At 37.2% G+C, this 72,089-nt stretch overlaps 1 protein-coding gene across 1 annotated transcript; it reads right to left on the bottom strand.

Annotated features, from left to right (window-relative positions):
• Window positions 1-23,495: 23,495 nt before the first annotated feature.
• Window positions 23,496-25,468, bottom strand: LOC149677251 (uncharacterized). The gene is made up of 2 exons (XM_089837433.1): window positions 25,427-25,468; window positions 23,496-24,618 (listed from the first exon to the last, which is right to left on the bottom strand). The coding sequence occupies exon 2, from the start codon at window positions 24,591-24,593 to the stop codon at window positions 23,496-23,498; it is 1,098 nt and encodes a 365-aa protein (XP_089693559.1). The 5' UTR covers window positions 24,594-24,618; window positions 25,427-25,468.
• Window positions 25,469-72,089: the final 46,621 nt, after the last annotated feature.

Below are 72,089 nucleotides of genomic sequence, written 5' to 3'. Positions count from 1 at the left end.
TCAAAGACGAAGAGGGTGTAGAACTGGATATCACTAAAGTAGAGAAAAATGAAGGTCCCAGATGCCTTAGCAAACTTATGCTTAATCCTTTTTGGGGTAAATTTGGCCAAAAACAAGACACACCTCTACCGAAATAATCAAAGGTGCTTGCGAATTATATGCATTAATACTAAATCCTGACTTGGAGGTTAAAAGTTTACTAACAATCAACGAAAACACCGTACTAGTAAAATACGAACACATTCTAGAAAACGAGATTGTGCACAAACACACAAATGTAGTTATCGCTTGTTACACAACAGCTATGGCCCGTCTACATTTACTAAAACATCTTGAAAAGGTCGGTGACCTTTGTTTTTATTATGACACGGATAGTTTAGTATACCTCTCGCCAGACGGCGCTCATTTGCTACCCACTGGCGATTATTTAGGGCAACTAAAAATGAATTAGAACCTTATGGGCAAGACGCTTATATTGGTGAATGGGGGAGTGCTGGACCCAAGAACTATTCTATAGATATTCTCGACCCTAAAACGGGCCAAAAAACTAACATTATCAAAGTTAAAGGATTTTATTTAAACGCCTCTACTGAAAATTATATAAATTTCGAAACAATGAAGAAACTACTGGGAGTAAACAATGAAGGTGAACCTCTAATGAACTCGGTTCAAGTCCCTATTGGCCCTCAAATCAGACGTCTACAAGATCATACTCTGATCACGATCAACCAGGCCAAAACATATCAGGTCGTAGTGGATAAAGTTAGAATAATATCTGACTATAAAACTACCCCATACGGTTATATTAATTAGAATCTTTGACATTTTCCACATAATTTACTTGAATATATTTTAGATACCCCGTATCAGTATTTTAATTAGTATCTCAAGCATTATTTATAGTAATATTAACGTATTTTAACTATTAACATGTAACAATATTTTAACGAATACGCAGCATTTTTTGGTAATATTTTTGCATTTAGTAAGCTTTTTTTAATTAGTATATATTAGCACTTTAGTCAATAAGTATTGAATTGTTTTGTATAAGTGTAATTTTTATTTTTTGATGATAATTATAGTAATATGTTTTAGTAATATTTCCATATTTTTATCAGTAATCGTTTATTAGTATTTTAGCGTGTATAGCGCGTCAGAAAAAATATATTTTTTCGTCAATCCTGTGAGCATTTTAGTTTAATAACTAACCTAATATTGTACTAAAATCTTATAATAACCATTATAGCTTTTAAATCCTATAAAAGTAGTATTGCTTTATTTTCTATGAAGGTACATGGGTATATATGTACTTTATAATCTCGCATGCAGTAATATTGTTCTATTTTCTATGATGGTAAATGTTTATGAGCTTAATCATCTTTTACTACGATTTTTTGAAGTAGTATTAATTTTGCCTCTTAGTGGATTTGTTTGTTATTAAAAACATTGTAATTCGTATTTTCTAATGATTGCGCATTTTAACTGTATATAAATATTTTAGCGCGTAGGAAAATATATATTTTTCAGTATATGAAGATTTTTAATTTAATAACTAGTATTGTGCTTATTTACCATGTATTCTATGTAACCCGTATTTTCTGATGTTTTTCTTAGTAATATTTCGCATTTTAACTCAAGTAATTGTACTTATTCTCCAAATTCGTATTAAAACTAATGTGAATCAAATTTTATTTATGATGTTTTAGCAGCTCTGCTTCATTTTAACTTCTAATCAACTACCAAACTGTGCAAAAACTGCCGTAATACCACGTTTATGGTATTAAAATGTAATATTGTTCTAACCATGTATTTCGATTACTAACTAATACACAAAACAGGAGATCACCTAAAACATCATCGTAGCTTAATTTGTACCCTTTTCAATAAACTACGTGGACCTTATATCACTTAAATCTAGTTCTTGTAATATAACATAAGCATACATGGCGAGACCTTAAAATCGTTCAACATTACGGGAAGGTTGGGTGTAGAAAAGACCTACAGAACCTATAGAATTACCCGTAAATTATATCTTAAATGTATACAATATCCTAAAGACACACCAAAATAATACCACTATGGACACTGAATGCCTTCAATACCAATAAACCACGTGACGTGATACCAATACACTAATAATAAATTCAAAATGCCCGCCAACAATATCACGTGATACGTGACGTCATCAATTCCCCCCCCCCATCATATTTTCCCCTCGGGCGCTGTACCATCTAGAGAGAAGAACGAAAAGGGGGAAGAAATGACCCCCCTCCTCACAGTACCACCGTATAGCGACAATCTTGTCGCTATACGGTGGTCTATACTCTCTAAGTATCTTAATTTTAAGATGGTAGCGGAAGATTTACCGATTTCGGATGCGTTCCCGGTTCAAATATATAACCAGGGAGAAGACGTGGAAGATATTAGTGACGATGAAAGTGTAATAATTTTTTGGGAGGAAATTAGTGGTGATGAACTCGATTATAATGTTGAAGATAACGAAGAAGTTAATGTGGTGGTGGAGGAGGCTGGAGATAGTGACACACTTCCAATTTTGAGCGTGGAGGATTTGTAAGTAATTTTCAATAATAGTATCATCATACGCGTTATTTGGGTCTGATTTTATTTTGAACTTAATAGAGATGCTTTAGACGATTACGAGGGTAATCCCACACCGCAATTCATCGCTGAAGTAATGAATTGCGATGGATTTAAGTAAATAAACAGGGTGTTATAATTAGTTTGTTAAATAGTACTAATAAAATTACAATATTAGAATTATCGCTAACATCCGGGGTTTGATGATGCCCGGCATTATAATTGCGGGAGTTGAGGATCTCATGTTAAAGTTGGAAGACATCACCGCCGAGCAGATGCACCCCATGTACAGTCCCTGTCAAAAGTTTCTGGACATTTTCATTTGGCTGCCATTTTGTTCCTATTTGAGCTAGAATAACAAAATAGGACTTTCTAAATAGGTTTACTTCTCAAAATTATTTTAAAATTACAAATGACACTGTGGCGCTAATAGGGCGTTAGCCATAGCGGAAATAGTAAAGCCCCCCGATAATGACGTTACGAAATAATGCTTCAAATGGATCAATAATTCTATCGTTGCACGCGTCTTGTCACGTAGAATCCGAAACTGTTTTCAAATTGTAAATCGGTTCAGAAAATCAAAAGTTATGACAAGAAACGTGACGTTCAAAACAATAGCAAATAAGCCTAACGATTATTTATTTGTTCTATATCAACTTAGCTCAGTAGTAAAACATTACGATTAGAAAAACAAGATGTTCCAACCCGAGAATTTTTAGTTCCACACTGACATATGAGAAATGGGAACTTATGAATTAGACTCAGTCTTCGGAAATGGAGGATTTTTGGTGGCGGTTTGTAAACGTCTAAATATTTAGAGATTTGGATATGTTTAATGAATTTTTATAATTTCCTAGTTGCTAATACAGTGGGTGGATAATTGGGGATAATTCCTTCGACGGATATTTTACGGCAGACGGCGTTATCTGTTGAATCGCTATTAAAAGTTGGACGAGCCGCGGTATTGAATGATGGACAGTGTTTCAAGAATATACTTTGAGAAAGTTTAAGGAGCAAAATAGGTAGCATGACTAAAATACAGTTGTAACAGAGATAGTTCATGGAGCAAAATAGGTGGCATGACTAAAATACAGGGGTAACAGAACTTATTTGACGTTCGGTAATTAATGTTTGGACGCTTGAGAATTGGATGTTGAGAAATGCTCTGAAAGTAATATTGTGGGAATAACATTTCATCGGCAAATTCATGAGGATGGTTGAGAAGACATTGTTCAATTCAAAGTGGATAAGAATGGTTTGAATTATAATAATATATGTATACAAGTTAAATTATTCGCAAGTTCTTATGACATGAAAATATTTTACGACGTGGATAATTTTAACGTAATTCCCGCTTTCTCGGCTTTACTCTGCAAGTTTTCTTATTCCCAGCACATTTTAAACGTGATAACTATCCCTTTAAACTTTACTTAAGAATTTGTTTTTTTGAAAATTATGGCTGTTTTTGGAACATAGAGCAAAAAAGAGAGAGAGGCCCTACAAACGATACAAAACACAGCGTTTGCAATTGTGTCGTGTTTCAGCGTATGAAGGTTGCTCTATATATTTTTTAGCTTAGAGTAGAGCAGTTTCAATGATCATCGGAAAACAATCAGACTCAATAGCCCATACTTTTCCTGCTATAATATAGTCGGTAAGCGCCTTGGTTTGTGACATTGAGAATTTAATATCTCAATTTTACTATCGTTAATTTGGCAAAAAACTAAATTGAGTCTGCTTCCACTATTAACCTTGACTATTTCCCCTAAAATAATTTGTTATTATTCTTTTGTAGTTTAAAGTTTACGTTTCATAATCTATATGGATAGAGGGACACTTAGATTTACACAATAATCTAAGACGCCATGATTTACACAATACTCTAAGACGCCATGGATTTTTTACTTGAAATGAGAAATTTAACGGGCGCCCATGTATAGAGTTAAATACCATTTTCTTGCCCTGTCAAAGGTTGAAGCTTCTCCAAGGTTGTTCGGTTAGAAATTTTATTTTATTTAAGTATTTTATTCGAAGATGATGTTTTACTGAAATTATATCATGAATATTTAGAAAAGAATTCATCTTGAATATTTAGAATAATAAAATCCATCTTCAATGTTTTCAAAACAATAACCTTTAGTATTTACAGAGTAGCAAAAAAAAACTACCGGTGTTGCCCATCGAGATATATTATTGCATTTCAGGCCGCCATTTTTAACGAAGGTGGAAAATTGAGCTTCAAAAGACATGAAGTCAGTCTTACGGATGTTGGGAACCAGTGTTTTAAATGTTATAGCTTTGGTTGAAACACGTAGACGCCGCCATTTTTCAAGATGATGAGGAATAGAAGAAACCTAAGAGCTCGCCTACTGCATTTGAGTACCGTCCCTGCAAAATTTCATACCTCTGATAAAGGAGTTTGGACTCGGAGTAGATTATCAGTCAAATTGTAACTATAGATGTTAAGCATACAAGCTACTGAGCTTTACGTAGGTGTCCTTGTGAATTAAATTAAAATTTCGAGTTTAAATTAAACTTTTTGTCTTAGATTAGTGGTGTCTTCGAAGTTTGAGTAATTAATGGTTTAGAGAACACTTAAGGACACGGGTTCGATTTGTTGGTTTATTTTTTATTGTTTCCGGTTGTAGTATACTTTTGATGGTTATTTACTTTTGCGAAAAACGCGATAGAGGTTTGCGTGTAGTTCAATGTCGACATTTCCGTTATTGGAAGTAATTAGGTTTTAAATAAGATCACAGGACAACTTGTGCAATGAACTTTAAAAGAACTATACGATCATATTTAATTCTTTCTTTATTAAAACTTGAGCAATGAAAAACCAGTTGACTTCGCCAGTTATTATTTCAGTATTTACATGTGTGGACACCATTACACTAAAACCAATAAATACCAGTTAGAAGTAATTCTTACGATATTTATAATACAAGATTTTAAGAAAATTTTAATGAAATCTAATAATAGATCTAAACATACTCTAACAAATTACACAAAACAAATTAAAGTTTTTACATGACGTAAATGCGAAGTTTACGGTGTCATAATGTGACCAATATCCCTGGTTTTCGTAAACCTCCCGAACTCTACTAGGCATTGAATGATGATACGCCTGGAATAGTTCCACGTTCAACTTGAGATCGCGCCAAGAATATTGTATTCAGTCCCCGACAAAAGTTTCTGGACATTTTCATTTGGCTGCCATTTAATTTCTATTTGCACTAGAGCAATAAAATAGGACTTTCTAGATAGATCTGCTTCACGAAATTATTTTGCGCAGAAATATTGCACAGTTGCATAATTTGGGTGATAGTAATACCGGAAATGGTAAAGACCCCCGATAATGACATGACGAAATAATGCACCAAATGGGTCGACAATGGGGTCATTGCACGCGTCTTGCCACACAGAATCCAAAACTATTTTCATATTGAAAATCGGTTTAGAAAGTCAAAAGTTATGACCCAAAACGCGACGTCCAAAATGATGAAAAATAAGCCTAACGATTATTTTGTTGTATCAGAATCAACTTAACTCTGTAGTAAAGGAAAAGCGGAGATAAACAAGATGGTCAAACCCTACTAAATGTAATTTCACCCTGAAATTCAGAAATATTAAAAGCGATGACTTAACCACGTGACCAGCAAACCCTCAATAATTGGTTCGTGCCAACGGAAAAGAAAAACGCGCCTCGGGAAAATTCGCAAAAATAGAAATAGCACCCACAACGCAAAATCGCGAAATTCGTCAAAAAAAGAGGAAAGGTTTTTCCTTTTCCGCAAAATAATGCGAAAAACGCATAAAATTCGCCCAGTGAAAACCGGGTGTTACGCAATAAGGGAAGAGACTAACATGGGAATGAATGTTCAGGGCGGTTTGGAAATTGAGAAATGTTTGAATTACAATTAGAGTTTGCATAAATGGTATTCAGTGAATTAAATATAATACACGAGTTTTGTGATAGGTTAAAAGTGAGAGGATTTTCGAGAAGAAAACGTTTCCAGAATTTTGCATGATGGTATTTGGCGCCTGGGAAAATAAATGTTTGATCGATACTATTTGGGTGGCTTTTCGTTTTATTATTAACACATTTAATTTTCTAAGAAGGAATGGAGAACAGGGTTATTTTGGCGCACGTCATTGTCCACGACCCCCCTTCCCCGCGACGGGGGGGATGAAAGAAGAGGCGAGTCTTATTTTCCTTATAGCGAGTTAGCAACTAAGGCCCATTGGTATTTTTTGCCGTCTCCGTCAGCAGCGTTGGCAAAACATAGTTTAAGTGAGCCATTAAGATAATTAAAACGTTTCATTATGTGTTGAAGGGAGGGGCTCTATACAGGACTTACGAGGTTACCTCCCCCTTTTCAGAGAATTCTTCAGTCAAGGCTACAGAGGCACGTTTACTCACTCTCCATGTCAGCCACTAACAAAGGCACGCCCGGCTGTCACTCGCTATGGCAGCGCCCTAGAGGAAGCTTCTCGTAAATCACGTATACTGGGCTAGGAGTTGGACTTAAGTTTAATTATACATTTGAAGCGTTTAGAGAATAAATGTTTCGAATGCGGAGCAACGTGTATTGAAGGTTGTGAAACTCTTAAGGAATAGATGTTAGAATGGACTTTAATAGACCAATTCGGAAATTACACACAGATAAAATAACACGCAGGGGCGAGGCTGCCATCGGGGTAAACTGCTTCACGCCAAGAAGCACGGCTATATTGGGTCCCGAGCTCACGCCATGCAGGAGGCTATTGCCAACTCGCACTGCCTCTAGCGGAGCTTCTTAGAATCACGAGTTTACCCCGATGGCGGGCTTACCCCTTGAGTGTTGGCTTATGCCAAGGAAATTTCAAATTGGTCTATAATAATGTTTGATCGAATTCCAGTGACATAATATCTGAAATAGATGAAAATCGAAAATGAAGAATATAGAAAAAGTGTTACAAATTATGGGGAATGGTTACAAGGGCCCTTCATTTAATACTACGCGTATGTTTATCAATCTCAGGGATTCTAGATGTAAGAGGGATCAGAAACGAGTGGCTCCGGCAGCGGTGTGCCATGCGCAGTTGAGCCGTGTTTCACCAGCTTTGGATTTGTTTTCAATTTGTCCTTGAAAGGGACCACTAGCCTTCGCCTCTACTAGTTAAAAGACCCCTCTGCCCGAGCCAGATGTTTAACTTTGGTTATATGTCCGCTTCCGATACCTCTTACATGTAGAATCCCTGATGTAATTCAAATTATTGAAGTATGTTTACGGTTATGACTACAATTATTCTTATGACAGAAATATATTTATGTGCTAAAGTTTTCTATACTTTCGAGCTTTATCGGTTTAGTGTTGAATTTGCTTAAATCCTGCACATTTGAAAATTAACAACTACCTCTTTAAACTTTCGTTGCCTTGTTTGCAATGATACCTAAGATTGAATTTTGGAACGTAATATTTGACAAAAATAAAAAGCCCTACGTAATAGTAGAACGGTTGGTATTCGTGAAATTTACAGAAAATGTCTCTTTCGTATTGTGTTTTCAAGAAGGTAGGTTATTATGTTTTTTAACATTGTAACCGTAGGGTATACCAAGAATCGGACCAAATAATCGTAGTACTACTTTACAACTGCAACCTTAATGGTTTGTTTCAAATAGTATTTGAATTTATATATGTGAATTTTAGGCAGATTGTGGCGCAGAAATGTGTAAAAACACACAGAAGTAAATCTAATGAAGTTAATATTTACGGTGAAACAATTCAAGATGAATTAAGCATTGTGTATAATCTCGCAAAGTATTTTCCTAAACGTTATCGGAGACCATATAAAGTTGTAACTTTATTATATGCCTACTTAGGACAATTGTTGTTTTCCCCCAAAGAAAGAAGTAAAGATCATGTGTCAACTCAAAGTTCATAATTTAAGGATCTAGTTTCATTTTATTGGAAATAGTTTTAACATAAATCGAAAATGTGTGGCCGCTGTATTTTCTAAGTATGATGACCGCATTCGAACCAAAAAAAATAATGTTACTTAGCATTGGACATTATAGAAACATAGCTGCATATATTTTATAAATCGGGGTTATTTAACTTGGCATACTTGGAATAAAGAAAAAACAAAAAAATAAATGGGCTTATTGCACAAAACGACGTTTCAATAACGCGACCAATATCCTTGGTTTTCGTAGACATCTCGAATCCTATTAGGCATCGAGTTGTGGTAGGACTGGAATAACTCCACGTTTAATTTTAGATCTCGCCAAGCATTTTGCACAGTTTCCAGTAATTGTTCTGCATTTCTAACGTTGACATGGTCAACGTTTCGGACCATTTCCGCCCAGAGATTTTCTATCGGGTTCATGTCGCACCCTTTTGAAGGCCAGTTCATAACCTTTACGATACATTAACAGAAATAATGTAATGCTATTGTTAATTAAGCTGTGATAGAACATTTAACATCGGTGATAAGACACTTACCCTAAAACCGTGAGTCGCACTAAGCCTCTCCAGCGCTTCTGTGGCCAATCTTGCCGTATGTATTGGAGCGCGGTCGTGCATGAAGGTAAAGTTTCCGTCGGGAAACCTTTCCAATATGCTGGGCAAAGCGTCGTTTTCCAAGAGTTGGACATATCGTTGGGCATTGTTTCGTCCTTCGATATGAACCAAACATCCGGAATTCACCGCCGATAGCCAACCCCAAACGTTTACGGAAAATCGACCACTGCGTTGAACCTCGATGATGTAGGGCTCTCTGTAGCGCATGCCAACAGGTCTTCTAACCCATATCTTTAAAACGTCAAAAATACTTGATTAATGGTGAGCGAGTGTAAAGTAATAAATACTCTAACGATAGGCTTTGTTACTCTATGTCTATCTCCTCATTCAACACACTTCCGAACTAATTAAAATTACCTGGCCATTATGTCCAACGACGAAACTCTTCTCATCCGTAAAGACCACGGTTTCCCACTGCTCCAGTGTCCAATTTAAATGCTCTTGAGCAAATTCGAACCTCGCTTGTCGGTTTGCCGCAGTCAACTTATCTTTTTGGCAAGCGACCCTTCCGTGCAGCCCTTGGCTTGCCAAGGCTCTTCCCACAGTTCTTACACTGGCTTGCAGCTCCAGTTCAGCTCTAACGAGCCTCGCGGTTAAAAAAGGTTGTGCCCTACTCGTCCGACCTATCAGACGGAGGTCTCTGTCCGTTAGGGCCCTTGGTCGTCCGGCTCTCTCCCTATCAGCTCCACCGTTAAATTCATTATTTCTTTGACGATCAATCCATGTAGCCACTGTGGTCGGTGAAACATTTAATTGCCGCGCTATTGCTCTATTGCAAAGACCTTGCTCATGAAGTTCAACAATTTGACGACGAATTAATACTCTATCAGCCATTTTAATTGTTCGGAGAATATGAAAATTAACTGATAAAAAGAGTGGTTTGCGGTCTCTTTTATATAGTAAACTTGGAATAGGTGAAAATATTTTTTCGTCGAGTGGAAGATAAAAATTAGTTTTTGGTTGAAAATAGACATTCTTAAAAACTTAATTTAACGATGGAGGTGATAGGCAAAGAATTGGACGACCAAAGATTTGACGTCCGAGAAGTTTTTTAAGCGTGATACTTGTGAGCAACTTCAAATAAGTTTAAAACCGTAAGATGAACTTTGGTGAGACAGGGTCTTCTTGAACGCTTCGCGTGGCACTTAAGAAACGTGAAGTTTATTTTCTCTAAAAGTCTAAAGAGGCTTCAATTTGGAACAGAGCAGGGTTGTTGATTTTTTTGATTTTTTCAAAAAAACCAAATAATTGATGTTTTTATTTAAATCGGATTTTTTTAATTTTAATTGATTTATTGTCTTTTTATTGAACTACTAGATAGTAAATTACCAACATGAAAAGTCTTGAGTCAAAACTAACCAAAAGGAAAATAATCATGACATTTAAGCAGCTATTGGATATTGTTACTATTCAAATGCTTGTATAAAAAAACTAGCTTGACCGCTATTTCATTTCTTAGCCTATCCAGCAAGACAAACTGAAGTTCTGGGAAAAACTTAAATTGAAATATAACAACACTATGATTGTTTTTAATTATAGGTCTTTTCTAGTTAAGTTTCTTCTCAAGTTTCTTAACCTACTTCTTGGAATCTTAGAAAACATTTTTTAAAAATAAAAATATATTCTTGATTTTAATCAAATGATTTTTTAAAAAAAAATCGCTTGATTTAAATCAAACAACCCTGGAACAGAGAACACAAATTAGACACTCGAGCAGTTAGTGTAGACTTTACGAATGATAAACGTTTCATCGTCGGACACGATGGCCAGATAATTTTTTAGAGGATGGATGTGCACCAATTTATGCCCATCCACTCGAAAGGCTTAATGTGGTTTAGTAGGGTAAAAGTCTTAAAACGGAAGTTAAAGAATGCCATTTTTTAACACTCAAATAATAGAATTTATATGTTGCCTTTCATAATTTCTCTATTAGGTGATGAAATGATCTTCAAAAAGCTGCGATATCAAATTATGAATGTTTTTAGCATTTTTCAAATATTATAATTTTTATTAAGCGCTATTATTGCTATTTTAGAGGAAACCTTTTCGTATGTAAATGTTGTAATAATATTGTAAAATATAATGTTTACCAAAAGTTCTACCGCTAAAAATGTTAAAAATCAATTTCTATTTATGTAAAAAGGCGGATCTCAGTCTCTTTTTCTTTCCAAGGGTTTTTATCCTACTTCCGGTGTCATAGGAGCATGGATAAAGAATTCGCGTGAGGAAATTTGTTTTCACGCTATAGGATAGGCAACTCCCCTATTTCTGACGACAGCTTATTCTGTATAATCTGATTCAGCTTGGGTTGTCAGCACGCGCAAAGCTGGGTCTCTATGTAACGTAGCTTTGTGCGTGATGACAAGAGACGAAGAAAATAATGTTTCTCTGGATTTAAAATATCCGCGAGTTTTAGGTCAAATGTATGGGCGGAAATTCTAGTAGGCTTCGAAAAAAGTTGAAGTGCCTCGACTGTCGAGTGTCGACTTCATAGTCGAGCCAGTGACTTTTAAAATTTCAAGTAATACTAATTTAGACTATTAAGAAGGATGTTAGAGTTAGTATTATAAATATTTATTACGTTTCTAAATCTTTTGGGAATCTCAAGAAATAATTTTCGCTATTTTTAATAGCGCAACGTTCCTTGATAATGTTTGAAGGACCCACCAATTGATTACATACGACTATGCATGTATTTGAAACTAAAGCCTACAGGTCCGTGCATTTGAGATAAAAGTCTCGCGGACATTTATAATCCTTTTTTTCTTCGTCTCTTGTCAGCACGCCGAAAGCTACATAACATAGAGACCTAGCTTTGCGCGTGCTAACAACCGAAGCTGAAAATAGAGTATATACAGAATAAGCTGCTGTCGGAGATAGGGGAGTTGCCTACCCTATAGCGTGAAAACAAATTTCCTCGCGCGCATTCGTTATCCAAAGCAGAAGGTTGAAATTTGGCAAAGAGTTTCCTGAGACCCCGTGAATGGTATGAGTAATTCTAAAACTCCCACAAGTGTTCTTTCAGTGGCTGAACTTATTTCTCCCTTGAAATGAATAAAAGTCAACGAATTAATTAGAAATTGTCCAACGCCTGATCTATTGCACTACCGGATTGCTGAAGTGTTTCGGATTATATTGATAATGTATTTTTTCTATGATGGGAATAATTATCGGGGGGTTTTTCACTTTTCTCGGATAGGGTTAACAACCGAGGATTTTGTCTGGGGATGGGGGATTTTTTACAATTTCAGTAATGGGAGATTATGCCTGGGGTTCTTTGTCTTGGAAGTGTTTAGTCCGTATACCCGTGTGAATCGATATAACCTAAAAGCAATTTTTCAGTTCTAATATGTAAATCGAGATATTGAACACACTACCAGCTGTTTATACGTCAATCAATCCTGTATCGCGTTTTTTGCATAAGTTAATAAACCGTCGTAAGTATACTAATACAGAAATTAGTACTGGAAGACCAGTAAATCAAACCCATGTTCTACAATGCCCTATTTGTTACTCAAATTTCTAAGACACCACTAATCTAAGACATCGAGTTTTTTTTACATTGGGACTTTCAATTTAAATCTTAAGGACGTCTAGTAAAAGTCAGACACTTTTAGGCTTAACATCTATAATACCATTCGTTATAATTTGAAAATATTCAAGATGTATTTTTTTCCAAGTATTCATGATGCATTTTTTCTCTATATATTCATGAAGAACTGTTTTTCAAATATTCAAGATGGATTTTTTCTTAGTTATCATGATTGATTTTTCTAAATTTTCATGATTAAATTCTTGAAAATATTCATGATTAAATTCTTGAAAATATTCATGATGAGATTCTTAACAATGTTCATGATCAAATTTTCAAAAATATTCATGATTAAATTTTTCCAAATATTCATGATAAAATTCCTGAATATTTTCATTAGTGAATAAACGTAAATCGTAACATCATATCCAACGTAGGCAGGCACTTGTTTACCGTGATTATACACTTTGGCGTGGTTGATGAATTAAGTGCTTGCCATGCTGCAAGCTTAAAAAACAAGGCTGCCTACCTACTCGGAAATAAAATACAAAAGGTATTTATTTCTCGTTTCATGGAGCCCAGCCTCTATTATTATTATTATTATAATGTTGATGACTATGTAAATTCCAGTGAACTACTTATATAGTTTTTATATACACATTAAAAATCCATTTCATTCATTTTTTGAAGACTACTTTTCTAAATACAACGTTCTATAATTAACCTTAGATTTAACAAAAAATATATGGCATTCTAAAAGTTAAAGAGATAGTTGTCTAATTTCAAAAGTGGTGGAAAAATTAAACTTCCAGACAAAAGGAGGAGTATTCGAATATCAATATTTGCATGCCATTAGGGCGAATGAGTCTTTTTAATTTATATAATATAATAATTCGAACCATTATCTTCGGAGATTACCATCCATTTCACAATAAAAATAATTATTCGTATCCTTCTTCAAGAATTTGTCGTTGTTAGATTCTTCTCTAATTCATGTCATCGTGAATCTTCATCCCCGATTCTTCGCTACATTTCCATGGTAGACACGTCACCTATTCTGCAAACAGGAGTTCTGCCACGATATTGATTCTCCAAGCACTCAAAACATTTCCTTACAAAATCCAACCAAACATTTTTATACCGAGAAGACACCCAAACATTATTTACCGAAAAGACACAAAAACATTAATCATCGAAAACCCACCCACCCAGAAGCTACACAAAATATTTTATTCTTTAAGAGCTTAAAACATTTACTACAGAAAAGCCACAGAAGAATTAAACCCAAAACGCAAACTTCGCACATGATAGAATATTTGCAATATTTTTAATGTCAAAAATCCTTCCACTTTAGCAATTACAACTTGCTTATTATTCCAAATTCACAGACTTAACACTACCCTGCACACAAATCCAAAATTTCTACTTTCCAAAGAGCCATCCAAAACCGTTATTTCTAAGTTGGAACCCTATTGTCCTTTTAAAATCAAGACCCTACTGGCAATTAACTAATAAATAAATAAATTACTGAACGTAATTCTTAAAACCTCATTTCTATAATTTCAGAGTAAAACCATGCTATGGCTTGAACATCCTGTTTTTCTGATCGTAATGTTTTACTACTGAGCTAAGGTGATATAGATAAAATATATAATCGTTAGGCTTATTTGCTATTGTTTGAACGTCACGTTTTTTGTCATAACTTTTGATTTTCAAAACCGATTTACAATTTGAAAACAGATTCGGATTCTACGTGACAAGACGTGTGCAACGATAGCATTGTTGATATATTTGAAGCATTATTTCGTAACGTCATTATCGGGGGGCTTTACTATTTCCCCTATGGCTAACGCCCTATTAGCGCCACAGTGTCATTTGTAATTTTAAAATAATTTTGAGAAGTAAACCTATTTAGAAAGTCCTATTTTGTTATTCTAGCTCAAATAGGAACAAAATGGCAGCCAAATGAAAATGTCCAGAAACTTTTGACAGGGACTGTACGTGTTGCTAATTATATAAATAGTATAGGCATAACTAAATAGGGTGAAGTACGTATCTCATAGTGTTTCGCAGGGAGCTAGAAAGCCGTGCTTCCCCCTATTATTTACTTCTGGTACAAGGAGATGTGTATTTATTTACATTTATATTTAGCCCGGAGAGAGATGCACATCATTTGAAGTACATCCCGAATGATGCGTATATAACCCCTAATTGTGACGGTTTCAGGTACTTAATTAGTTTTCAACATAATTATCAATTATATTTTCATAATTTGTTCGATTATTTTCATTTTTCTAAGTGTTGTGGCTGCTGTTTACGAGATATTTATTCGGAGGAGGGACGCCTGTACGGTGAACCCCGAAGTTGATTCTGAGGTGGAGGCGCAATTACTTGTGTTTGACCGGACGGTCTTAAACCATATAAATCGGTTTATCTTAACTGAATCATTAGGCTATTTGGAAGATGCCTACATTTACAATTAAAGACGTTTTATTGATGTTGTTTCATTCGATTTATTCATACCCTAAATGACTAATTACAATATCCTTGTGATTTTAAATCCACTCGGAAAATAATATACATTTAGATAGTGCACACAAATACCTCTTATTATTACGGACAGTTTTATGTCTAAGCATGCATGTAATCATGGGTCCATCATCCTCGATTTCGTTGGCTTTGGGACATCCCACTTCATTCAAGTCTATAACTTCCCGATTAATAATGTTCAACAAAAAGAAACACTTTTCCTCTCCCTTACAGAATACGCGATGGTCCTCTAACTCGGGGTCTCGCCTTTTTATACACTTTAGCAATACCATCATCTAATACGTCATTCTAGCTTTGACTGAACATTATTGGTAATAACGCCATGATATTAACCTGGGTTTTATTGGGTATTTTTAATTTTGTGGAATGATCTAGAATAATCGGTAGGGCTGGGTTTTTACAGGGATTCTTTATTTTCCCCCAACGTCATCTGGAGGTTCATACCCCCTTAACCATTTGATTAATACGGGAGAAATTAATGGTTCAAATTTTAATCTAGTTAACATATTAAAATACTGTTTATTTCTTAAATCATAATTCACCCTATCTTCATACTTCAAGGTATGTACTTCTACATCCGAGAATCGAACGCGCTTCATTGACCTGCCAATCAAAAACACCCCTTGCAGGTGCGAGAGAGGGGTGCGTCAATCAAAAAGACTTAACCGTCCACTTTAAAGTTTCTTATACGATTCTCTCCATCCTAACCATTTTCTCATCCACCATCTTGTCCTACCTTCCACTGTGCATCCTCCCCTTCCTTCCACTGCACATCCTCCATCCTCCAATCCTTCACTCCTCAATCCTCACTCCTCCCCTGCCTTCCACTGTACCTGCACTGGGAACGGCATATATGTACTACTGCCACCATATTTCAAAACAAATAACCAAAGATGTAAATGATAAAAAAATGAGAAAAATGAAATAAGTAACTACTTAAAATAAAATTTGTTACAAATTACTTAGCCTTTTCCTTTCAAATGTAGGTCTATTATGGGTACTTCATAATTATCCTACATAACGGTGAACATTATTAAATATAGCTATTTTGAATACAAAAAGACCTAGGTGTATTCTCTACATGTATACAGAGGCCTTTTACGTCGTTCTCGTTTTTATGGACATACAAACTTTATATCTCGCATAAGACAGCTTGCGTACTGCTTTGGCGCAGATAGGTTTGAGCATTCGGCTTTACAAAGAGAATAAAATGTACTAAAATAGTTGATAGCTGATAAAATAAATGTACTATTGAAACCTAACAAAACGTGTTCGTTAATTTTAAGTTGTGCTTCGGATGTATGGGGTGTGTTCAACTTCTGTTCCAACGTCCAAGACTTTAGTATAACGTGCTCGAAACAATATATTCCACTTTATCCCCTTTCTTTTAAACAATTGATGGCTCAAAAACTTAATTAAACTGAGTATTTGAGGGGTAATTAATAGTTCGAAGTATCTGGCGGGGTTTATCTAGCGCTATGAACGGCATCACCGAGAGCTAACATCTCCTCGTCATTGTTAAGCCTCGTTTTCAAAGCAGCGGGTTTCAGCCAAAAAAAAATACGCGCGAGCCATTTTATTGGTTTGTCGCTATCGCCTAAAATATCGCGCCTTGTTTCTCGCTGAAAGGTTTTCAAAGAAGCGATTGCTCTATAGGCCCAGTGCGGTTTGACCGATTTGTATCAAGATGGAAATGTTGCCACGAGGAATCGTCAAGTTGGGTAGAGACGGAAGACCTTTGAGGTGATGGTAACGGATTTCGACTGTGTATCTGGGAATGACGGTTAAGATGAGTTTCGCGCGCGAAACTTCTCCCGCACCTAACACACGAATATTTAGTATCGCCATGCTGTTTGTGGATGTGTCTTTCCAACGTATATTTTATCTCAAATTTCCGATCACAAATGCGGCATTGAAAATCGTCATGCTGCTTGCAAACGTGTTTTGACAGCTTGTTTTCACTCTTATATCGCTTACCACGAGTGTTACACAGAAACATTTCTACCAATTTTGTGAAATACTACTATTTTATGGAGGGTGTAACTCAGAGTAGAATAATGAGGAATATTTCGGTGGGTTTATATACCGTCTTCACTTCGTACCACTTTGAGACTATCGAAATCTCCCACTGGCTATCTGGGGAGTTAAAATGTATGCTTAATGAAAAAAATGGAATTGCCGGGTGAACTGACTCCTCGAACTGCTTTGAGACTTATGAGATTTCATTCTGTCTTATCTTTGAAGATAAAAGTGTGTTTAGTAGATAAATGAAAAGGGAGAATGAAGATATTTTCATTTTTTTATTGTTTAGTATATAAATGAAAAGAAAGAGTGAAAAAAATTAATCCTCTTCAGGATCGGCCAATATCAAGATTGATTTGTTTTTGTAACTTGTCTGTCTCGATGATGGGCTTCACCCTCCTTTTCTTTTTAGATATCTCTGAACCTGTAGACTGAGGTCTTTTCCTCTGGCTGGCGGAACCTAATTCAGGGACAAACGAAGGTTCGGTTATAGTCTCGACCCCCCCGGATTTCGTGTGAAGGGAGGACTATTTCCGTCTCGCCGTCCACCGGCAACGGCGATTTTCTCCACTGTACTGTCCTTGTCCACCTGTCATAACCTAGTTCTACTCAATGTATAATACTCCATGTTCCTATCTATCTTTAAAATGTTTATTACTCCATCTTATGTTCAAGCAGACGCGATCAATAGTTTTTGTCAGGATGACGACGTTGTACAAATCCATTGTTATTAAATTTAAGTGTTCATTACCGGAGTCTATTAATCCATAGAAATACAAGTACACCAAAATGGCGAAGGTGCTCTCGTTTCTTCGTGGGAATGTATCATCTAATCTCAAGTCTGAATAACTTTAATCTACCTCGCTCTATTGACTGTTGTTCACATCACCAAGGCTTAGCTGTCAGCTTTACCCACCGTTGCAACTAGAGATGGCCGATACCAGGCTTAACCCGATACCGATCGATACCGGTACAAACATGAACCGATACCGATCGATACCGATATTTACTCACTATGATTCAAAACCCGATACTTCAACCGATACCGATATGGTATCGGTTCATCCCTAGAAAAGTCGGCGCGTACTATGAACGATTTTCGCTTATTAGTTGTTAGATAAACTGAATTCAGGTACTTTTTATATAAATGAGAACTCGACACGATTGAAATTAATAGAAATGAGATATTATCACCATCATTACGTTACTAAAAGACCTAAAATGTCATGTAGCGCCATATAACGCATTTTAAACGAGTATCGGTTTAGTGTTGGTATCGAACCAACCGATCCGATACTATCGGGAAACCCCGAGTATCGGTGTCGGTACCGATAGGGTATCGGTATCGGTTCATCCCTAGTTGCAACTGTTTGTTTTTATCAACCTACCATGGCATTATCTTTACCGCCAATTCTACCGTTTGATCTTCACACCGATAATAACAACCTCAACGCCGCTTGGACCAAATGGTGTCTCCGATTTGAGAACTATCTTCTTGCTTCGGGAGTCAAGGATTCAGCTCGACAGAAAGCTCTTTTGCTAGACTGTGTGGGTGATCCTGTACAGGATATATTCTATGCGTTACCTGGCAGTGCTACAACAGTTGATTATCAAGATTCTAAAGATTTGTTAACCAGTCACTTTGCACCTAAACAAAACATCGACTACGAAATCTTCAAGTTTCGAGAAGCAAAGCAAGTAGCAACAGAGAATATAGATGCCTATCACGTTCGACTACGTACATTATCACAATTCTGCGCTTTTGATGATGTTGAATTGGAAATCAAACGCCATATCGTTCAAACCTGTCATTCAAAAAAGTTACGACGTGCCACATTACAGGATCCTTCCAGCCACCACCATAGAGAGCACCAATCATCTACCATCGGCACCAACCACCATTTCTTATCTTGAGAACTCGACCGCAAAACACGCCTCAATTAATCTTTTCACCAAACGTGACGTATCCAATTCTCAACAATCACAATGTGGCTTATGTGTGCTCTTTTCATTGTCTCTTTGGCGGAAGCATCATTGGCTGCGATGGAGGTAGACGCGGTCTTTACGGAAAGCGACACAGATGGTAGTTTGCTTTTGATACTTCGGCCAAACATTATGGTGGATGGAAGTAGTAGTAAGTTACCACACTTTTAGGCATGCAAATTAGCCAACAATGATCCAAATTTGCATAATTCAGAAATCCCACTTTTGACTATGCAAATTAGGATCTAAATTTGTATAATTCAGAGATCCGACCTTAAACATGTAAATGAACCGAAAATGATTATAATTTGCATAATTCAGAATCACACCTGTCAATCAAATGCGAGTCACGTGTGAGTCACGTGCAGTGTTGTGACGTAGGTAAAATTTGTAAGATATATCAGCAACAGGGTTTGAATGATATTAGTTCGGGACAAAACTTAAAGCTATAATGAACTGGGAAAAACTACGGCTCGAAACTTTTAAAGATTACCCCGTTAGTAATATAAATCCATCAGAGTTTGCGAAACATGGTTTTTATTATTTAAAGAAGGGCGACGCCGTTAAATGTTTTTTTTTGCGATATAACATTACATAGTTGGAAAGTTAATGATAAAGTAAATGAGGAGCATCTAAAATATTCCCCGGAATGCCCAATTGTTAAAGGGTTTTCAACATGCAACATACCCATACATTGTTCTAACGACGAGTCAGGGAGAGATGTACCACCAACGGAGAAATACGTTTCAACTACAAGCAAACCCAAGACTAAAGAATATTGTAATAATAGATGTTGTACGCAGCGTGTTTTTGAGGTTACAAAAGAATATGTCTGTTTAGGTGGGTTATTACTTATCCTTCCCATAACTGTACCTGTAGGAATTATTTGTGGAATGTTATCTATGAACCCAGCAGTAGCGCTTCTTGGTTTCTATCCTCTACTCTTACCGATTTTAGATCAGAATTTTTTTAAAAGAGGATTGTGTCAATGGTGTAAAAAACAAATCAAAGGATGAAATAAATTTTTTAAAAAACAATGTTTATTTGTATTGATTACATCACGATTAAATTCTGCGATAAATATTCCAAAAATTTGGAAATAAATTTAAAAAGTGTCTTTCCATCCGCTCCAAGTCTTGATGATAATAATAATTAATAGCGTCTTTTGAAAATACTTTAAAAGTGGGGTCATACGCTAATCTCAAGTTTCTATCTTCCAAAATACTTGGAAGATATGGAGATCTTGTAATGAGACTAAATTTATTTTTAAATTTTTCGAAAGTGAAAGTTAAATCCATTAAAGAATGATTATATTTATGCAATTCTTCAATAACTACGCTAATATATAATAACTTAAACAAATTAACAGTATAACTAACAGGTGTAATAATATATTTAATATGGGGGTTGTCATTGCATTGTCTGTTCTTTATAGTCAAACGAGTGTTGAATTCATACAAAAGTTTTATAATTGCAGTATTTAATACCGATTCAACACTCGCTTGATCGTGACACACATACCGTAAAACGTACGCTGCTCGATAACATTGATCAAGTTCATTAGGGTTGTATTTATGTAAACTTCCTAGTTTACATGCCGAACTACAAACGTAGCGTCCACAATCTCGGGTATTGATAGAGGTCCAATCTTTCCATCCATCATGTCGGTAGTAAGATATTTTAACGATGTTGTTAGCGCACAAGTTTTTAAACATTTCGCGACGTACAAGTTGATTAATGACACGCTTCGATATTAGATTGTTTCCTTCAAACTTTTTACGATTGTTCTCAATTTCGATCAAACATAATGTACCTAATCGAGGTATCGCGTTTGCACCTTCTGATTTAATACTAAAAGGTTTGCAACACACATAACTCGAAAACCGATGATTTATATTTTTACGCGATTCAATACCAAAAACGTTCTCCATTTTTGAGAATTTTTATTTCACCAAAAGGTGATGGTTCACTATCTCGTGAATTATAATTGACAGCGTTCTTTAAAAATAACTTCTTTCTGGGGTTAAATTCTGCGAAAATAATTCCAAAAACTTGGAAATGAATATAACATTTTTTGTTCTATTTTTTGCAACTCTAGGCGTGCATAATTAACAGCGTCTTTTGAAAATACTTTAAAAGTGGGGTCATATATTAAACCGATTTTATCTCTCAAAATTCTTGGAATATTTTTAGATTTTGTAAAGAGATTAAATTTTATTTTCATTTTTTCGAAAGTGAAAGTTAAATCCATTAACGAATGATTAAATTTATGCAATTCTTCAATAACTACGTTAATATATAATAACTTTATCACATTAACAGTATAACTAATACGGGGATCACCATTAATATAATAGTAGTAATCATCATTGTCATTTTTGTTCTTTTTGATCAAACGAGTGTTAAATTCATACAAAAGTTTTATAATTGCTGTATTTAATACCGATTCAACACTCGCTTGATCGTGACACATATACCCTAAAACGTACGCTGCTTGACTCGAATGTTGACATTGATCAAGTTCATGAGGGTAGTATTTATGTAAACGTCCTAGTTTACACTCCGTAGTCAAGATGTAACGTCCGCAATCCCTGGTATCGATCGAGACTACATCTCTCCAATAATCATATCGGTTACGAGATACTTTAACAATGTTGTTGGTGCACAAGTTTTTTAACATTTCACTGTGTACAAGTTGAGCAATAGCATACTTCGATATTAGATTGTTTCCTTGTCCTCAATTTCGATCAGGCATAACGTACCTAACCGAGGTATCGCGTTCGCAGCTTGTGATTTAATACAAAAAGCTTCGCCACACGCGTAACTCGAAAATCGATAATTTATATTGTTACTTGAACCAAAAACCATGTGATGCATGCATTCTCCAAACCCGGAATCCATTTTTTGAATTTTTATTTCACTAAAAGGTAAATGATGGTTCACTATAGTGCAAATCCTTACCAATCCCAATCTTCACCTTCAAGTTCTACGAAAGATGGATTGGCATTTTGAAAATTTTCGTAAGATTTGTTAGTGGCATTCTTTGAAAAAATCACTTCATACACGTTATCAATGGATACATTGTCACGAAAGTGACCGGTTTTACAAAAAGAGTATCGAACCTTAAAAAATGTATCCCTAAATCTAGACAGTGTATTTGATAAGGATGATTTAGAGTAATTGCCGAACCGTAAAGAATCGATTACAACACTAATATATAACAGCTTCAAGAAATTTGAGCTGAAGCTGTTAGATGTTGCGTAATTCTTGCGAAATGGGTTTTTATACGTCAGCGTAGAGTTGCATTCGTAAATGATTTTAACAATCACCGTGTTAATTACTGCTTGAACAGCTTCACTGTCGTGACAAACGTATCCCAGAACGTAGGCCGCCTCTTTTCGATGTTGACAACGCCAGTTTTGTTTGTTATAGTACTTATGAATCCGACCTAGTTTACACTCCGTTGTAGGGATGTAAATACCACAATCAACCGTATCGATTTGACATAATGAGTCAACTGTACAGAAAGTGACCCAAGATAGTTCTACAACATAACTCTCCCGCTTGTTTTTCAAAATTTCTTCGCAAACGAGTTTTCTAATCACTGTGTGAGTTATTTTATACTTTCGCGCAAATTTCTGACGATTGTCTTCAATTTCGATTAGACATAACGTCCCTAACCGAGGTACGTTATTTTTACAATCATGTTCAATAATATTTTTTTCATTAAAATTGTACGAATAAATTTCTCTCATTTTTTGGGGAAGCTACACAAATAATAGTTTGGTTCCTCTTCACTGTCCCAGTATGAACACTCTTTTTCTTGGCGTTGAGCTTTGTAACAAAACTGGTTACAATTGATACAAAAAAAACTATTGTCCAGAATCGCGTAAGCGTTTTCAATATTGGTGATTAAAACTTTACCGTATTGTTTATAAATGGCTTTTTTAAATTTTTCACAATTATTGTTAACGCAGTAATGAATTTCACCACCAATAGATGAGAAACTAGCAATATCGTCTTTTTCACAAAAAAGACAGTTTAGATCCTGACCACTCTGTAACTCAGTTTGGCATGTGGTATTTAATTCCGAAAATTGTTTTTCATTCAAGTCTGTGAAAAGTAATAATATCTTATAAGAAACACGCACGTTGTGAGGGCCTCTTTTAAAATCATACATTTATAATATAATAATAATAATAATAATTAATAATTTTTATTTTTCAGTAAAAAAAAAATACATTTTACTGATGGCAATAACTTCCAATTTGATCACTTATTATTGACTCCATTACCTTACAAAATACCGATGAGAGAGAGATTGGCCTATAAGAGGCCAGCTCGGACCTACTGAGGGAGCTACCTTTAAAAAGGGGAACCACATTAACTCTTTTCCAGGCTAAAGGGAGTTTACCCAATCTATAAGAGTAGTTGAAAAAATCTGACAAAGGTTCTGCAATACTCGTAGCACACAACTTAATTAATTTAGAGGACACGCCATCAGGACCAGCTGAAGAGCTAGACTTAAGGCGCGCAATAGCCGCAGCCACCAAACTGGGAGTAAAGATAAAGTCAGCACCAGCAGTGTTGTTAAACTCATTGTCCGTTAAAAAAGAACTGGACTTAGTAAAACAAGACTGAAAAAAAGAATTGAACATTGACGCAATCGTTTGCGCGTCAGTGATAGGCGTACTATCAATATTCATAAAGTTAGGAATTGGGATTTTAGTTTTTTGTGCAACGAATTTCCAAAATGTTTTAGGTTCCGTTTTGAGCTGAGAGGACAAGCCATTAACATAATCTTTGTAATTCGAACGAGTTTTAGCTTTAATCCTGTTACAAACTCTTCTATATTTGTATCTATTGACACTAGTTGGTTTTGATCTGTATATTTTGAACAAAGTTCGCTTGAGATTGGCGAGGTGAACAATGTCTCCAGAAATCCAAGGCTGCCTAGACCTTCTTGAATAAACCATCTTTGAGGGAATAGCGTCTTCCACACAAGACCAAAATAAATCCGACCAAAAATCCCAACTTTCATTAATATTTCCACCAAAGGCAAGATGCCAAGGTGCATGGTTAATTAGCCCATTTAAAGAAGTTGCATCCGCTTGCTTCCACTGCAAAACACGCATAGGAGCACGCATAGCCCTTACGTACTCACAGGAAATTCTACCGCTAATCGCATGGTGATCACAACCGGGAAGATTATCAACTACCTGAATATCATTGATAAATCGGCGCTCATTAATGTAAACCAAGTCGAGGATTTTGCCGTTTCGAGTTACATCGGATACAATTTGAGTAAGTCCAAGATTAGAAATACATTCGAAAAAATCCATAGCAGGAAGACTGTCCGGGACAGGTCTAGTTAAACCCAAACATGCCATGTTAAAATCACCAAACAAAATAAAAATATCATGACCGTTGATAATATCAGTTATAGCGTTAAGTAGAGAGCATAAGCTCATTATATAGTCTTGAGTGACCGGTGGCGGAACATAAACGCACCCAAAAAGAATTGTTCGAGATTCACATTTAGCAGAAGAAAAGACAATCTCAAGACTTTTCCCTAAGGCAGTTTTAAAAAGTTCAGTATTGATTACGGTTTCTACAGGCGAGAGATTTTGATTAATTGCCAAAAGAACACCACCACCCCTTATAGATTCTCTGTCATTTCTAAAAACGACATAATCGTCATTAAAAAACTCTGTACTAGACACGTCACGATTAAGCCAGGTCTCCGTAAGACCGATAACGTCCGGTAAATTCTGCTCCACAAAAACCGAAAAGTCGAGAGATTTATTTTTTAAACTACGCACGTTCGCCACATGAAACGAAACTAGTGACCGGGATAACTTTTTTCCCACTGTGTGGTCCGCAACCTTTCTTGGCTTACAAGAAACACTATTTTCCGTAAAGAATGAGTCGCTAAAAGGTGGTAGTCCGCAACTAAGACACACGAAAGATGAGTCTTGTAGATGAAAAGATTTCTTTAAGACATTAGGGTATACACACTTCGCGTGATATTCAAACACACAGACACAGCAGCGAAAACGTTTTTGATTCTTACGAATCAGTTTTTTGCAAGCTTTGCATTGTCTTTTAGGCAAAGGCCCTGGATTCAACTCAACATCACCAGAGAGTAACAGCACGGAGACGGAAAAAAGCTTACCGCAAAAGTCATAACCCTGCTTAACCGCCGGAGACTTTCTTTTGATAAAATACACCCTTCTTAAAACGACTGATAAATATTTTTCGATAGGGACGCTCATTAATATGGACCCTTCTTTAAAATCGTTAATACATAAAAAACCAACAGTTAAATATTTTTTCAAAGAAAACTAGGGATGACCTCGACGCTCATTACAAATTCTTAACTAGACTTCTTAAGCTAACAACCTTGAAAATTTCTTATATAAACTGAACGGATTTCAAAGTTTCACATCATAACGCAAAAAACTTTAAGTTTGAAAATATCTTCATAGATAAAGTCTAGATTACTACTAGAAAAATGTGTCCAGCAAAATCTTTTGACTCAAACGCTGCTCAACCGGTTGAGGAATTGTAAGTTATTTTAGCTAGCAAGTTAAAATTATTTTTTAATACCGGATCTATTTTATATAGCGCTTTACCCCAACTCTGGGATATCGATGATGAATTGGAAGTAGAACCAATCATCATCCACGAGGAGTATGATATCCCAGATGGGGTGGAGGAGGAAATAAACGAATTAATCGCGAGTATTGATATGTTCGCCGAAGCCGACGACCCGGATGTTGTATCGACGGAATCATCCTCGGATGAAGAAACGTAAGGTTTTAAATAAGTTTTAGGAATTGTAAGATACCTAACAAGAAATTTTTAAAACAGCGAAAGCGAAGAACTTTACAACGCAATGATTCAAGAATACCCATGCATGCAAATTGATTTAAAGTAAAGCAAAATAAATTATTATCTAAAAATTAATAAACTAATACATGTTTTTACAGTCTTAAATATCCCATTCCTACATTGTGTTCTTGTTGTTTTTCCACCGAATTTAATTCTCATGTCATTTTTCGTACTATTGAATCCCGCTATATTTTATACTTTTGCGCTACTCCTAATTGCCCTCTTTTCCGAACTATCATCTGCCTTACCTGGGATCAGTCTAATTTCTATCCAATTAACATTTTCCTAGACACCTATTTCCTTTCTAAATATAAAGCATACCGACTTCCCCTATACGAAAAAGATCTACAAATTGACTTAAAGTAAGTTGTAAATGAGTCTTATTGTATATAAAAACTAATTTTAACCTATTTTTATAGTTCTACCTACGATATTCCTACTCGCTGTCCTAATTGTTATTGTCGTACTCCAAACCACTACACTATCAGGGAAACTGTCTGCGTTCCGGAACGACATACAACTGTCTACAAGCTCTACTTCTGTCCTATTCGAGACTGTCCTTTATACCAACATCTCATCTGCTTCTCCTATCATCAAAAATATTATCCTGTTCATATTTTAAATAATTCTCATTTCTGTTTTCTTATTGATCGTAGACGCTTACCTAAATTATTATCTCAAATTAATTCACAATAAAAATATATATATTATAACGAAACTTGTCTCTTATCTTTTTATATTAAGCTTAAACACTCTATAAGAATCCCCTCTCTTCAACAACCGTAGTGCCAAACATTTCTTAAAAAAGTAGTTAACCTTGACAACGCCCAATAATAATTCTTTTGAAATAGTAGATATCTCGGGGAAAACTTTATCATTTTCTTTTAACGCTTCATCCGAGAAAGTCTTTTAAAAAACATGGGTCTCCCTAGCAATAACAAAGAAGCTTCCGAAAACTAGTACGTTATTCTATCTTGGTAGTTTCTTATAGATTTTAAAGATTTGTCTTTTATACTATAGTTCTCAAACTCCGGCTACTTTGGATTTTCCGCGTCAAAATGAAATGGAATTGGCTAGTATCTATCGGTAAGCGAAAAAATCTATTTTTACTATAAATTTAAAAAATTAATAGTCATATACATTTTGTAGATTTAACTGTTCTTTTTCTGAAATCATGCCTTGCTCTAACTGTTTTTCGTCGCAATATCATATTGTATCCTATACTGTATTAGCTATTAATGGAATTGTTGACGCTTACTATTGTACTAATGTTAATTGTGTTTATTATTTAAAATTATTTTGCTATTGTACACACTCCATTTGTTTTATTCCTTGTCGCGGGTATTACGACGATTGGAGTACGCGATTTGCCCAAGAATTGGGCTTACCACTATTTTTATAATGTTTAAATATATTTTTACCATTTTTTCAAAAAACACATATTTTTATTATTGTAATTTACAAGTGATTAAAAAAGATTTTTAAAATTCAATTAAACAGTACGAAATCATTTGTTGAATGCTTAAAACACATTGAATATTTTGAGGATTACGTAAATTATTTTCGAATGATTTTAACAGATCGGTTAAATTTAACGTGCTGCAAAATGCGTGTAAGGTAGTTTTACTCTCGCGTTTAACATCCAATAGTTTTTTTTCAAAATCACCCAAAAGAATTCGAAAGGTGAGTAACATATTTTTTAAGAAAATTCTTTGATTAATAATAAAGTTAATATGTGTAGTAATAAACCCGTTTACGGGGTCTTGCATAATAAGCGTAAATACTCCGGGTTTAATTGTCACTGGAACGCTTTCGTCATACGTAAAGACAAGACCGTAACTCGTAATAGATATATAGATGTTCTGACAACGATAAAATTTAATTGACGATTTCTGCATACAGGCCGCGAATTCAGATTTACGTTTGTTCAAGATGTACCATATTTTATACGGTATTAAAATAAAGTTTTCACTTTCAACAATAACTGTTGGTTCTACGTCTCTTCCCCGCGGACAAACAGTTACCGTTACACCGCTTTTTGTTAAGTGTAAGTTCAAATCGCGAAACATAGCCATATTTTTATAAAAAAGTATTACTCACAACACATCACGGGTATTTTTATTCAGGAACGAGCAGTGCAGTTTCAAACATGTACTTTCGATTGACTTTCCTAACAAAAACTCGGGGTCTTTTTATACCAAAATATCTCCACTTAAAAATTCCATAATATTACCCTTAAGCGATAGAAAAGTCTTATACCTGATAATTACGAGAAAATAAAAACCTTGGGAGAATTCACACGTGATTTTTGAAAGTATAATTAACTACGAGAGAGAATTTTTTTTTTTTAGTTTTTGACCCTTCGACCTTTTTGCAAAAATATCATCCATTTTAAGATCGGAGCACCTTTCCCCCGAAAAATCCCTGTTTAAATTCCCACACTTTTTCGTTTTTTATAAACCATTAAATACCAATTAAAGCTTTCCATCTGTGTAGGACGTGTATTGGAAAGCGTCTTTAGCCTTCTACATAAACTCCACCCAGACCAATTTGATCGAAGCAAAAAAATACTTCTCGGTAATAACACCCAGGTGCATCGTATAAAAAAGCAATTATTTTTTGATACAATGTAATTTAAAAAATATATTTTGTAACCTAGGGGAATTCAGGTGTTCCAATCGTATATCTAATATCATTAAAAAGTATACCCGCAGCCAGATAAAAAAGCAATTATTTTTGATACATTGTAATACAAAAAATATATTTTACAACCTAAAAGTATCATTAAGTATAATTAACGACGAGAATTCTCGGTAAATTACTTTTTTAAAAAATATATTTAATAACCTAGGGGTATCCAGGTGTTTAAAATCGTATATCTACCCATCATTAAAAAGTATACCCGCAGCCAGCTAAAAAAGCAATTATTTTTGTTACATAGTATATACCTAGGGTATCATTAAGTATCATTAACGACGAGAATTCAAAATATATTTTATAACCAAGAGGTATCATTAAGTATCATTAACGACGAGAATTCAAAATATATTTATATAACCAAGAGGTATCGTATAATTATCCATGAGAATTCTAACTTTTAAAAATTTTATAGAGGCTATAATTATCTACGAGAATTCCTATCGTAATTATTACTGGGAAAAAAATATTTTTAACCGTATAATTAGGCGTTCCCCGCGCGCCGGCGCGCGGGGACGCCGTGTGTCATCCCCCTCCCCCGGGGGCGGCGGGGACGGTGTATATAAACTCTCGGGATTTTCGGATATTTCATTCGTTCTTCACTCGACGTTCGTTATGGCATCTTCATCTTCACTCGGTAAGCGAAAAATTAATATATCTGATGATGAGGAGGAAATAGATATTTTTGAGCAAATTAAAAACGTTAAAGAGGAAACTACTATCGAAAAAACCGGCATTGTCCCTCGATACGATATTAAACGAGGTCTAGCTAGTTACGTGACTTCATTACCAGCGTCGCGTGACGATTTTTATTTCGATATTCAAATATACAAGTACGAGGATATAAAAGATAGAGATAATAAAGATATTTGGCAATGCGATGGAAGAAGATTAAGATTTGTCGCGTCTAAAGATAGCGTCGAATGTAAACAAATTCGATCTATCGTGAACAAGATCGCCAAGCATATCATCGATAATCCCGACAAGATCACGAAAAATTATTCGTTTTTTAACAAAAACGAATAATTAATCAATATGGAATCCCAATATCTATTACTCGTATATCTATTAACGTATTTATATATACTATATACCCAATATATCAATTATCACTACTATTTAATATAAAAAAAGAAGACAATTATTACGTGGTTGATGGGATGGATATGAGACTCGAAGTTAAAAGATTATCAACGTTCAAGATATGGTCTGTCGAAGGTATTAGCGTGGATGACATGGCAGCCAGCGGTTTTTATTGCGTTAGTCCTAAAACCGTTCGTTGTTTTTCGTGCCTTACCGCCTTGACTGGATGGAGAGCCGACAATCATCCATTGGGTGTTCATTGGCTCGAACAACCGTTATGCAGATTTATTCGTGCGGACGGAAAGAGTTGTGGAAACGTCCCTATCATTGGACGTAATTTTTTCGAGGAAATGGAAAGGAAATACTCGGGACCGGAAAATGATCGCAGCAGAGATTGTAAACTATCACCTTACGCATTAATGTTACAACACAGAGTCGAAATCGATTTAAAAGAAAAAGAAGAAAAACGAAAAAAAATATATAAAACTCTAAACAATTTGATGAGTAGTTCGAGCGATTCCGAAAATGAAGAACCGCTAAATTTAAGTGTTAAAGCTAATCCTAAACAATTTTATACTTGCGAAAAAATATTAGATAAAAAATCTCGAAAATACAAATGTAATCAAATAGAATGTAAAATTAAATTTAAAAATTTAGAACGTACTAAATTAACCGAAGTAAACGAAACGTTTGTTAGTATAGTTAAGTCCATACTCTTTGAATTATTACGCAATCATCAAGGATATAATAGAGTTAGATTTTGTATTCGTTCGGATGAGTTGGATAGTCCGATAAATTTAAGGTTTATGAATATTAATGAATTAACGGCTGAAAGAGTAATAGGAGCTATAAGTCAAGTTGCGCAATCAAATCGAAATTTCCATTTACAAAGCTCTTTAGTTTTTGACGTTATATTTTTACATTGCGACGTACCCGTTGGACGTCGATCAAAATCATTAAAAAATAGAAATATAGTAATTTTGGATACGTTTATAAAAACGAGTCCAAATTATATTTACATTGACAATACCGATAACTTATGTTTTGGAAGAGCTTTGGTGATAGGAATTTATTTGGCTGATAAGAGATTCGAAAAGAATACGAATGAAAAGTATCAAACAACGAACGAGTCAATTAATTATTTTAGAAAGATAAAAAAATGTAATCACCCCCTCCAAAAAGAAAAAGCGGAGCAATTATATAAAAACGCTAATATTTCTCCGGATACCGTTAATTTATTAGATATTCAAAATTTTAAAACTTACTTAAACGAATATCAAATTATTATATTCAGAGCTGATAATTTAGAAAAATATTTTGTCGGACCTTTCAAGGAAAAACAAATTTTTCTATTGTTAGTTAATGATCACGTGCATGTAGTTAAGGAATTGCATACAATGTTTGGCGGTATATCTTATTGTTCTAAATGTTTAAAAGTATTTCACGGAACTAATCAAAAGAATAATCACTTTTGCGAAACTCGAGTTAAATGTAGTAGATGTAGAACTTTAAATGTATTCCACGAAGATAAACTAATTAAACCTGTTAAATGTCGAAAATGCCATCGTTATTTTAAAGGAGAAGAATGTTTGAATTTTCATATATCTAACGGAACGTGCGATAACTTTAAAAGGTGTTTAAAATGTGGACTAGAACTGAAAGAAAAACACTCTTGCTCGAAACCATGTAAAAACTGTTTACGCGTACACGAGAGGAACCGTTGTTACGTTATGCCTCTTTCGAGAACGTACGAAAAAACCAGATATTGTTATTTCGATACCGAATCAATCGTTAAAAATAACGAACACGTCCCTGTCTTACTCGTAAGCGCTATGCAAGAAAATGAAGGGAACAAGTACGAGTACGAGATATTTCGGGGGTTCGACTGCGTCGATAAATTTCTAAATTATTTATTCCGGACGAAAGAAATGGTTTTCCAACACGCGACAAAACGGGTTAAAGCAACTAAACCGAATTTTGAAAATATTACGTTGTTAGCCCATAACAGTAAAGGTTTCGATTCGTTCTTTATTCTTCGTGGGTTATTAAAATTGAACATCATACCGGATATTGTTTTTGACGGAAGCAAAATGTTGGCCATTTTTTTGAAAAATCAAAAAATGAAATTTATCGACTCTTTCAATTTCGTCTCGCAACCATTAAGATCGTTCCCCGCGACGTTTTCTTTGGGCGAAAATAGAAAAGAATTTTTCCCTTACATATTCCACACCGAAGAAACTTTGGATTATGTCGGTCCACTACCGCCGAAAGAGTATTTTCAACCGGAACATATGAAAGAAAAAGATTATAAAGATTTTCTCGAATGGTACGCGACGAAATCGAGACAATCGGTCTATAATTTACGCGAAGAACTGGAATATTATACTACCATGGATGTTAAGGTTTTACAACAGGGTATGGATAAATTTAGACAATTGTTCGAGAAGGAAACTGGTTTCGATGTTTTAAATATGAACGCTTTAACCATAGCGGGGGCCTGCACGAATATTTTCCTTCATAAATACTTGGAAGAATTTACACTCGGAGTAGTACCGTGTAACGGCTACAGGAATAACTACAATCAAAGCAAATCTGCTTTAAAATGGTTGGCGTGGGAAGAAAAAGAACGCGGAATAAAAATTTAATCGGTTCTCTCGTTGGAAGGGGAAAAAAAGATTGGACGATACCCGGTAGATGGTTATTCTTCCCAACCCGAAATAATATTTCAATTTGACGGAGATTTTATTCACGGATGTCCGAAACATACGAAAGGAGGCGAATGGAATCCGTTATTGCAAGATACGTTTAAAAATTTATACGAGAGAACTCTGGATCGAGATGATGATATCATGTGTAATGCACCGAACGCTGAATATGTTAGAATATGGAGTTGCGAGTTTGACGAAATGTTGAAAAACAGAATCGAGGTAAGAAAGTTTTGCGATTCGTTACACTTTCGAGATCCGATAGGACCAAGATCGGCATTATACGGTGGTCGTACTGAATGCTTCAGGCTGTATCATAAAACCAAACCAAACGAAAAAATTCTATATTACGATGTTTGTAGTTTGTACCCCTTTGTATGTAAAAACAGAGACTATCCTAAAAATCACCCGGAGATTATTACGAGAGATTTTTCATTCGATTTGAATCATTACTTTGGGGTAATGTCTTGTAAAATATTAGCTCCGAAAGACGCTTACATACCGGCATTACCAATTCGAACCAGAAAAAAACTATTTTTCGCTTTGTGTCGTACTTGCGTGGAAAACGATATACAAACAGCCTGCGCGCATAACGACTCCGAGCGAGCTTTCGAAGGGATTTCGCCCACCCCAGAAATATACATGGCGGTCGAAACCGGTTACGTTATATTGGAAATCTTCGAGGTTCACCATTACCCCGAAAGGTACACCTATATCAAGGATAAAGATCCTGGTTTTTTCGGCAGTTACATTAATACATTTTTGAAACTAAAAATCCAGAACTCTGGCTGGCCTCGCAACGTTACCACCGACGAGGAAAAAACGGAATATTTAAGACTAATTAAAGAACGAGAAGATATCGAGATTAGACCCGAAGATGTAACAAACAATTCAGCTCTACGCGCGTTGGCGAAATTAGCTTTAAACTCGTTATGGGGTCGACATTGCTTAAACAACGATAAACCAAAATCGGTTTTCGTCAACGATTATCAAGATTTCATTAAAATTATAATGGATCCGACATTGGAATTAACGGATATGCGGCCAATTAACGACGATGACGTTTGTTTAATGACCTACAAATTCAAAAAAGATTTTTGCCCGACATATTACAAAGGATCGGCAGTGTTGGGGAGTTTCGTTAGTTCGTACGGTCGGATCGAATTATTTCGAACTCTGAATAAATTAAAAGAAAGGATTTTGTACTGCGATACGGATAGTATTATATTTATTCACAAAGAAAGTGACGAATTTCTTCCACCCGTCGGACAATTTATGGGTGATTGGACCGACGAAGTTCCAAATGGGTATATATCGGAATTCGTTACTTCGGGTCCGAAATCGTACAGTTACAAAACAAATACCGGGCATTGCGTTACGAAAATGAAAGGAATTTCGTTAAACAGGAAAAACGAACAGATAATTAACTTTGATTCGATCAAATCGGCTTTAGACACTCAGGGAACTAGTTACACTTTGGAAATCCCCTTTAACGTTGTGCGTGACAAAGCTCGCGCGAAACTACTTTTAGGAAATCTGAAAAAAAGTTTCGGCGTGACTTTTAATAAGAGAATAATCGCGGACAATTTTTTAACATATCCGTTTGGATACTCGTTAAAGCAAGATGCATCGTGAAAGTCTACGTTTAAAATCATTCAATGGTCATTGGACTTCCAATTCGTCGGAGTTGGAAGTTATCCCCGCGGAACTAGCAGCGTCGGGTCTCTTTTACTTGAACGACGGTTTAAAAACCATGTGTTTCAGCTGTCATAACTTATTCGATTGGGGAGGATCGAATGAGACTAATCCTCACGAAGTGCATCAAAAACAAGCTCCATTTTGTAATTATATTCTCGGACTCGATATTACTAACGTGAGTCTGGCTGATGAAGAAGGGGAAAAGAGAAGATTAAAGGAAGAAATCGTGGAATATTTTGACGAATCCATCAAAACGTTTACGTCTAGTTTCGTCGATTTAATTCTCGAATCGTCGATAGATGCTTTCAACACGGAATTTCAACTCTAAAAGAAAAAAAGTGACTTTCGACGATATCCCCGTGGTTTTTATTATTCCGTACGAAGATCGCGTTAATTGGAGAGAAATAAACAAACTCCAATTTCAAAAACGGATTGACGATTTTAATAAACTTTTTGAGAAATGTTTGATTCGTGCGCCTGTAGAATAAAATTCCAAGCCCCCATGCAAATTTTACTGGCCGGTAGTACTATGGCTGGTAAAACGACGTGGATATTTAACCTTTTGAAACACGCCCATTGTTTGATCGAACCACCTCCGGACAGGATAGTGTACTGTTATAAAGAATATCAACCGAAATTTGACATTGCGAAAAAAGAAATTAAAAACATTGAATTTATGGAAGGACTCCCCCCAGATGATTCTTCATTTTGGGATGAAAGTATTAATAATTTTCTAATAATAGATGATCTGGCATTCTCTTGTTATAATAGTTCCCATATCGCTAATATATTTTGCGTCGGCTCTCATCATAAAAATTTATCCGTCGCTCTTTTAACTCAAAATCTTTTTGGTCAAGGTAAAGAGAGTCGAACCATTAGTCTTAACTCTTCGTACATAATTGTTTTTAAAAATCCGCGAGACGGGTCTCAAATAACTTACTTGAGCAGACAAATATTTCCGAATAATAAAAACCTCGTAACTAGAGCGTATGATTTTGTTACCAAGGGTACTCCCTATTCTTACTTGTGTATCGATTTAAAACAAAACATTCACGATGATTTGCGTTTAAGAACAAATATTTTTCCGCATGAAGGAAATATGATTATTGTATGTGATGACAAATAAAATTTGTATTTAAAACTATTTATCGTTTCCGTATGTCTTTTATTTCGCGTTGGAACGTTCGAGGAGTTGGAATGGTTAAGAGAAAGCGTAAATCGAGTTTGTTAAAAAAAGTATTAAAAAGAAATTTTAAACGAAAAATTCGAAAGAGAGGACGTCATTTGTTACACAGACATTTACCATTTTTTCGTGGATTGGTACGCGCCAGTCAAAGTGGCGGAGGCAAATTAACCAAGGTACTGAAAAAAGCCAAGCAAAGTCAAATCAAAGCCGTTCACAACACGTTTTATAATTTGTTAAAGGGAAATATTCCTTTACCCGAAAAGGATAGAATTTATATTAAAAAACATCGAGTATATATAAGAAAAATCGCTAATAAAAGAGGTCTGGCTAAAAACAAACGGAAACTTCTTATAAAACAGGCGGGAGGATTTTTACCCGGGTTAATAGCTGCTTTGGTACCGACCTTGATATCTACCATCACTTCATTAGCGAGATGAAACGAATGGTATTACTACCCGAATCCGCTGTTTTATCGGGAGCTGAAAAAGAAGCGACAGAGTTGGATCGTGAAATGAGTCGGATTTTAAAACAAAACACCTCTTCGGAGGATAAACTTCGACATTATTTATTAACTTTACAAAAGTATTTGACTATGAAGAGCCTGATTGAACCTCCTAACGTCAACGTTGCAAATATTCCACCAGTTTTCCAAGTTCAACAACAACAACAACCCGTTCAACCACCGCAATTTCTAACACCTAATCCGTTTTCAGTATTGCAACAGCCTCCTTCGCAACAACAATCACCTCAAGGGACCCCCCTGGCCCTCTCAAGGTCAACACTGAGGTCACCCTCGAGGGTGCCCTCGACGATTAGGAAGTCATTCCCGCGGCCTAAACTCACGTCGACTCCGAAAACGAAGAGACATCGACGATATACCAGGGGTGTACCGGAAGCGGAGGAGGGTGATAATGGTGATGATGGTGACGGTCATCCTTATCGCCCGAGACGTCTCCTTACTGGTATGAAATTGCGAAAAGTCAAAACACCGATAAAATGGTCTAAATGAAAATGTACCAATTTTTTTAAAATAAAAAAATATTTTATTTCATTTTTTCTCTTGATTCAATAAATGTAAACACATATTTAACATAATAATAACGTCGTTGTAAGGTTTATCTTTCACGTCGTACAATTCTCGTATTATTTCATTATAGGAAAATCCGTAACACAAACTTGTTAAAACAAAAATAACGTGTCCCCCGCATGTAAATGAACAATTCGGTTGTATTTGACAATTATTGTAATACCAATTGGAAGCGTAGCTTGATAGATTAAAACCGTAATATCTAGGGTCTTTACCGTACGAGCAAAAGAAATAACCGTTATCGTTAGTATCGATATAGACTCCTAACCAATGCAATCCTTCGTTTGAGGATGGTTCCGAATTGACCACGAAACAATAGGGTTTCCGTTCTGGTGGGTCGGGTAAAATATCTTTCGGGAACACTCCTATGAAGTAGGGTCTCGTTCGAGGATCTGTGCTTAAAAAAGGTTTAATTCTTCCGTGTTCATTTAGCAACTTTCTGTAATTCCGGCTCGTAGAATGATCCTTTTATTATTTCGTCGTTTTCGTCTTTTATTATGTAAGCAGTTGGAGTACGTAGTAGTACTTTATGTACGACAAAAATTTCATTCGTCCAATATCCAGTGTATCCTTTACCAAAGGCGCCTTTGTCGGACGTAATTCTCACCAAATCACCCTTGCGTAATTTTGGCTTGTTGCTTGTACGTTTCTTCTTGTAGTATAATCGTTTCCATATTAAATGTTCGTTATTTATATTTACGTTTTTCGGAGCTATACCGATTGTTGAATGAACAGTGGCGTTATATCCATTTACAATTTTTTGTAAATGTTTCGTGTAATTATAATTGTTATTTCTCGTCATTAATCGAAACATTCGCGTTTTCAATGTTCTATTCCATCTTTCTATCATGGCGCATTTTAAATTACCGTAACTAGCGTACCAATGGATATCCTTACTTTTAAGATAGGCTTGCACTTTTTTGTTTTTAAACTCGCTTCCTTCGTCGGAATTTAACCTCGAAGGTGTACGTTGCTTAAAGATTGTACCGAGAGCTTTTATAATTTCTTTTGCCCCCTTTGTTTTTAACGGTAAAGCCCACGCGTATCTCGACAAGACGTCAATTACGGTTAGAATATAACGATATTTGTTATTGTAGTTGGATAATTGGGGTAAATCGATTAAATCTCATTGGAAAACCTCGTTCATACTAGTGACGTACGTTTGATTTCTAGGATATATTTTTCTTCTGGTTTATGTTTCGTATACGCGGGCTGGGAAATCAACCATTGCTCGATATCTTCCTTTGATACATTTGGTAGAGCTTTTTGTAATTTTCTCACCGAACCTAAACTCGCGGGATGTTGCGGATCGTAATATATATTTTCGATTTTACACGCTATTCGTTTACTAACCATCTTTGAAGGTATTTGGTTAATAAAGAAAAAAACCATCTGTGAATAAGCTTTTTATTTATCAAACGTAATTGTAAAAAACATCTCTTTTCAATTCCGTTACATTGTCGGTAATAATAAGAAATAATTGATCCAAATTTTCGTTCTTCTCTCCAAATCGTTTTTCAAACTCATTCTTCAGGTTCGTCTTATTTAACATCGATATCGCTTGTAGGATATTCAAGTCAGTATTCGAATTTGAGGTGCAGGATACGTGGTGCTCGATTTTGCCTTGGCAATTAAGATTACCGCAGCAGTTGGTGTTTTCCAGTAAATTTTCGGTAATGTCTCGCAAAATCATTGTTCTGAATAATTCCTTGGTATTGGCTTTTATTTCCAATTGCCGATTCAATTCCGGTTTTATTTGTTTCAATCGACTCCACGTGGTTTTATTTAAACAAAATCCTTTACACGTAGCCATCCACAGTAAATCGTAACGATGAATATTCGAATTTTCGCATACGTATTGTCGAATGTCGATATACTTTGTTTCGGTTCCAGATACGTAACCTTCAACTTGAAAATTTTCCGGTAGGGTACTTTGGAAGCGAGGTAAGACGTCTTGGAAAAACAAGTTTATATAATACACCAGCAACCATAAGTTTTGATATACTTTGTTACTAATAGTAACCATATACTCCGTTCTCGCATTATCGGAAATGGAAATAATTAGATCATCGCCAGCTTCGGCTATCTCGATAGTTTGTTTATCGGAGAGATTGTACTGTTGTTGTTTCATGATTTTCACGCGATCATTTGACGCTAATTCGTTGGAGACCTTTAATTTTATATTTCTTTCAACACCTATTTAATTTCCTTAAAATCCCAACAATTACCGACGATAGTTACGTGTCTTTTGTTATTTCTAACTGTTACGAGAAGATTATTATCTTTTCGAGTTGGAAAATAAACGTACTCGTCCATACTCTCACTCTAGTTTGTACAAAACGTTACGATCCCTCGTTATTAATAACTCGTTTTCAAACTCGGCGTATACTATGGCTGTTACCGCAAAAGTGAGTGGGCTTTTAAATTGTATAGTTAACCTTAAACTACCGTGTTTTTCTAAAGAACAATGCTCGGCACTAGCCTGCTCTTCCGGTGTAAAGTCAACAGCGTATAGAGTGTTACCTCTAGGATAATCAAAAAGACTAATGTAGTTTCCTTTATTTTTCCCATACATATCTAGAGCCGTAAATAAGGTAGCGTATTCCCTACAGTAATGATCCTGAGTAAAATCCGGTGTGAAAGGTTGATCTGGATAATTTTTATTCCCTACTGTAACAGATAAAAAGTTTAAATCTAGGTGTTCGAAATAAAATGGATTTTGAGATAAATGCCCATTGAAGGCTGATGTTTTAACGAATCCGATAATCATTCGATTAGGAATTCTACCCAAAAATAAGTTTTCTTTAATCGTGTCACTGTTCCCGGTTTCGATACTAAAATACTTTGCCACAGTTTGATTAATGGGATACACACACGGTGTTTTTCCAAAACCATAGCATGCGCTAGCATAATTTCAGAGTTTGGTTTTATTTTCCGTACAAATAAAGAAGCTGATTTAATAACGATTTTATAATTATTAATTGGATCAGGAGGAGGGTTACCACCTTGGGGCGGAGCAGCAGGAGGAGGAGGTTGGAAAATTATTGGAAAAGTATCCGCTGATCTAATAAATTTAAACTTTATATCAACGTTGTTCAATAAGAACTTGTTCATCTTACATACATCAACGTGTAATCCCCCTATCATTTCAAATATTTTAGATGCTCCGGTTCTAGTTCTTCTAGATTTCATTCCGTTATTCTCGGCATGGTGTGAATCGGTATTTGATAGTTTTGTATCTTTGTAAAACATTTCTAATGCCAATTGCGTGTCTTTAGCTTCTTTCCCATAATTTAACATTGTTTCGAAATAAGCGATATATGGGGCTAAATTATTCACGACTTGAACCTGGGTATCGTTAAACATAACTTCTATTTGATCAAATAAACTCCATAAGGTTAAATTAACCGGTCCGAGTTTATCGTTTCCCGCGATTTCTACCCATTTATTATCAGTTGTGTTAAATCCTAATATTTGAGCCTTAACGTACAGTTTAATTTTTGATGTGTCTATATAACTATCAGGTGTTCCGGGAATAAAAAATTCCAATGGACCACCATCCGTTATAGCGTTAACAGTTTGTAGTTGTATGTCGTTACTGGCCACAATATTCAAATTAGAGACGGGTTTAGCGAAAAAATCTAATTCTGACATCATTCCTTCCATTTTTTGAATACCTTTATTTGTCACTGCTTAAGCGTAAACTAATTATTACTCGTGTAAATTCCCTACTTTTATACCCCCCTTTGTTATTTAGGGTTCTTCTTTAAGCTAAAAAATCAGACTTCTTCCTTATTCTTTTCACCTTTCTCTTTCCTAATTTACTGGCTCTTTTTCTTCTTTTACGTCTTCCACTCCCAAATTGCGCTTCTCCTATTTTATCACCCGCTTTATGTAATAAATTAGACCCCGCAATTTTAATATTCTTTTTGAAAGAGCTTTTAGGATCTGCTCCCGTTGATATGTCGCCGAACCATCTACTTCCGACACCTATCGCTTCTCGTCCAACAGCTTTTGCTGCTGGTTTGAGTATGGGGGTTATGAAGCGAACTAAACTCTTAAATATAGATCCTAACCCGTTTCCTCTTTGAAATACTGGCCCAACAAACGCTGGCCCGATTGTTGTAAATAAAAATTATAATATCTATTCCGAACAGACATCATTAGTGATTACGGATCCTTCTAAAATGTAAAGTCGTAACGGTTTTTCCGAGTTTGAATGGGATTTTCGTTCCCGAATCTGTTGTTATATCTATCTCAACTAAATTAAAATTGGGTGTACGTACTGGATAATAATTAATTGGATTGAATGTTAACACGTGAGGTTTATTATCTCGACTGTTTTCAGGTCTTGGAATTGTACGTAAAAGCCCACCCCAAGAGTCACCTATTACCTGGGGGTATATGAGACTCGTATAAATGAATAAGGTTTGTACACCTCTATTTATATCTCCGAGATGTTTACTTTCCGTATTGTTCCTCAACGGAGTGTCTACTTGACTCTTATCAAACCCTAACATCTAACCTAATCCGGGATTATCTTTTGGAAATGTAATTGAAAATAATCCATATATTTAGCCTCATTTTTGGTAATTTTATGCCATGGGGTATTCTCTTTAACAATTCCAACCCCGCATTTGATTGTTACTGTTCCTGTTTTATTATACACAAAATCGAAATATTTTCGTTTCGATTCGGGTAAAACCATTTTCATTGCTTCGAGTACGGTATCTATACTTTCATACGTTCCGTGAGGTATCTTATAAGCTTTCGTTTCGATTGATGCTTTATTAACATCTTTATTAACGTCAACGGGTCTATTTCGATAACTTGGAACAAATTGTTTGACTTGGAATTTACCCAAATTTCTGGTATCTAATTGATCCCGTGCAGTGTCTAAAGGATTACTAGCTATATATGTTTCCCGAAAAATCCATCGATCCCAATCTAATTCCGCTATTCCAAGTACTTTTCCATATTCTTTAGGAAACTTAATAGCCGTTTGTTTGTCTCCGCTAATTTTAATTTGCATAAATGTCATTCCCTCTTTCGTCATTATTTCAAAATTTATATCATCCCCAGCTTTTGTTGTTATTGACTGTTTAAACGTTTCGAATAATTTTTGGTATATACTAGTAGGTTCGTCGTTCGGTCCCCTAACTATATTACCCAATTTACCACAACCCCCTTCACCAATTTCGTACTCATAATCAAGATCCACCGATCTAACGACAAATTCATCAAAACAATCAGTTATGTTATCCCACTTTGAAGGCATATTTATTTCCGACAATCCAACCTCCCAATTTCCCTCCGATAAATTATACGTTGTAGGTAGTTCAGTTCTATAACTTGTTTTAGTATTTTCAGGATATAATTGCATGGAGGCATTACTAGGTAAAGTAATGTAAAAGGAATCGTAAGCGGGTGCTAACATTGCCATGTTTACTTGTCGAGTTATTTATTGCTAATGACTTATTCATCAATTTACAAATTGCTTTTATTAACAGTTTTTGATTGACAGGTATGATTTTTTTGTTTTATGTAAATTATAATCATTTTCGCTTCATTTGCATGGTTTAAGGTATGGATTTCTGAATTTTACAAATTTAGATCCTAATTTGCATAGGCAAAAGTGGAATTTCTGAATTATGCAAATTTTGATAATTTTTACCTCATTTGCATAGTCAAAAGTGGGATTTCTGAATTATGCAAATTTGGATCATTGTTGGCTAATTTGCATGCCTAAAAGTGTGGTAACTTACTACTGATGGAGGCTGTCCAGTAGAGCAACGAGGGGCGATACGATAATTGCGCAGAAAGCAAGTCAAAGCCTTTTTCTAATCTTGCCCACTGATTTCCGCAGCACGGATGGCTTTAGATAATGAGGCCATGAACCTTGCAGCGTTACCATTGGCTTGGGGCCAGATTGGAGTAATTCGGCGGTTTCGAATGCCCAGATTGGTTAGGTAAGCGGTAAAGGCGTGAGCCTGGAACGTAGGTCCATTGTCAGATTTCAGCACGTCTGGTATGCCAAAAACAGAAAATATTTTGTCCAAAACCCGGACATTGACCTCAACGGAGGTTGACGAGATGATCTCGGCCAGTGGAAATCTCGAAAATTCATCCATAACTGCTAAGAGATATTGACCATTCTTAAAGGGTCCGAGGTGATCAACGGCAAGTTCCGACCAAGGTCCTTTCGGTAAATGGGTCATTCTTAGAGGTTCGGTGGATGAGTGAGGTGTGACTGCGACGCAGGGTGTGCAGGATTTAATCACTTTCTCGACACAGGCATCCATTTTAGGAAACCAAACTTTAGTTCGTAAGAGTTGCTTCGTCTTAACAATTCCTAGATGTCCCTCTTGCGCGATAGCTATAACACGATTTTGTAAAGCGGCCGGGACGTAGATGCGATGATCCTTTAAGATCACACCGTCAATTACTGATAACTCGTGTTTGATTTGTGAGAAGGCCTTGAGAACGTCCCAGCCAACTTCACACGGATGAATGTGCCAGTTATCCTTAATCAAGCGTTGGATAACGCGTGGTACCGTAGAATCTGCTTTGGATTCTTGCACGAGTTCCTCATAGGTGACGGCTTTCGGTATAGCCTGACGTAGTTTCATGCATACGTGATCTTCGGTGGCAGGTGAGAGCGGGAGGTACATGTGTTTGGTGTCAAAGTGGCGATGGGGTGAAGTGATAAGTAATCGGCGGATTTAAGTTTGCCGGGCTTATACTCTAGTGATATGGTATAAGACATCAGCGTTAAATTCCATCTTTCGATCCTAGCTGACGTTCTAGCTTTTGGGTTGCCTAACAGCGTCAGGAGAGGTAGGTGGTCTGTAATGACTTGATTCTACCTCAGTGAGAGATTTACTTGCAAGGGAGATGATGTAAAGATTTCCCTTCGAGTCCAATTGCGATAAAATGGCACCAAGGCCGGTGGGGCTGGCATCCACGTAAACAACGGTTTGCTTGGCGGGATCAAAGTATGAAAGACTGAAGTCTTGGGAGAGATGAGCTTTCAAGGTTACAAGGCGGTCTCCAGATCGGTACCCAATGCCATGGGACATCTTTCTTGGTGAGAGCCCGTAGTTGAGATAGGACGGTCAGAACGATAGGGGTTTCATTTGAAGGACCGCTTAATTTGGGGAACCCAGAGTTTCGACATTTCCCACGGTGTCACCGATAGATTTCGAAAGAAAGTGGTCAAGTTAGATACTTTCCATAACGCTCTGATTTCCGAATCCCAATATTTTGGATAAATCTTAATTGGTTGACCATTTACAACAGTATCTCTTGGAAACCACAGAAATACGTTCTTACGGGCAGAAATCAATATATCACGTTCACCAATTTCTCTGCGTTTACAAGTTTCGCATGGCATAATTGTTGGTCTCATCCTTTCGACTAATAGTTTCCAATAAATTTTAGCGAGGTTTGGCAATGGAAGAGTGAAGATGTAGCTTTGGATAATGTTTCCGGAATATTTTTCAAGGTGACAAATGGGGCATTTGGTAACGTTTTGCGACATTGTAAATAATAGTTCTTTCGCTAGTTTTGGCAATAGAAACCATAATAATTCACTAGCATATTTTTGTAGGTTTTGGGTAAAAGGCAGACCAACAGTCGTTCGCAAATTGAAACCATCGTCGCAGGAGCTCGTATTGGAATTTTCAACATGCGCAATAGTGTTACGAAGGCAAGTCAAAATAGGGTTATCGCTCAATGATCCTTTATGCCCTTTAATTATGTTTCTTAATTCCGGAATCAGTAACAGCAATTGTAAAAGGTTACTCAACCTCCATTTTCAAATCCCTTCAAGGGAAAAATGTCTATACTCTGAAGACCTAGTCTGATTTTTTTTGGTCTTTCTTTTGCCGTTTCATCAGATCTCTCTCCTTCAATTTCTAAAATACTCCTCGACGTCGGCCTTTTTGTACCTCTCTTTCCTTCGGACCCGACTATTTCTATAAGTCGCAGATCAGGTCTGTGTTTTTGACGCAGCCTTTTATACTCCACGATGGCCCGTCCATCTGCCATAATTTTATTCGCGTCTAATTGCAAGAGATGGAGCCCTGCCAAGGAAGTCACTCGCGCCATGCCAGTTCCAAATAAATTTGATCCCATATCCATAATTGCGCATTTTAAACTCATTCCCTGGCTTTTGTGTATAGTAATGGCGTATGCCAAGATTACCGGAAATTGTGTTCGTTTCATGTAAAAATTGGTCATTAGCAAGAACTTGACGCTCATTTTCTCAACTAAAAAATCAGGCTTGTTTTTCTCGTCGCTTGGTCTACCCTGCTACGGATACCATTGATGTTCCCACTGTCGTTCTTTTGGAATCCCGTTATAATGGCCATGGTGCCGTTAATAACACCTTCATCCAAATTGATGTTTCTCCTAACCATTACACGAGCTCCATTACAGAGATACAGCTAGCTCTCTAGACCTCCAGCTTTTGACGGCTCATTGTCTAACATTTTGAGTCTCCTGATAATGTTTATGTTAATTTTTTTGCCGTAATCAACGAGTTTGTCTTCGAATTCAACGCATTAAACTTTCTGTCGGCTTTCCTCGAGCACTTTTATGTTGAATTTTTCACACATCGCCAATTTCGGCATCAAACTGATTAGATGAAATCCTTCTTTAACCAGTTTAAGGCCACCTCAATTTTGTTCCCTCCCGGAACTAGTCTATTTTCTAAGGTTGAAACGTCATCTTTCGTAACAGTTCCTATTCTAATTCGGTTAAGTAGGTCTCCTTAAACTCGGTTGTCGGCCTGTCGAACGTTTTGCTTTAGTTCAGCGTATTGGAAATACTTCCAAAGATCAGTGCCTCCAATGCTATTAAATCTTAGTCTCGCTTCGTGGGAAGTGACTTTTAAAAAAGCGGGATTACCCTGTGCAGGCAGCAATTGCAAGAAATCTCCAAAAACAAGAACGCAAACTACACCACCGAAAGGCTTGTTCATTTCCCAAAAATATTTTGACCTCAATTGAACGTAAGTTAGTAATACCGAAGACACCATAGAACTCTCATCGACAATCAAGAGTTTCAAATTTCCCAGAGTTTGTTTCACAATGGAAATATTTTCGAAATTGAGGGAATGGTATTCCGCTGTACGCCCATGATCTATACTGGCAACATAAGTAATCTATGCAACATTACGCCGTTGACATTTAGGGCTGCCAAGCCGGTGGGTGCGGCGATCGCGACACTACCGTCATTTCTAAAGTGGCATCTAACGGCGTTAGTGATAGTAGCAATAAGAAAGGACTTTCCAGTGCCACCAGATACAAATTGGCAGAAATGTTTACCTTGCCCTCCCTCTTGAGTGAAGTGATCCATGACTTTGTCATAAACCCTTTTTTGATCATTGTTGAGTAACGCAACTTGGTCTAGTGCCATGCCCTCGAAATCATAGCTGCTTCGACATCGTTCTCTACATTTTCTGTTTCAAGGACGATTTCTTTCCCTTGAAGAGCATTTTCATCGTCATAGCTTTCTGCATCCGAAATCGCGAAAATCTGTTTAGCTTTCTCGGAGGATTTGCGCTTCGTTTGATCTTCTTTGGATACTAAGAATTTCTCATGGTATTCTCTCTTCGTTTTTATCTCTGCGCAAATCGTACAGACGTTTTTGGCCTCGTTTCTTTTTACGATGGCGCGTAACTGATTTAACCAAGTTCAAAGTCGCAACATTTGTTAAGTTTTGAGGAAAACCGTAGCGACACACTTTCAGCTCCTTATTTCCTCCCTTAACCTTTCGATAGCAACTGCTGCAACATTTATGTGTATGAAATTATTTTACTAGCCGGTAAAGTTCTGGACTTTCAGCAGCTTGAACACGTGACATACTTTTGCACGTACTCTAAAACAGCTATTGCCGAAGAGAAACCACTCACACGAGCTTCCTCAGCCCACAACAACCAATGGTAATGGGCTAAGCCGCGAGATTGGTACTCGACTCGCACAAAATGATGCACTATCAGTCCTAGAACCGGCTCTAAACCCTAAGATGCTGAAGGGACAAATTACCTGAAGCGCACGTGCAGTTAAAGCTAAGAAACGGGGGAGGTAAGATAATTTCGCTAGCCCCTTTGGTTCATAGATTTAACAACTGGCATTAGAAAGTGGCGTTTAGTTTCGCTGAGGGCAGACCTTTTACTCGAAGAACTACAAAGAAATACGATATAGGGAGCTAACAACTGGCTAAGGGGAAGAGATAGTCTGACGTCACGCAGACCCCCCTCTGGTTGGCATTTTTGCGAGTAGAATACTGTTTCCACCCGTTAAAGAGATGAAACTCCAGTAAGAAATAGAAGGGTGTAACGTTTTAGGCGCAGAACTGTTAGCTCCCTATGACTTCTTCGTACTGGAAGATTGATCTATTCATTTTGGCTAGTTTATTTTTCAACAATCGCAGATTGGAAATGGCGACGAAACATAGTTCCGACGCAATAGCACGTTTAATTTCAGGTTGTCCATTGCCCTATAACGAAAAGTAAAATGAAAGAAAACATTTATTGCGAATTATTTGTTGTACAAAAAAAAAACGAAAAGATTTTTGTTAAGGCGATAAGTATATAAGATCTGTTCCATAAGTATGACACTTCGTAACGTCTAGAGACTTATAGCTCGAGCTAGTTAGAGAACGACAATCGTGAATTCACTACACACGGTTAATTTCATCTCACTATTTTGTCTGCATTACTAAGCCTTTGACAGCGCCTGACCTGACGTCGCTTTAAGAGAACCTACGACCTACTTCAATCATTTTGTGACAAGCTTACGAAACATTTTTTATCAACTTTTGGTAGGCGCTTGTTAACTTAATTCACCATTGGTAGGCGCATGGTAACTTAACCTGAAGTGTTTCGACAATGTTTGAAAGCGTAGTTTTTAACCATTTTTAGAGTAAAATCAAGAAATCAATAGGGAAATACTTTTATAACATTTATTCAATTGAATGTTAACCGAATAAAAAGTTTCGTTAGAAAAACATTTATTCGAAGTAGTGCAAGTTTGAAATAATATTATGCCTAATATAGAATTCGGACCATTTCCCACGTGACTTATTTGCCACAACTTTAATTTGTCTCCGATAGATGGCTTTTTATACGACTACCCCAAGAAAATAGTGGCTGTCTGCTAGCTGTCCCTTCCGCGTTTTTTTCGTTAAGCCTAAGCCAGCAAAGTGGATCTAGTTCTAGACCCTATAAAACTATAAAGGGTCTAGGTAATGTGTCTTTTCCCTTCTATAATACCCCTGCTTTGGCAAGCACGCTGACAAATCGCCTTTCCTCGATTCTCGCCTCTCACTCTCTAGTCTACGTTACTCAGCAATACGTTCTTCATTTTCATTTCTTCGAGAATCGCGGGGCAGCTTGGTACTCGATAGTCACTGGGCCGCTTAACCTGGGTTGAAAGTAAGTTATATTGTAATGAAAGTGACTTTAAGATGATTAAATTCAATTGAAGTAAAAGTATGAAGTTCCGAGAGAAGTGCGGACTTCGCTGAGGAGCCTTAATGCGCTCTAGGAACGTAAATACGGCTTTCATAGTTAGAACACGGAAACCTTTGTTACTCGAATATGTCGATGGAAGTTTAAATAATTCAATATTATGTGCAAACATACTAACTACTGTAGAACGAATAGGAGGGCAAGGAAAGTATTTTCGTAAGAACTTAATATTTCAATATCGTGGTATGGTAGATTTGGCTTTGTAAGCCACGCCAGTCGTAACTTCTCCTTCCAATTTGATTGAAAAATATAAATTGCGATTTAAAAATCTTTGTTTCATGGCAATATTTTTAATGAGTAGACTTTTTTGAGATATAAGGACTAGAATAGATTTTGATATTGCAAATAAATAGGAAATTAATCTAGTTTAGATATGTCATGAATTGCAAATAATAGAAATAACTTGGACTCGAAATCGGTTTTGAAAAAAGTAAATATCTGGGATATGAAACCTGCCGTTGGGAGCCGAGAATATGTGGAATTTGATACCTGTCGTTGGGTGCCTAGAACACGAACCGTCTATATAATGGACCAGAATCGAAATGGCGGATCCCGTGTTAACTTTTTCTTGCTAAAGTGTCCCAAAGTAATAAAGAAAAAAAGCTAGCAGACGACAAGGTCTTGGAGAAAGACGGTACAATGTAAACAAGTAAAATGGCCGCTTCGGCTCGTCATAATCATCGTTAAAAAGATAAATGATTTTATCGTAATTAAAATGGGAAAAATAAAGATTTGCACGTTCGGAAATTGTAAAAGCGACTCTAGGAAGTTAAGTTGTAAAAACCTACGCTTTGTGCCATTTCCAAAACCAAAAAGGAACTTAGCGAAATGAACGGTTTGGGATGCGAAATGCGGTAGGCTTGACGATTTTGGTGTAAAAAATATCGGACCAAATACTTTTGTCTGTTCACTGCATTTCCATGATGGCCAGGGCCCAACAAAAGAGTTTCCTGACATACTTGCCCACAGGACCATTGAAGAGTTCAAGGTAGGCCTGGTTAATCGGTTGGCATACTGTGTTGTACGCAACATTTTTGGTACCGAGATAAGCCAAGGGTCCTGATTAATCCATACATAAATTTGCAATTAGATGATTCCTCAACAACATTGAGACGATTGATCGATACAACGGCAGTATGCATAAAATCCCTGAAGGTACTCTAGAGCCTGTACATCACTGGCACGCTATCCTACTTTACCTCATTAGCGAAAAGCTTAACGTCTAGTCCCGACGGCAAGGGAATTGTCTTTAACGGGCATCACCAGACCTAAGTTCGAAGAATTAACTACTTTCGTAGAACAACGAGCACGAGCATTAGCGGCATCTCAATCATTAACTCCTGCAAGAACCAAGTTATTCGCATTTGGCAAGAAGAGTACAGCAACTCATCATGGCGTTGTAGGAGACAGTGCTTGTCCAATTTGTAAGGAGTCGCACCCGGTTTTCGAATGCCCAGAGTTACTTCAGTCGTCAATTGAAGAACGTTGGAACAAGGTCAAAAAACTCCCTTTGCTTCAATTGCTTAAAGAGCGACCATGTACTACAGTTGCAAGTCGGGAAGTTGACGGAAGTGTATAGGTTAAACATATTACACTTCTACATCAAGATTCCGCTTGTAAAGGATCGCCTCAAGATCAGTCAGGAAGTAGCGTGGTCTCTCATGTGTCACGTCGGGTCCTCAAGACCTTCCAAATCATTTTACCAACTGAAATCATTCAAGTTCAAGGGTCAAATGGTCAAAACTGGTCACTTCGTGCACTCTTGGATTGCGGATATCGAGCCAGCTTTATATCAGAACATATCAGTCAGAAGTTACAACTGCGAAGAACGTATCAACGTACTACTATAGGAGGTATCGGGGCTTCTGGAATCAGCCAGTCTCATGGAGGCGCTATGGTAACGATTCTCTCTAAGTTGGATCCAGCCTTCAACGTTACGACTCAAGTACTCATTCTGCGACAAGTCACGAACATTCTACCAAACTTCGCTGTCCATCCACATGAATGGAACCATCTCACGGGATTGAAGTTAGCGGATCCTACGTTCCATAGTCCAGGCCCCATCGACGACTTGTTGGGCGCCGATGTTTTCGTTGAGCTGGTACTGGATGATAAGGTACTCGGGAAGGAGGGAAGTCCTGGAGCCTTCAATACGGTCTTTGGATGGGCCATAGCAGGAACCCTGGGCAAGCAACCTGTGATCACCAGCCAACCTACCATCCGTGTCACTCACTGTCAAATCCAGGAGCAATTATCCAAATTTTGAGAACTGGACGAGATACAGCCAGAAGCAATAATGACATCACTAGAAAAATAATCCGAAAAGCTGTTCCATGATACCTACCGCCGAGATCATGCAGGAAGATATATAGTCAGTCTCCCGATCATCGCCAAGGCAAGGAAGCTTGGTAATTCACAAAACATGGCACTACATCGGTTGCAATACATGGCACTACATCGGTTGCAATACATGGAAAGACGGTTGGAAACTAAGCCTGAACAGTATGAGAGCTATCGGGAATTCATCAACGAGTACATCCATTTGGACCATACGGAGCTAATACCGGTAAACAAACGTCAAGAAGAGAACTGCTACTATTTGACCCATCACGCTGTTTTCAAGGCCTCCAGTACGACAACTAAAATCTGAGTTGTTTTCGACGGGTCCGCGAAAACAACCAGCAGAAAATCTCTTAAAGGCTCGTTTACATGTGCGCGAGAAATGGAAAAAGTCGAAGCGTAAAGCTGAGAGATGATGTGTATTGGGGTTTGCGTTCCCTAGGCGTAACGTTTACAAACAAGCGAGAACTTTTTAAGTCGCGCTAGTTGCTCATAGATGAAGCGGGTGTTCCGAATAAGCTACGATCTGCCGTGGTAGATTTCTTAGCTCATGTTTGCTTGTCGCAAAGAGTCACGTGCTTTTCCAAGCCAATAATAATAGCCAAGGATCGAATATCGTTTGATATTTTTGCGTTTGTTTATCTCGAGAAATAGGCCTAGGCACCTTCATTGAGAATGTCTTTAAAAGAAAGGAAAGAACAAGAATTTTTGAAATACGTGTAATCACATTGCCTCATTCTTTCAAGCTAGACAATTAAATCAAAATTATTCTCAAGCTCAAGTAGAGAAAATATACGCACCTTGACAAATTATATCAAGTAACGTTCCAAAAGGCGTAAATAGCCTTCTTTGTTTCTATTTCTCAATATAGGATGTACCCACCAACGACGTTCCGTTCTAATTTTCTGTTTTTTTTTGTTATAAATGTCGAATGTTTTTCAAAAGCAATAGTTTCTATTTAAGCAGGAGCAAACTAACGACAGTCGACGCCATTTTAGTTGTTTACTTCCGACTGAAAGGCAACTCTGCAATCTAGGCTCAAGCAACTGCCCAGCTCTTATGTAAACGAAGGAGCGGGTGGAGCAGCGGGAACAAACGCTTTTGGCAGACTCGATTTTTTTAGGCGCGAGAAAATTAATCGACTTTCAACTTTTACCCTCCGCTTTAAGCTTAATTCTCGCGCACATTTAAACGAGCCTTATATACTGATGGTCGGTCCTAAGCTACAAGACGACTTAGTCAACCTACTAATTCGGTTTCGAAGTCATTCCATCGCTGCAGATTTTGAGAAGATGTACCGGCAAATCTTGGTAGAACCAAATGACGCAAATCAATATCAACGCATCCTTTGGAGATCACAGAAGAATGCACCAGTTCAAGACTATTATCTTAGCACGGTGACATATGGAACAGCAGCAGCTCTTTAAGTAGCCACAAGAGTACTAAAACCGTTATCAATCGACATCAAGACTAGGTATCCGATGGCCTCACAAGCATTGACTGAGGATTTTTACATGGACGATCTGGTCTCTGGGTGTGATGATGCAAAGTCAGCACTGATGCATCAAACCCAACTAATTCAATCTACGACTGAAAATGGATTACCGTTACGAAAATGGTCGTCGAACGATTCAACTCTAACAAAAGATCTTCCGCCCGCATTACGGGAAGCTCCGGTTTCCTTACACCATGATAGCACTGCAGCAATGCAAACCTTGGGACTACACTGGATGCCAGCAACAGACTCGCTTTTCTATACGGTCAATTCACCCAGGAGTAGAGCAACAATCTCTAAGCGCACCATCCTGTCAGATACGGCTAGGATCTTCGACCCCCTGGGACTATTATCAAATATAATCATTAGGGCGAAGATCTTATTACAAGATATCAAGCAGATCAAGCTAGAATGGGACGATGAAGTATCGCTAACCATTCGCAATAAATGAGACGCCTTCCGAGAAGAACTTTGCCAAATCGAAGAACTTAAAGACATCCTGTCAAGCTAGTCCTGCATGCGATTTTTGCTGCTTCTGAGAAGGCTTATGCAGCAGCGGTGTATCTCAAATCGATCTCCAATACCGGCACCATCAGCGTACAATTAATAGCAACGAAAACCAAGGTTGTACCGCTGAAACAGACCAAACTTCCTCGATTGGAACTATGCGCAGCAGTTCTTCTGTCAAGATTAATCACCCTGGTTCAGAAATCATTTCGGAGTATCATATCGGAAGTCCATGGTTGGAGTGGCAGCAAAATCGTGTTAGCCTGGCTAGCAGCAGCTCCGCGACGATGGAAAACTGTTAGAATTATGCTCCCCTTAGCAAAGCATCCAAATAAAGACGAGGTATATAAAGTGGTAACTGATTTATTAATTTAACATTATAACGTCTGAACAAGAAGTAAATGTTTTAGAAATTTCAATTTCTCGGGAATATATACAAAGTTTTAAAAACATAACTAACAGTTTAGTATATAAAAAAACATCTTAAGATAACGATAAACAAATAAAACATAATTTTGTTCTACCATAAGTCTACATTATCTTCTTTTCAACACTCGCCCTTAATGTTGACTTCAGAATGGTACCGTAAGTTTAGCTTCCATCTAAAACGCTCGAAAACTTCCTTTGATAACGGCTTGGTCAGTATGTCAGCCATCTGATCCTCGCTCGGAACGTACATCACTTCGAGTGTCCCTTTCTGCACCAATTGTCGAATGTAATATTGCCGGATGCTGATATGCTTGGTTCTGCGGTGAAAATCCGGATTTCGAATCAATTTGAGCGTCCCAGCTTTGTCGATACGAAGAACGGGAACCTGGTTCTTCTCGAGGATACCAACAGCTGCTTTAATTGCCTCGATCCAGACAACACCCTTTGCGGCTTCAGTAGCTGCCACTAACTCCGATTCTGTAGTGGAGAGCGATACAGATAGCTGTCGTCGGCTGGCCCAAGTTACAGGTGTAGAACCCATCAAAGAAACAATTCCAGACGTCGAACGTTTGGTCCTTTCGCAACCTCCGTAGTCAGCGTCACTGTATGGTGTAATGATTTCATTGTCATTCACCTCGAACAACAATCCCAGCGAGCTAGTTCCTTTTAAACATCGAAATATTCGTTTGACAGCTGTCCAGTCAGTAATGGTTGGGTTTGACATTGCTTGCTATGCGCGATTCACCGCAAATTCGATATCTGGTCGAGTTCCGATAGCTGCGTATCGAAGACTACCAACGGCTAAGGCATAGATTGTTGGGTCGAATGCTTTTTGTCCGTCTTCACTAAGGTCAGGCTTGATTGCAGGCGTCGTCATTGGTTTACAATCAGACATACTGAAACGTTCTAATATCCTTTTGATGTAGGCAGCCTGATTGAGAAAAATCGCTCCATCCATCGTATATTCTATCTTCAAGCCGAGATAGATTGTTGGTTGACTTATTGTAACCTCGAACTTGGCTCCAAGGAACTTAAGGAATGCCTCTACTTCAACGTCCGTCTTCCCGGCAATCAACCCGTCATCCACGTACAAGATAAGGATCAGGAATCTATCCTTGGTGGACAGAACATACAAGCAGTGATCTCCGTCAACTTGTGTGAACCCATAGTCTCGGACACTCTTGTCGATTTTCTCATTCCAACACCGCGGGGACTGTTTTAGACCATACAGACTCTTTCGCAATCTCCAGACTTGAACGGTTCCGTCATCAAAGCCCTCGGGTTGTCGCATATAAATTTCTTCCTCCAGATCTCCATAGAGGAACGCCGTCGTGACATCAAACTGCTTCGGATGAAGTTTCTTATGTGCCACGATGCCAAGAAAAATTCGTACAGTCTCGAACCGAGCAACTGGAGAATATGTCTCGTCATAATCGATGCCATTTCTTTGAGTGAAACCTTTGGCCACAAGCCTGGCCTTGTGCTTGATGATTGTCCCATCTTCTCTAGCTTTAATCCGGAAAACCCATCTGTTCGCTACGATTTTACGACCTTTTGGTGGAGGGACCATCTCATAGACTTTATGCTTCGCCATGGATAAAAGTTCATCTGACATCGCTTTTCCCCATTGTTCGGAATCTGCAGATGATTGTGCTTCTCTTGCGGTTGTTGGCAAACTGTCGCAGACTAGTAAGACTTGGTGTACTGGAAGACAAATATTGCAGGTCATCTTCTTAAGTGTTGTACGATCCCGTAGAACACGGTCGGTACGTTGTGGCAGCTTCTTTACTTTATCAGGCGAAACCAGCTTCGGTGGTGTCTGTTCGTCTTCGCCTGAACCTTCGTTCTCGACATGAGAGTCCGTATCGCTATTGTCAATTAAGCTTTCCGTCTCATCATCCCGCGGGTCGGTCCTGACATCTGTCTTCAGAATTGTCCTCGCCCTCTACGACGATATCCGGAATAGGGTCCATATGTTCCAAGACGCACTTCTCAGCATCGAATTTTACGTCTCTTGATCTGATCACATCGTTCAGCTCAGGCACATAGACTCGAAAACCATCAGCTTCATCTTCATAGCCAACGAGATAACCTTTATACGCTTTCTTTGCAAGCTTCTTTCGTTTTACCTGCGGAATATGAACGTAACAATCGGTTCTAAAGACCTTCAGATGCTTTATGGACGGCGTAGACTTCCCACTCCATAATTCGTATGGGGTCTTCCCGGCAACTCGTGTTGGCGCCGTACGATTCAGGAAGTAGATTGTCGTATTCACTGCTTCCGCCCAGAGTTTTGGAGGTAGATGCGGTTTTGAGTGTAACATAGCTCTTACGGACTCCATAATAGTGCGGTTTTCTCTCTCCGCTACACCACTCTGCTCCGGCGTGTATGGCATAGATGTACGATGCTTTAGGCCGATCTCGTGCGTGGTTATATGACGAAATTTGTCGTTGATATATTCTGTCCCATTATCGGTCACCAATTCTCGTACCGTGTGCTTATAGTTCGTGCAAATGGCCAAAAAATCTTTAAAACGTTCAACGACTTCCGATTTCTTAGTCAGAAAATACGCTACTCGGAGACTAGAATACTCATCTTTGAAGAGCAAGTAATACAGCTTTCCTTTCATCGACGGTGTCGGAGGTCCCCAAAGGTTAAAAAAGACTATTTAAACCATGCGCTATCTCGCGCGCCACATTCTGAAAAAAATAAGTGATCTTCATATATTTTCCACAATGAATATAATGCAAAAACCTCATTTTGTATTATGTAAGTTTTCTCAAAAATTGATTCTATACAATTTCGTATTTGAAAATCGAAGCTCCCTTTATCTCGAAACACCGCATTTATACACGTTTTTGTTGTAAAATCTCTAATCATATCAAATATTTGAACTTCACAATTGAAACCAAATTTCTCAAATCGATTAAACTTAAATTCCAATTGCAATACCTTTTCTCGCCCTTTGTGGGTTTGAAAAAGAGTCGTCAAGGATTGTGTATAAATGCAGTTTATATATATATATTGTGAAAAATTAAAATATTAAGGTTTGTGGGATTACTTAATATATTAGAAATAAAAAAGTAGGCTAGTGAAACAAGGAGTAGAAGGTGTTGGTCTGGTATATTATTTTTCAGGTATTTCGAATCGAAGGAAATATCGTATTCTCATTGATCAAAATACACCAACAAACATTATTGTCTAACCATTTCTTTTACCCTTTCAACGGTATAGTTTTTTATATTAATATTCAAGGTAGAGACATTGACTACGAGTACAATGCCGCAGTACTACTAATTATTTCTATCCTTTCTAACATACTGATGGTTTTCCGTAAAACAATCAATTAAAAAAGTTTAGCAAAGATATTAGAGATTGTCCGATACGATACCAATATCGGTATCGGTACCAGTATTTGGCTAAACCGATATATCGGTAACGGTTTAAACTTGTATCGGCCCATCTCTGAATGATATACTCAAATAAATAAGCGTTCGTCTGATCACTTACACTCTGTAAATTTTAGGAATATTGAAAGAAATTTTACTAAACGGAGGAAGGTATAGTGGTAAACGTTCCTGTTGTGGGAACACTCCGTGAATCCGAAGTTCGTGTAGTACACTTTCGTTCCTCAATCCAAAATAACTCTCGCAGCCATGCACTCTACATGGAATGTAGAGCTGGTCTCTATGTTTTTTTTCTTGTAGTTGACTATACGAAATGCAACGACGGTTAAAAATGGTTTCAGGATATGTATAATTATAAAACTAACTACAGGCTGCTACGGCATTTATAATAGCGATGGCAGTCCGGAAACGTGCGTGTAAATTTCTAAAAAGAAGGGAAAAAGTTGAATGTTACAATCCTATGTTTTTACTTGGTGAAATATTACTTGCGAGACTGCTCGGTCGTAAACGGCATTGCTGGTAGATGCCAAGGGGAAATTAGCGCTTGGTTCGACTACGGAGGCGGAGCTTCTTGTCTGGTTCCGGCGAAGCCAGGGATTGTTTTCCAGGGCCATCGTTCTCCGCTCTCCCTAGTCAAAAGTCAATTCTTCTCCCGCCGCAATGTCACTAGCCGCTAGTAGAACAAGGTATGGACGACCAACCATTGCGTAGACTTTGGTTTTAAGGTTCGGTTGGCAGGAATGAGAAATCAGCCGACCCAAACGGCCTCTTTCAGCGTTGGCGTCGACGCTACGAAGAGATGTTGCAAATTACTATGTGTGGTTAAAATAGCAGCAAGGAAATAAGATGGTCTAGTTCATATTAAGCAAATTTTTAAGGTACTCTCGACAATAAATATACTTATAGTGAAATACCCCCTAATATAACGGTGCGCGGAAAAAAAATTTCAATGGCTGCGAAGCAATATAAATCACACATCGCTTACGCCACACTTCCTCATTACCGTTATTTATTTAATTACTACTACTCAAACTCGGGTAAAACTGTTAGTCTCATCGATTTCTTGAAGAGATCCCTTTTTAAACAGGGAGAACATTGGCAACAATAAAAATTTTTAAATAATGAAAAAAGCTAAAATTAATAGTAATGATAATAATGAAAATAATAAAAATGATTTTTTTGGTTTTTTTAAACACAAGTGGAAGGAAAACTAGAAAAGTGCAACGCGGGACTACCGAAGAAAATAGCTCAAATTCGATTAGGGTTGTATCCGCAGAGACAAGGATGCCCATTTCCGCACAATTTTCGAGAATCATAGCCCAATTCTGCACACTTTTTATGGCCCATCGGAAGGGGGATCAGATTCATCCTCGCTAAGCATGGTTTGCACTTGACTGAAAAAAATACTTGGCAGCTGTACATCAAACGTCAGATTCGTTTTTACGTTGTCGCCCAGCGTAATAGCATTTTCACCTAGCGTAGTTCCAGCAACTAATGGAACAAAGGCTTACCAGACAAGCTGAACATTGCACCAATTGCGGCCCATCTATTGTCTTTCTTTTTTGGTCTTTGTAATATTTATGTCCCATCTCATAGAGAAATGGATGGTTCCCAACCTCTTCAATAAATTTTCAGCATTGAACTTCGGCATTCTCGGGGATTTGTACTAGTAACTGGCTTGATTAGCAACAAAATATATAAAAACGTGTCGGACCGCGTTTGTCCTCTTCCGAAGACGCGTGGTCAGAAATGACGTCACAACACAAGCTTATTGCTGGTTGGCTCGCGCAGAGCCTTAACGTTGAACGTGGCCGAAAAAAATAGAAAGCCAATATCGCCACACGCAACTTAATTTCTTTCCAGCCACTCCAGCGTAGCTACTTTTCTTTGTTTGTCGCTTGACGTCGGGCGATTTACGCCTAGTGATAACCATGCTTTATGCTAATGTCGTATAAACAGTGGCATAAGAGAGTTTAAGCTGAAACTATTTCTATTTAGCAATCCTTACGGCTACACGTAGCTACCTAAGTACTGCAGTGAACTGGTCTGTTTGTTTTATATACGCTACACGTACGCGAAAGTATTATTATTATTATTATTATTATTATTATTATTAAGAAGGAGATCATTGCTTTAATTTTCTACTATTTAAGCGATGATAGAATAAAAATTTTGGTAAATTTTTATATTGGTCGTTCCCAGGTAGAATGTTGTGATTTTGCTTTTATAACGAATGTTGTGATTTTGCTTTTATAACAAATGTTGTGATTTTGCTTTTATAACGAAAGATAGCCAATAAGCCTCTTACTGACCTCGTATCCAAGTAAATGTTAATTATGGCATCACTTATCAACCTCCCCCTTCGTCATGAACCGTCACAAATTTAGAACCCCTCCCCTATGAGTGCGACGTAGTTTATGGAGGATCTCTTAGATAGCCAACATATATTTTGACGCGTAATTTTTCTCATCCTTTTTGTCTGAAAAAACAATAGGTTTTAAAAATTTCCCTTCTCTAGGTTAGTGTTCTAGCGCTAGGCTCCAAATATTTTACATTAACAGGGCCTTACTGTGCCCCTTACGGAGTTCTTTGGACCCAAAGTGAAACGAAAAGTGGGCTCTAGCCTGTGTCGCCTACAGTAGGATTCGAACTAAAACCTATTGTAATCACTCTTGAACCTGCTCCAGACGCACATAAACTCTTACAAAACGCAAAGACGTCTGTGATTTGAAATGTGAATGCCGAAAAACTGTGTTTCTAAATTTTTTTCAAAGCAGTATAGAGATTGAAGCTTACGACGACGTGGGTAGATTTTACTGATGACTAATAATTTTGTAGCACCCTACATTTTTTAGGTAGGATTGCACTTTATCTAACTAACTCAACTAACAGCGGTTACTGACTAATTAGAGCACGGGGAGTTCGGACAAAATAGTAAAAAAATTCTAAACCCGCCGCAAGTTGGTCAAAATGTTTTTTTAAAATTTTAAAATTGCATGTACTTACCGCTATAGACTAAACGCATTATGCACTCAATCTATCAAAATATGCCGGGGGGCAACTATAAGAACTTTAAGGACTCGCAACGGAAGTATAGCTATGGAATTTTTAAGATCTACTAAATTTAGCAAAACCATTCATTTTTGTACTGTGATCGTAAAGTAATCTGAGAAATTTTCAAAATATTGCTTAAAAAGAAAAATTAGAAATGCCAAAAATAAGGAAAACGAGAATATAAGCGAGAAATGGCGAAAATTGCATTAGCGATATTTTAGTGTCTAAAAATAGCATTCAACTTTTGGGAAGTATTTAAAAGTTAACTAGGCCTAATCAGAAACAGAAATTTTGGAAAAGGTGGTAAATTAGCTAATAAGTAACCTAACCTAACCCCAGTAGCACAAGCCTTCTGCATAAAAGTCGGTTAAAGGTCGAATAGTCGGTTTACGGTCCAGTCAGCTGTACCATGCTTATTCCGACACTTTTCCGACTCATGAAGCCGACTACTTCTTTTAGTTGGCAATGCCGACATCTATCTGACAGTTGGAACAGAGATGGTTTAAAGTAGGCTTGTCTACCGTCTAGAAAATTCCAACACATTTTTTGCCAATTGATTACCAACTCCCTCGCGCTAGTCGTTATTGTGACGTTTAAGAAGAGTAAAATTAAAAGCAAAGTTATTCTTAGGCCGTTTAGTAACCGACATTTATCCGACAAATGGAACTGTGATGGTTTGAAGTAGACTTGCCTACCGTCCAAAACATGTAACCCATTTTTGCCAATTGATTACCAACTCCTTCCCGCTAGTCGGTATGGTCACGTTTTAAAAGAGTAAAATGAAACCATGCACGTCATCATCGAAGAGGGCGCTGCTAGTGCGAAAGCAAGTTAGCCTTTCCAGTATCTCTGACGCGGCTGGGTCGTTACAATGTTTAAACGAGATTTTTGTGGTCGAAAATGATTAGTTATAGGCTTGCTAACTTTTAATTTCATCGCTAAGGTTCTTTGTCACACCAAATAAACTAGAAACGTCTTCGTTTGTCACGTAAGGTTTGAATTTTGTTATTGAATTATCAATTTAACTTAGAGCCAGTTTTATGCATAAGCCTTTGCTTTTTTACCTAGCTTCTCATCTGCTGGGAACCACACCCATAGAAAGTGAAACCAAAACTTAAACGTTTATGTATACCTTCAGTTTCTTTGTTTGATTATAAAAGAAGCAAGTGTTTTGGGGCGCTTGGAGTTCAAAAACCTTATATATTAAGTATTTTAAAGATTTTTGGTTGTGAAAATAATACTGAATTCCAAAATAGATCTCAATTTGTTTTAATTTGAGAATTTTTATGCGGTTTCAAACATTTTAAGAGAAAAATGTGTCAAGTAATACCCTTTAGAATTGTATGCTTTTCTTTTTCCTTAAAAAATCTGTAAGTGTATATTTTTCATTAAGATTTTTGTAATTTAAGAGATAGTAACTGGCCACATCGAAGATATTAACAATGAATATTAATAAATGCTTTAATTGATTTAAATATTATACTCGCCCTGAAAACTTTTACTTTTGGTTAAAACCAATTAGCTAGGCAGCTAATATTTCCATTCGACTAGTCGTGTAATATCGAATACATTGTTTAATATTTGAAATTGTTATAATTGATGCTCAACCTGTATGTTACTTGAAATAACCAAAGTACAAATTCTAAAGTGATTTTCATTGAAAATGTATTAAAGAAATTTCAATACTTGGTATCAGTAAACTTTACTATAAGCGAATGAAGCCTGGAGTTAAGGCTTGATCGTCGCAAAACCGTCGGGCCTCGAGTTAAGGTTTGATCGTCGCAAAAGCGTCGGACCTCTTGCTGACAGGCGGTTAAGTCGACTCTCAAACGTGTTGGATGAGGGTCGTATTTCATTCGTGTCGAAACAGTCGGTAAACTAGTGGGCCGTCGTCCCACCGGGCGGACATTTCGATTCTCAAACCCTTACTCTACCAGCCCTTTACCGACGATTTACCGTTCCAATACTAAAAAGCCGCGAAATCGTCGGATTGAGCGCGGGTTTAGGTAGGCATAATGACGCCGACCTATAGTCGGCCAACAGTCGTTTTATAGTCGCCTCATAACAGTCTGAAAACTGGCGGGCCGTCGTCCCGCCGGGCGGACATTTCAACTCTCAAACCCTTGCTCTACCAGCCCTTTACCGACGATTTACCGTTCCTATACTAAAAAGCCGCGAAATCGTCGGATTGAGCGCGGCTTTAGGTAGGCATAATGACGCCGACATATAGTCGGCCAACAGTCGTTTTATAGTAGCCTCAAAACAGTAGGAAAACCGGCGGGCCATCGTCCCTCCAGGCGGACATTTCGACTTTCAAACCATTACTCTCCCGACTTATTAGTGACTTTTTACCAACTCGTCGGTAACACACAACGCCGACCATGTAGGCCCTACGTCGGCAGTGCTACTGGGGAACCTAACCTTACCTTTAATACCTTTGAAATATATGGTATTCCTTCCCCGCTAAAACTGTCACTGAATCCTCTGGCCGCCCCTTAACGCCTCCCCTCGATTCGCGCCTCTTCCCGCCTCGCGGGTTGCCATGGAAACGAGAACTTACTGAGCAGAGACTCGTTGATTTTCAACGTGATTAGACGTGTTTTTTTGAAGAGGCTTTCTCGAGAGATAATTATTACTGCTGTCAAATTATATTTTCTGGGGGTTTATTAGGTTTAATTTCTAAATGGCTCATGCTAATTTGGGAAACGAGGCGTATGAAAACCCAAATTTTGGGAATGAGGAACAATTTTTTAAAATGGTTTCCTTGGAGAATTGGGGATGGTTTTTTTCCCGGGATGGATGATGCCCTAAAGGCGAGGTCAGAGAGGGACGCCATTGCCCTAGTACTTTCTTTGGAGCTTGTCCCGCGTCTTGAATCCTTCAATGAAGGAAAGACACCTTGCGGATGTGGGAATAAAAACGATGATGGGGAATTAAATGGATATCTTGTTGGGGTTGGCAGCCCAAAGCCGTTTTGGCTATTCGATAAGATATTCCGCAGCCCAGTCTCGCGCTAACAAGAGCAAGGCCTTAAAAGCATCCAAAAAGAAGGTACCAGAGTATTTGGCGGTCGATTGCACGAAGGCTTTCGTCCCCTCGAAAAACACCTGGTTTTACAATCAAAACCTGTTGGTTACCAACAATCTCTTCCTCGTGTTCCTGTGGGTTTCCAAAATGAGCGTATCTGACGCTATAATCCACAGTGAATATGCCAGCCATACCGTCGGGGATTACTTTTCCATGTGTCGCGAGGTGGCTGAGATTGCCATTTCGAAAAGGGCCGACAAGGTGGAGATTGGAGGACCAGGATTATTCGTAGAGGTGGACGAAACATACTTGCACTTTAGTAAGTACCACCGTGGGGCTCAATTGGCCGGAGAGACCTTTTGTATCTTTGGTATCTATTGCAGAGATACGAAAGATGGTCTTTTTTTGAAGGTCAGGAATAAGTCCAGGGCCGTTTTGTGGCCCAAATGGCGAAAGACATAGCTCCGGGGTCAGTGATAGTGCCAGATGGCGCCCTGATGTACATGAATTGTACTTTGATGGGATTTCGGGAGCATCTGACTGTTTTGCATAAGTATGAGTTCGTGAATTCGGAAGATTCACGTGCTCATACGAATAACGTCGAAAACAGAAACCGGCATTTGAAGGCGAGCATAAAGTCCTACAGAACTGACCGGGCGTTGAATAGTTATATGACCACATATAGGTACAGGTGCCTTTTTTCAAGGACCAAGATGGCAATTGGCTTCCTCCTGGAACCAACTTCCGTCGGTTCCTAGAAGACGTCAAGGCATGCTATCCTGGTCCAGCTAAAAATGGCCTTGAACGAATTGAAATTGGCGTGTCGGAGGAAAGTTGAACGCTCTGAATCCAGAGACACAGCCGGCGTTCCTTATAGGTGGTCAAAACGAAGAAAACACGGTTGAACTCAGCGATGAGTGAGGTCGGTTTTCTTCGTTTAAGGCTGTAGGCAAGGGGATTCAATATCCTTGGGAGTTTTCATTTGGCAGGCCCCCTACCTATATACTGTCGACCTCAATGTCGTGAGGAGTTTTCATTTGGCAGGGCAATGAGGTCGACATTATATAGGTAGGGGGCCTGACAAATGAAAACACCCCAGGATATTGAAGCCGGCAGTAGGTTAGGGGACCTGCCATAAAAAACTCTCCATGAGAAACGAAGTGTGGCCACCTCCAAGTGGTGTTTCTCGGGTAACGCTAAGTGCCACACATTACTGCATAACCATAAATATATTTGGAATTTCTAATTGTATTTAGTTCTTCCCTGGTAATTTGAAACCCTTTCCAAAATATCGCTGTTTGTGTTTAGATATTTCAAAAAGAATAAGACACGTTTTCCAAAATTTGACGCCTTTTCCAAATATTGCCGTAAAATATGACGCCTTTTCCAAAATACTGCCGTAAAATATGACGCCTTTTCCAAAATATTGCCGTAAAATATGACGCCTTTTCCAAAATATTGCTGTAAAATATGACGCCTTTTCCAAATATTACCATTAATTTCCAAATATTTCGCGTAATTTTTCATAATTCTGCCTTTACGTTCATTTGCTTCCCAAATTATTTGAAGCCTCTTGCAAAAACTAGATGATTACTTTATTTGCAACCCAAATAGAATGCAACCTTTTCTGAAATATTTCTCAACTAATATCAGCATTTTCCAAAATTTTGATGCTTACTTCTTTTACAACTCAAATAAAATGAGACCTTTTCCTAATTTTTTTCTAAATAAAAATCCACCTTTTCAAATATTATTAGCATAAATCTCATAATTCTTTGTATATTTACCTTTTCTTAGTAAGATCTAGAATAAGCTCTAACACGATTTTCGTCGCGAGTCCATTTGGTAAGATCGAGCTCGGCTGCAGAAGACGGAGTTAGGTTTTTCTGGAATTCTCGGGGGTTATGGTAAATACATGCAATTTTAAAATTTTCAAAAAATTTTTTGACCAACTTGCGGCGGGTTTAGAATTTTTTTACTATTTTTCCGAACTCCCCGTGGTCTAAATAGTCAGAAACCGCTGTAAGTTGAGTTAGTTAGATAAAGTGCAATCCTACCAAATGTTTTGATTCAAACTATTCAAACACTTGCGACTACGCTAGCGAACTCTCTATGAGAAACGAAATGTGGCCACCTCCAAGTGGTGTTTCTCGGGTAACGCTAAGTGCCACACATTACTGCATAACCATAAATATATTTGGAATTTCTAATTGTATTTAGTTCTTCCCTGGTAATTTGAAACCCTTTCCAAAATATCGCTGTTTGTGTTTAGATATTTCAAAAAGAATAAGACACCTTTTCCAAAATATTGCTGTAAAATTTGACGCCTTTTCCAAATATTGCCGTAAAATATGACGCCTTTTCCAAAATACTGCCGTAAAATATGACGCCTTTTCCAAAATATTGCCGTAAAATATGACGCCTTTTCCAAAATATTGCTGTAAAATATGACGCATTTTCCAAAATATTGCTGTAAAATATGACGCCTTTTCCAAATATTACCATTAATTTCCAAATATTTCGCGTAATTTTTCATAATTTTGCCTTTACGTTCATTTGCTTCCCAAATTATTTGAAGCCTCTTGCAAAAACTAGATGATTACTTTATTTGCAACCCAAATAGAATGCAACCTTTTCTGAAATATTTCTCAACTAATATCAGCATTTTCCAAAATTTTGATGCTTACTTCTTTTACAACTCAAATAAAATGAGACCTTTTCCTAATTTTTTTCTCAATAAAAATCCACCTTTTCAAATATTATTAGCATAAATCTCATAATTCTTTGTATATTTACCTTTTCTTAGTAAGATCTAGAATAAGCTCTAACACGATTTTCGTCGCGAGTCCATTTGGTAAGATCGAGCTCGGCTGCCGAAGACGGAGTTAGGTTTTTCTGGAATTCTCGGGGGTTATGGTAAATACATGCAATTTTAAAATTTTCAAAAAATTTTTTGACCAACTTGCGGCGGGTTTAGAATTTTTTTACTATTTTTCCGAACTCCCCGTGGTCTAAATAGTCAGAAACCGCTGTAAGTTGAGTTAGTTAGATAAAGTGCAATCCTACCAAATGTTTTGATTCAAACTTAAGCCTAATTTCAAATTAGATTTTGAACAGCGCAGACAGTGAACGAAACCAACCCGCTTTTTTAAAAAACCAAGTTTTAGTTAAACGCTTTTTGAGCGTAGAACGACTGATGGATAAGAATCCGCGAGAGGTATGCTCGACCACTTCGCCCTCGCCTAGGAAATGCTTTGGTTCATTCCTAGCTTCCTGCATTACTTCTGATTGCCGCGGTTACATTACTGGAACCATATGAGACTGCTGTATTGTGCCCGATAGACAGAGAGTACAAAGCGATTCGAGGGCGCTGGTATGGCCCTCCACTAATTACAACGCTTAATCAAAAACTAAACTGATAATGGCCACTTGTCGTCAAGGTCGTTGCGATGCTACTTTTACTCTTGGATTCACCACAGAAAAACATCGGCGGGTTATTACGTCCACTCTTCATAAACTTTCCAAATTCATAAACATTTCCAAATTACCGCCAAAGATGAAAGAAAACCACTACAATTTCAACTCTTGGGCGTTTTGCAGCTTTAATATCCTTCCAAATTCCAACTGACATTACAGTTAGTTGCAATCCGGCCAAGAATGCAAACAAAAGCCAGCGATTCATCAAGTTTTGAGAATCGAATGTGAGAACATCTAGTCAGACTCTCATTCCATGAGGCAAAACACGCTACACCGCCAAAAACTGACATTTAGTTGATTTCTTAATTTGGCTTCTGACTTTACAATTTTTACGTTACATTGCAGTAGAGCCCATGTGTTCCGTAACTTCTTACTCCATTGACGATCAAATTGTTAAAATTAAGTTTTGATCCGCTTTAAACAATTTTGCTTGAAAAGCTTCACTTCTTTTTGCGATTCTCAGAAGAGAGTGGAAATAAAACATTAAACTTTTGTTGATTGTTTGTTAGGTTTTTCTCAATCCGGCAAGAATCTTCCCATTTGGTCCTTTTTTATTAAATTTTCAATGCATTTCCCCATTGGGTTAAGTTTTTCTCAATTCGGCATGAATCTTCCTATTTGAACCCATTTTTCAAGCTTACATTGGTGGAGGACTTCTTTATGGAGTTCACGTGGAAGTAAGTCGCGAGCGCGATTACTAAACACGTGAGTCCCCTTAAAAATGTATTCAACCCGCTGGGCTTTTGTTTTCGAATTTAATTAATTTTAAGGGGTCATCCGTAAATGATCCTTATCATAACTTTTAAACGGTGGCCTGGATGACAAAATGTCATAGAACATTTTCGACTTAAGGTGAAGCCTCATAGATTTCAGAATTTTCAAGCGCCCATAACTCGGGTTCTACACATCGCAGCTTCATTTCGTTTTGTTTTTCTTAATCTAGAGTGCCATTGCCAGGGCATCATCGAGTTCAAACGGTGATACCTATTTTAGTTATTTTTATATTTAGTTTTAAACATGATGCCAGAAGCGAAAACATGCTTCGGGCAAACATCCGCTATTCGCCAACGGGTTTTCCCCGAGGGTCGGGCTCTTTTTTAATATACTTTAAAATGTTCAAACTAGAGCATCATCGTGCAAAATTTTAATCGCGCTAACGGTTAATTTGTTACTGACGTTTCTAAATGACTCTCAAACATGCGGCCTAAACGTTTCGATTTAGATATTCTAATTTTATAAATTTGCTCACACTTCATAGAACGAACCTTCCTATACCCGGGGAAAAAAGAATTATCACTCTAAGTGAAATAGCCTTCGAGATATAACCATTAATGTGAACCACTAATTTCGCTCTTTTTGAAGCAAAATTTTAAAAATACGCGCAATTTCACTAGCGGTGCCATGCGGCTAAAGAGGGGAACTAATAAAATTTTGAAATTTTTGTTATTAAACGGAGTAAAGATGTCACTCTAAACCTTTTCAAAAATTCTCGGTAGCGAAAGGTTTTGTTGGGCCCTTTCGACCCCCCCCCTACAACATGAAAGAATGTAACCAAGGAGAATTGATGTAACCGCTATCACTGCTGACTGCTGAGTTTACGATTGACGTACCTGCCCTCTCCTTTCATAACAATATCCTCTGAAATACACACGACTCTACTATGACTGACTCTAGTTCGAAGCATCCTTATAACATGTGGATCCAATTTTGAGACAAGCCCTATACCCCACATTATAACCTAAGAAACAGACAATCTCCACACGGGGGGACAGATCTTTCCTCAGGCAAAATAGACCCACTCTAAGACTGCTTTATACAATGCTAAAAGCCAACTTGGTCGCTCTAATTTTATTGCCCCGCCGTTCTTTGGCGACAATTAGGATGCCTCGAAAACTCTCTTTCGGCACCATAAAAGGGATGTAGCTTCTGTATTGTTAAGCTTATCTTAAAAGGGGTGAAAAAGGTCTTTCTTGTCCGAAAATGTTGAAAATACTTTTTGCAGACAGTCATATGTAGTACTGAAATAGAAGGAAAAAGCAAACTTCAAGAATATAGGATTTACTTGGAATCCCAACAAATGTTTGACATTGCACGCTCGCAAGCTTATGAATAGTACGAAAAGATAGTTCCTTGAAAGCGGAGTTCTTGCTCATTTCATTTTTGTTTTCACGAGACCCTGTAAACATCGACTCTTTACTTTAGTCTATCCAAACCACTGTCAATTCTCAATTTGAAAGTAGAATCGTTAGATTTTAAAATATCAATTATTATTATGCCTAAAACTAAGGGAACACGGCGCAAGAGTGCGGGATCCGTGAAATCGGCTTATCGGAAAAATTATTTTAATACACTTGGAACCCTAAATAGCGGGAGGTAAGAGTTCAACGAATAATATAAAAATCCTAGCCTGCTAATCTAATGAAAATCTTAATTTCTAAGTTATGATGCTAATAATGCGAAAACGAATACAAGTAGTATTCTCACTACGTCTACGCCAAGAATAATTCATAATTTGGAATTACACCGAAGTGACCAAGCTATGGATAAAGTTGCACCAAGGCGAATTGATTTCGGTGTTGAAACAGAAAATCTTGATATCGTTAGTGAAAATCCTTTATTTGACGAAAATACTGAATCGGAAGAACACGGTTTTATTGAAACTTTTCATGACCCCGGTCTTAATGAAAATGTTGTTGAGGGTAAACGAATAGTTGATCCAGTGTATTTTATTGAACAAATTCGGAGAATGGATTCTCACTATCAAAAATGTAAAAAAGTGAAAGAAAATGGAACCAACCAACAGAGTAATTTCCTATTTCAAAAGGAACAAAAGATAGGGCTATACTCTAAGTTTATTTATAGTTGCCCAAATTGCGATGAGAAATTAGCAATTTGCTCTGATAAAGTTTCGGGAAATATAAAAGGAAATAAGAAAGACAATGAACTATCTGTGAACGATATGGCTGTTTGGGGATTTATGACCATCGGTTCAGGTTTCGCCAACTTGGAAGAAGTTTTCTCAGTGATGGGTGTTCCTATTATGTCAGAGGGTTCCTGGAACCATTTAGAAAAGCGTTTGGGAAAGCTTTGGGAAGACATTCTAACTGAAAATATTTTGGAAAACGGAGCCGAAGAATACCGACTAGCGGCTGAAGCCGGAGATTTTTGCGAAGTCCCGTATGAAAAGACTTGTTTTATCACTGTTGTGGGGGATGGGTCGTGGCTCACACGCAGTCACGGACATAATTACAATGCGAGGTCGGGCATGGCTGTTATAATAGGGCTAAGAACAGGAAAGATAATTTTTGCTGGTGTTAGGAACAAATACTGTTACAAATGTTCGTACAGAGCTAAAAGAAATTTAAATCCCGTGTCTCACGAATGTTATAAAAACTGGACTGGATCGTCGAGAGCGATGGAATCTGATATAATTGTCAGCGGATTCAATCAAAGCATGTCCATGCATAATTTGCAATATAGGGAATTCGTTGGTGACGGGGACGCATCGGTTTTCTTCGATTTGAGAAATAAGGTTCAAGAGTACGGGCACAAAATCACAAAGGTTGAATGCGCCAACCATGTCGTAAAAAATCTAACCAAAGCGCTTTATAAATTGAAAGGGGACAAAGATAAAGGAGGAAGGCTTTTAAAAAATAAATTCATAAATGACTTAACAAAGGGTACCAGAGCGGCCATCGCCCACCATGCTTCCACTGACAAATCCGTTCTTGCCCTAAAGAAAGATATACTGAACGCTCCTAAACACTGTTTTGGTAGTCATATTGAATGTGGGGATTTTTGCAATAAAATTGGAGAAAATTCGGGAAAATGGCAAGAAATACCATCGCCTTTAAAATCAGCTATAACGGCCACTGCCGTCAAGGTTGCTGATAAAGCAGAGAAGCTAATTAGCGGTCTCACAAGCAACATGGCCGAATCTACCATGTCCCTGGTTGCCAAACATGTGGGAGGGAAACAGATAGACAGGTCGAAAAGATGGAGTTATAAATTCCGAACAACGGCGGCGTGTTTGAACAAAAATGAAGGAAAAGGTTGGGTCTACAAAGCTCATAAAGCTATTACGGGAAAGAGCCCGAACTCTATACTGAAAAAATACGTAGCGAGAACCAAGAGGATGAGATGGATTGCGAGAACTTCGAGAGACACAGCCTACCTCAGAAACAAAAAATTGATACCTGAAAGTCCAAAGGCGAAAGACAATGGTATGGCCCAATATGGCGATAACGCGATGCAGGATGACTGCTCGGATGAAGCTCTTGAAGAATTGGCCAAATTAAAACTAGCAGATCTTAGGGTTGATTCAAAAAAACAGAAGCAAATCGAGGAGCAAACGCGTGGTCAAAGTCACTTCGATGCGTGGTTTGAAGAGCGACGTCATAGGCTTACCGCATCAAATTTCGGAAAAGTATGCAAACTAAAACCCTATACATCGACCATTAAAACAGTCCAAAGCATACTTTATAGTAGAAATGTATCAGCAGCTATGCAGAAAAATTTTGACCATGGACATGCCGGGGAAGAAAAGGCCAAACAAATCTTGCGAGAGAAGTTTAATATTCATGTTCGTGATTGTGGTATGTTCGTGGATTTAGATCACGGATTTTTAAGCGCATCTCCTGATGGTTTAGAAGGGGAAAATGCCATTTTGGAAGTAAAATCGCCTATAGCATATAAAAACATTTGCCCACTTGATATTCCCGCTCATTTAAAAAATATAAATCTTACACAGAAATGCAAAAAGACATTTTACTGCAAACTAGATTCATCAACTAATAAATTGACACTAAATCGAAATGATAATTATTATTATCAAGTGCAAGGACAGCTTCATATAACGAGAAGACAAATATGTCACTTTGTTATTTATACTGAAGGGGGGATTCACGTTGAAGACATTGAACGCGATTATGAGTTTTGGAAATCAAAAATGGAACCCTATCTCATAAAATTCTACCGTAACGCGTTGCTGCCAGAAATAGTGGACTCAAGATTTCAGAGATCTAGATCGCTTAGAGAACCGTCTTACGTAGAAGCGGCTATTTCCAAGAGAAAAGCGGAAAAAGAACTCAAAACTATATCGGCTTGATTTTTTTTTTTTTTTACTAAAAATGTCTTTTTACGTTTCCATATTATATGCCATATTGAATTTTCGTTTACTTGTATTTGTAATTATTTAAGATTCCATGATATTTTTAGTCTAAGAAAAATTACTTATTCAACAAATTTTAAAAGTTGTTACAGAGCTGCTTTATAACCAAAATGGGCTTTTTGGAAATTTATTTTCTGTGGGGATATTTACTTTTTTCGTCAATTTTAAAAAGAAGGTATTTACTTTTGTTCCGGTTAATGACAACACTTTCAACCTCCAGCAACCTTAGAGTGGGTCTCTTTTGCCAGAGGAAAGGTCTGTTCCCTGCGTGGAGACTACCTGTTTTTTTAGGTTATAATCTTGTTAAAACTCCTTTGGAACATTTGATAATTAAGCCTATGTTTTTTAATTAGTTTAATTTTAATTTTGTAATTTTCTGTATATTTGTAAAATTTAATTAATGCGCGCATATTTTATTCTTTGTTATTTTTACCAATTTTAGTGTATTTTTGCCTCTATTATTATTTTGTAGTTATTATTGAAAATTTAAAGAAAAATAAGATGTTTTTAAAAAGTTTGAATAGAAAAAGTGAAAGTGGCTCTGGCCCTTCATATTAGCACAGAAAATATTATGACAATCAAGGAAATTCCCCCAAGATAGAAAAACAGCTAATTCGACTAAACAGAAATTTGGAAAACAAGTGTACCTCCGAAAAGGTCACACGAGCTTGTAAAAAATAAAAGTTTTGAAAAAGTAGTAGAATAACAGTTGAGCTCGAGATATAGAACAGAAAAGATGACTTAGATCCCAAGATAAGTAAGAGTAACGTAGTTAGAGTTTTTAAGTCCCCGTTGAAACCATGGTGTCAGTAAAGTTAAGTAAACGTAGTGAAGAATTAATAAAGTATAACTTTTGTTTTGTCAAATCACGTTTCCTCAATTACACTTCAATAGGCTACCTAACCCCACGTATCGGGTCAAGTGGTTTTATTTTTAATAATAAAAGGATTGGAATGTTTCAGTTCGCTCCTATCTGAACAATTAAGACTCTCCCAGAGCCGTCTTGGATAAAAGTCATCAAATGTGGGGTATAGGGTTTGTCTTA

Source organism: Phalangium opilio, unplaced genomic scaffold, assembly GCF_054372755.1.
Source record: "Phalangium opilio isolate 3A_F unplaced genomic scaffold, DU_Popi_V2 ptg000043l_1, whole genome shotgun sequence".
Classification (NCBI taxonomy): Eukaryota; Metazoa; Arthropoda; class Arachnida; order Opiliones; family Phalangiidae; genus Phalangium; species Phalangium opilio.
This window is presented reverse-complemented; position numbering and strand designations above follow the sequence as displayed.

Excerpts from the sequence above, each read along its gene's own strand:
- LOC149677251 (XM_089837433.1), bottom strand. The coding sequence starts at position 24,593 with ATGGATTTTTTCGAATGTATTTCTAATCTTGGACTTACTCAAATTGTA.